Here is a 72,089-nt window from a genome sequence, read left to right as displayed (position 1 = left end):
CCTTTACCTTCTATCAATCCTATTTATGAAGAAGATTTTGTGATGAAAGAAGTTGATGTGGTTGACAATCCTCTTTATCAAGTTTTACCTTCTATAAATGAGGCCCTAATGAACTGTGATAATTCCTCTCCTAAATACACTCTTAATCATGAGGATAATTTGGTGCAAGAAGAGATTATCAATACTTCTTTTACAACGCTTCCTCTTAAAGATAAAGTTTTGACAATTGATGTTTATATTTCTCCTAAAAATAGCCTCTCCCATGAGAGTATCTTAGAGATAGATGATGATATCATAAAAAACCATCCTTAGTGTCACTTTGCCTTCCATACATGGTACCTCTCCTAGAGGAGAAGTGTTGATGGACATTGATTTATCCTCCCCTAAATTTGGTCCTACCAATGAGGGCACATTGGTGCAAGAAGAGGTTACAAACACTTCTTTCAAAACTCTCCTTTCTAAGGATGAAGCTTTGAAGAATTATGTTTATCCTAAAATATACCTCCTCCATGAGGATAATTTGGTGCAAGTGGATGATATTGTAGCTACCTTTCCTAGTGATACCATATCTTCTTTTCATTTCAAGGAGTTTCCAACTAGGATTAAGCATTAATGAGTTATTTTTTTCCTTCTCCTAAAGTTTGTCTTACCCATAAGGAAACTTTGGCGCAAGAGGATGAAATAATTAGCGATTTCCTTAATGCTCTCCCTTCTAAATATGTATCTTTAGAGAATAAAAAGCTTAATCAATTCAATACTATTCATGTTTCTATTTATGAGATTCCTAAAACCAAAGAACCTCCCAATATCCTAAAAGTTGCAAAATACATATGTGAAAGAGGTGATATGGAAAGACAACTAGAACAAAATAATGATTTTGAAATACATCACACATTTAATACTTGTCTCAAAAAGAAAGATCCCAATGTTCTTCTCACTTCCCTTCCTTCCTCCTCTCATCTTAAGCAAAATATTTATAAGGGACCTAATCTTGTTGATAAACTCCATGATATATTAGCAAACATCTCCCGTTGGGATTTAATTCAAACTTAACCTTCATATGATAAGTTGATTCAAGAAGCCTTTCATAAACTAATTCCTCATCCTTCTTCTAAACCAAATGATATTACATTCTCACAAGATGAATTGCCTTCTATAGAGATTAAAAATAGAGATGTTCGCCTTATTATTACTCCCCACATTTTTGGACAAAACATAAGATGTACTTTAAATGATAATGGGTCTGTTGGCATTACATGAACTGGCATGAAGACATAATGATATTTTATGTTGTCATTGACATCAATATGTGACATGGTGTGAACCAGCACATGTGATAGCTGAAAAGAGAGAGGTATCGGCATATGTATGAACTGATTTATATGCCAAAGTGAAGCGGCATATTTATTCAAGATGAACCGGCATGCAGTTATGAGAACCGACACATGGAAGCATTGTGTTACTACCAGATGGTAGGTAGTTTCCACTTCAGGATTTCCAATTGGAGTACCTCAAGCCTATGTGACTCAATCAGTGATCTTTGTGTGATGAGTTAGCAGTATAATGGAGAATAGATCATGTTGCCACGTAAGCTCTGTGCGCGTGAAGGATCTTGCATGAAGAAGACTATTCCTATCTACCTTGGGAATGTGCGAAGTCTATCAAACGGTGATAACGCGTGATGGGTTATCAGCTGCCATGAAATTGGTGGAAATTGGATGATGGAGAATGTCTTGAGATCGATTCAAGATTGTTGCATTTAATGTAGTATGATTCAATGGTCAGGATTGAACCGCTTGAATTGCTTAACCTAACAAGTTTAGGGTTTAGGGTTTTTGCTATCGACCTGTCTATTTCCTATAAGGTTGATGTTGTGTTTCTTTCTGGGGTTGTTGGAAAAATTTGTGAATGTGTATCCAAGGGAAGTGATACATGATTCTTGCCAGACCAAAGGAGAGAAGAGATACCTGCAAAGTGAATGTGCAGAAGGAGAAGAGGAGCCAAAACGGATCTGCATTAGCATTGAGTGCTATTAATAGATCATTGTAATTCCTATTGATCTTTAACCACTTCAACAGTTGTGAAATCCCTGAATAGGGTAGCCTTAACTGGGCTTGATGCAAAATCCCTTAACAGGGTAGTCTTAACCGGCTTGACTCAAATCCCTTAACAGGGTAACTCAAGGTTAATGAGTTCTGAGAAGCTATAGAGCTCTGGAGATCCTTTAGCTATTGAGCTCTTGAAATCCTTTAACAAGATAACCCTAACCAGGTTTAACCCTTAACCAGGTATTATACCCATCCCTTAACCGGGTGATCCCTAACAGGATCGGTTCCTAGCAGAACCTATTGTAATTTCTTTAACCAGACAAGGCTCCTAACAAAGTGGACTTCAAAAGAGTTCAAAAGCAACTTGCGAGTATTCATCCCCACCATGGTTTTTCCCAGTTGGGTTTCCACGTGAAAAATATGTGTGTCATGTGTAATGCTTTTATCTTATGATGCTTTGTTCTTACCTGTTGAGTATATGTTGGTTCTATGTTTTATGCCTGTCTATAAAACATATTGAACTCGCTGTTATGAAGATCTAATGTTAGTTTTCCTGTACATGCATGAAAGCGTAATGGTACTATAGTATTGAGCTAAGAGGAAAGCTTAGTAAGTGACCAGTTTATAACTGTTTGAGCTATACTGGAGGTTACCGGTTGCACTCTGTTTTAATCAGTATCCCTGTTTGTTAGTCATTTGGAGTATTTGGTGTCAAACCAATTTTGGACTGTATTTGTGTTTGTACTGATTCACCCCCCCCCCCTCTCAGTACCGGTTTGGTACTAGTGGTTCATCATTGAGTTATCAATTGGTATCAGAGCACCTCCAGGTCCTCTGTGTTGTAAGCTTAACTGCTTGAGGAAAAGATCCTAGTCAAATGATGAAGAGGGAAGGTCCAAAATTTAACAGGGAAAATTTTGGTATATGGAAAGACAGGATGAAGATATTCATCAAAAGCATGGGTGTCCAACACTGAAGTTATGTTGAAAATGTATATGTTGTTCCTACCAGTACTCTCACCAATGACCAAAAGAGAGAGATACAAGAAAATGGGAAAGTCATTGAAGCCCTCATCAGTAGTTTGTCTGACATTGAGTTTATTGATGTTCAAGACAAGGCAAATCCCAAAGAGGCATGGGATGCTCTTGGAAATATCTATGGTGGTGATGAGCATGTAAAATAGGCTAAGGAAGAAAGCCTAAGAGGGAAGTTTGAAGACATGCGGATGGTTGAAGGAGAGATCATTCAGCAGTATGGAATAAGAATCAAAATGGTTGTTGGAGAAATCAAGAGTGTAGGTGGCAAAATAGAGGATTCCACTATGGTAAGTAAAGTCCTGAGATCCCTATTGCCGGTCTATGCAATAAGGGTCACTGCTATTGAGGAGTTGAGATCAATAGACAAGTCTAAAGTATCCTTGGACTCCATCATAGCCAAGTTAACAGCCTATGAGCTAAATAGTTTTGATGGCAGTGTTCAAAAGACTGAATCAGCATTTAAAGCCTCTGCTATACCATCCAGAAAAGGAAAAGAGGCTAGCACTAGTGGGGAACCTAGTCAGAGCAGAGAAATGAATGATGAGGAGATTTTGATGGTATTTGAAGCTCTCCTTGCCAGGAAGCTTCCTAAAGGAACCAGTAAATACAAAGGTAAGCTACCTTTGAAATGTTTTTCTTGTAACCGGATAGGACTTATTGCTATAAACTGTCCTAATGGCGATAACAAGGACAAACCAGAAAGGTTCAGGAAATCCAAAGGAGGAAACTAGAGAAACTGTTTTGTGGCAATTGATGAAGGTGTCACAGATGAGGAATCAAAAGATGAAGAGAATGAAGACATTGTGTTTGTTGTTGTAAAGGAAGATGTGGCAGACAAGAAGGCTCTTGTCTCCTGGTTTGATAATTCCAATGAGTGGATCATTGACACTGGCTGTTCTCACCATATGACTGGTGACCGGAGTAAGTTTCTATCCTTGGAGGAGTATGATGGTGGTGTGGTTCGCTTTGGCAATGATGCACCATGCATGGTCAAAGGCAGAGGATCCATCTCTCTGAATGGAAAGAGTAGTGCTGACAATGTGTACTGGGTTGATGATCTCAGGCACAACCTTCTAAGTGTTGCCCAGCTAAATGACAGTGGCCTCACTCTGGAATTCAAGAATGGGGTTTGCAGAATCAATGGAAAAGATGGTAAATTGGTGGCCACCGGCATGCAGACCAAAGGTAACCTATTTCATCTGAATGCAAATGTAAGTACATGTCTTATGGCTAAGCTTGATGATAGTTGGATATGGCATAGGAGACTCTGCCATGTAAACTTTGATAACATTGTGAAGGCTAGTAAGATCAAGGCAGATAGAGGGTTGTCGGTGCTAAGCAAACCAGATAATACCTTGTGTAGAGAGTGTCAATTGGGGAAAATGTCTTCCTCAACCTTTAAAGGTAAATCTTTCACTGCTAACAACTTGCTTGATCTTGTGCATATTGACTTGTGTGGTCCTATGAAAACTAGAAGTGTGCAAGGTGATAGGTACTTCATGATGCTCACTGATGACTGCTCAAGAATGATGTGGGTCACATTCTTGAAAGACAAGTCTGAAGCTTTTGGGAAATTCAAAGCTTTCAGAGCATTAGTGGAGAAGGAAAGCAGTAAAAGGATCAAGTGTCTCAGAACTGATCAAGGAGGGGAATTCACTTCCAGTGAATTCAACAAGTATTGTGAAGAATTTGGCATCAAGAGACAACTGTCTACTCCCCGGACTCCATAACAGAATGGCCTAGCAGAGAGGAATAACTGGAGTATGGTTGAAGCATCTAGAACCATGTTGATTCAAGGAAAGGTAGCTCACACCTTTTGGAGAGAAGCGGTGAGCACTGCAGTCTACACTATGAACCGGGTACTCATCAAGAAAGGTAAGGACAAAACTCCTTATGAGTATTAGATCGGTAAGACACCTGTGGTTAGCTACTTTAGGGTATTTGGTAGCAAATGTTACATCAAGAGGAGTGAACATCAGGGAAAATTTGAAGCTAAATGTGATGAGGGAATATTTCAAGGATATTCCACCAAGAGTAAAGCTTTCAAGTGCTACAACAATATGACTCAGAGAATTATGGAAAGTATCAATGTAAGAGTTGATGAATCCTCTGAGAAAACTAAGGAAACTGGCAGTGAGCAAGCTGTAAATGAACTAGTTGCAACCTTCTGGGAACTGGTTGTTAGTCAACCCAGTACCAGTAACAATGTCCCTAAACCGGTGAACGCTGATATTGATGAAGATGAGGATGAAGAGGAAAAGCAAGAAGAACCAGTTAAGACCATTCCTTGGTATGTCAAGTTGAATCATGATCCTAAGAAGATCATAGGAGATAAGGATGTAGGAATCCTTACAAGAAGAAAGATCAAAGAAAACACATGTATGATCTCTGAATTTGAGCCTAAATCATTCAAAGAGGCTCATAAAGACGAAGACTGGATCAAGGAAATGGAAGAGGAACTTGACCAGATAGAGAAAAATGGTACATGGTCCTTGGTACCCAGACTGGAGCATAAAAATGTCATTGGCACCAAATGGGTGTTCAGAAACAAGTTGAATAAGGATGGCACAGTGATTAGGAATAAAGCCAGATTGGTGTGCAAAGGATATGCTCAAGAAGAAGGAGAAGACTATGGAGAAACCTTTGCTCCTGTAGCCAGATTGGAAGGAGTTCGTATGCTTCTTGCATATGCAACTTTTAAAAGGTTCAAAGTATATCAAATGGAAGTAAAATCTGCATTCCTAAATGGTGTACTTGAAGAGGAGGTATATATAGAGAGCAACCAAATGGGTTTTTCCTATCTAAAGATAGTGATATGGTGTGCAGGCTACATAAAGCCTTATATGGTCTAAAGCAAGCACCTAGGGCATGGTATGAGCGCCTACATTCCCATCTTGTGAAGATTGGATTTGAGAGAACAAGTGAAGATAGCAATATCTTCTTGAAGTCTAAAGTAGATCAGATCCTAATCTGTGAGGTTTTTGTTGATGACATTATCATTGGAGGAGATGACTAGATGAGTCATGAGTTTGCTGATGAGATGAAGAAAGAGTTTGAGATGTCACTCATAGGGGAGATTAAGTTCTTCATTGGACTATAGATCCAGCAGATGAAAGATGGAATCTTTATCACTCAGTCCAAATATGTCAAAGAGGTGTTGAAGACCTTTGGCATGGAAGATAGCAAACTGGTTGGTACACAGATGGTGACCGGTTGCAAATTGACAAAAGAGGATGATTCCGCACTAGTTGATGAGAAGGAATACCGATGAATGATTTGTAAGTTTCATTATGTAGTGCATAGTAGACCGAATATTGCACATGCAGTTGGCATTATTGCAAGGTTCTAGAAGAGTCCCAAAGAATCCCACTTGATTGCAATCAAGCGGATTCTTAGGTATCTGAAGGGAATAGTTGACTATGGATTGTGGTACCCATACAACAATGATTTCAATCTGAAAGTGTTCACAGATGCTGATTGGGCAGGTAATGTGGATGACTGGAAAAGCACAACCGGTGGTGCATTCTTTCACGGTGGTAGACTGGTCTCATGGATGAGTAAAAAGAAGAGTTGTATCTCTCAATCTATAGCAGAAGCAGAGTATGTTGCAGCTTTCATGAACTGCACTTAGACAATTTGGATGAAGCATGTACTGGAAGGCTTCAAGATCCCTATATCTGAACCGATAAGTATATTATGTGATAACACAAGTGTTATCAATATATCAAAGAATCCGGTTTTACATTCTAGAACCAAGCATTTTGAGCTTAAGTATCATTTCTTGAGGGAAAAGGTTCAAAACAAGGAGATTGCACTCGAACATGTTTCCAGTAAGGAGCAGTTAGTAGACATATTCACCAAGCCTCTCCCAAAGACTACATTTGTGCACTTGAGAGGTGAATTAGGGGTATTGCCCCTTCAGGAGGTGAACTAAAAGTAATTGTTCCACATCAGTCAGGTATTGCAAAGTCAAATTTTTGTTGATTGATGTGTTGAAGGATGCTACTCCTCAGGGGGAGCAACATGATGGAACAAAGATGCTTGTGCCTCCACTTTGGCATTGTTGTCAAAGGGGGAGAAGGAGTGAAGCGAAAAGATATCTACAGCAAATGGGGGAGAAGATGTGAAGTGGAGAAGATATCTTTGTATATTGCCATCAATACCAAAGGGGGAGATTGTTGGCATTACATGAACTGGCATGAAGACATAATGATATTGTATGTTGTCATTGATGTCAATATGCGACATGGTGTGCACCGGCACATGTGATAGGTGAAAAGAGAGAGGAACTGGCATATGTATGAACCGGTTTATATGCCAAAATAAAGTGGCATATTTGTTCAAGATGAACCGGCATGTAGTTATGGGAACCGGCACATGGAAGCATTGTGTTACTACCGGTTGGTAGGTAGTTTCCACTTCAGGATTTCCAGTTGGAGTACCTCAAGCATGTGTGACTCAATCAATGATCTTTGTGTGATGAGTTAGCAGTATAATGGAGAACAGATCGTGTCGCCACGTAAGCTCTATGCGCGTGAAGGATCTTGCATAAAGAAGACTATTCCTATCTACCTCGGGAATGTGTGAAGTCTGTCAAACAGTGATAACGCATGATGGGTTATTGGCCACCATGAAATCGGTGGAAATTGGACGATGGAGAATGTCTTGAGATCGATTCAAGATTGTTGCATTTAATGCAGTATGATTCAACGGTTAGGATTGAACCGCTTGAATTGCTTAACCTAACAGGTTTAGGGTTTAGGGTTTTTTCTATCGACCTGTTTGTTTCCTATAAGGTCGATGTTGTGTTTCTTTCTAAGGTTGTTGGCAAAAGTTGTGAATGTGTATCCAAGGGAAGTGATACGTGATTCTTGCCAGACCAAAGGAGAGAAGAGATACCTGCAAAGTGAATGTGCAGAAGGAGAAGAGGAGCCAAAATGGATCTGCATTAGCATTGAGTGTTGTTAACAGATCATTGTAATTCCTATTGATCTTTAACCACTTCAATAGTTGTGAAATCCCTTAACAAGGTAGCCTTAACTGGGCTTGATGCAAAATCCCTTAATAGGGTAGTCTTAACTGGCTTGATTCAAATCCCTTAACAGGGTAACTTGAGGTTAATGAGTTCTGAGAAGCTATAGAGCTCTGGAGATCCTTTAGCTATTGAGTTCTTGAAATCCTCTAACAAGGTAACCTTAACCGGGTATTATAGCCATCCCTTAACCAGGTGATCCCTAACAAGATTGGTTCCTAGTAGAACCTATTGTAATGTCTTTAACCGGACAAGGCTCCTAACAGAGCGGACTTCAAAAGAGTTCAAAAGCAACTTGTGGGTATCCATCCCCACCGTTGTTTTTCCCAGTTGGGTTTCCATGTGAAAAATATGTGTGTCATGTGTAATGCTTTTATCTTGTGATGCTTTGTTTTTACCTATTGAGTATATGATAGTTCTATGTTTTATGCCTATCTATAAAACATATTGAACTCACTGTTATGAAGATTTGGTGTTAGTTTTCCTGTTCATGCATGAGAGCATAATGGTACTATAGTATTGAGCTAAGAGGAAAGCTTAGTAAGTGACCGGTTTATGACTGTTTGAGCTGTACTGGAGGTTACTAGTTGCACTCTGTTTTAATCAGTATCCCTGTTTGTCAGTCATTTGGAGTATTTGTTGTCAAACCGGTTTTAGACTATATTTGTGTTTGTACTAATTCACCCCCCCCCCTCTCAGTACCGGTTTGGTACTAGTGGTTCATCATTGAGTTATCAGGGTCAACACTTAACATTTGTTGTGTTGACTTATTTGACAAGATAAATTGGGATCATTCTTCTCTTCAACCTGAACCTCTTTATGTTTGTGGCTTTGATAATATTCTTAGAGAGTCACTATGTATAGTCATATTACCTATCAAAGTAGAACACGTTACTTTACCTACTCCTATTCATGTCATGCCCAACCATCTTAATTATAAACTTCTTCTAGGTAGACCATGGATTCATGTTATGAAAGAAATCCCTTCTACTCTTCATTGCACAATCAAGGCCAATCCTAATCCTTATGATTTTGTTCTTGATGAAGTAGGATTCATTTCTCCCTTTAATAATATAATTCCTTCAACAACGTAATCTCCTATCAATGATACTTCCTTAGCAAATAATTGGGGTATATTAGAATTTATACCTTCCTTCAATAGGTAGAAGATACCTCAATCTAAGAATGAATCCTTTAAGGAGCCTTGTGTGTCATTTATCTAAATTTCTCCTAAATCAATTCTCACCTCTCGTAACAAAAAAAGTGCCTTGATGATGATGAGGGCTCTTTAGATTTTGATACTAGGAATGAACACTCTCCTCTAGACATTTCAAAATGTACACATGGATACAATGGACATGGTTTAAGATGTGTGCAACAAAGTTTTAATGGTTATGAGAAATCTATACAAGGTTTAGGTTTCCAAAGCCTTCCTTTGTCGATATCCCCTCCCCCATTGTTTGATGTACATCTATGTCTTCTTACAACTTCTTATCAAAAAAAGAGAATATTTGGTATGAGCTTCTTGAAGCCAACTTGATTACTCTCCCTTTAAAAAATCAAAGAAAGAATAATAAGAAAAATCAACACAATCCTTCTTTTTGTAAGTATCATCAAATCCATGGCCACTCTACTAATGAATGTCATGATTTAGCAAATAAAATTCAATAACTTATTGTAACTGGTACCATTCAAATTCTAGATGACAATGATTTGGACAACACTTGACAACTTTTGACTAAACTCAACTTGCAACCAAAACTATAAATCTGCTAAACAATACTACCTCGTCTCTATCTCTCCACAACCAAATCTCTCCCCCAATGAGAAGTATCTCAAAACTACTCAATCTCTCCCTCATAACTACCCAATCTCTCCCCCTTTTCCATCAAGTACAAAGGCCTTAGCAACACTACGCACACCAATGCTCCCCCTAAGAGAAACCACAACATCAATCCAGGAAAATAAATAGGCATCAAAGATCACCCTGGAAAGATGCATCTCCATAATGCAACTAGCTAGAAGAAGGAGGGGAAATAACCCCAAGCTTCTATCGAAGAAAATTAAATGTATCATTTTCCAATGCCTTAAGAAAATATCTACACCCTTCTCTTTTGTAGAAATGTACTCCAACCAAACCTCCTTCTCAAGAATTTTCTCCCTTAAGTAGTGATATCTGGTTGAAATATTTTTTTTTCTTGAATGCATAACTAGATTCTTTAAAATGTTTATTGCACTTGTATTGTCACACATTAGGAATTGCTTCATCATATGTTACCTTGATATATTTAAAGAGTTTGTCTCATCCACATTACCTGATTACAACAAGATGTTGTTGCAATATACTCTGCTTCAGTAGTAGATAGAGAAACTAAATTTTATTTTTTATTAAATGAGGAGACCAATCTATCCCCTAAAAAATAATATACCATCACTAGTATTCTTCCTATCATCAACACTTCTAGCCCAACATGCATTAGTATAAACTTTCATTATGAAGTCTCCACCTTACTTGTACCAAAGTCCAAAATCCATGGTACCTAAGTTCAAATATCTAAAAATTATTTTCACAACTTGCTCATGTGTCACCTTTGAATATGCCTGAAATATAGCCATTAAACACATAGCTTGCATGATATCTAGTCTGGACGTACTCAAATACAATAATCCACCAATCATTGACCTGTACTTCTTCTATTCAACCTCTGGAGACTCATCGTCATTTCTCAACTTACACCCAATGGTTAAAGGAGTTTTAACCAGTTTGCAATCATCAAAACCAAATTTCTTCAACATCTCTTTCACATACTTGCTTTGAGAAATAAAAATTTCATCCTCAGATTGAATAACTTGCAACCCAAGAAAGAAAGAGAACTCGTCAATCATTGACATCTCAAATTCTTTCTAGGTCTCTTTAGCAAACTCTTTACATAAACTATCATTTCCTCTAAATATGATATCATCAACATAAACTATAGTAATTAACAACTTATCTCCATCAATCTTGAAATAAAGATTACTATTTGTCGTACCTTACTTGAAATTCTGTTGAAACAAATACTTGTCCAATCTTGCATACCAGGCTCTAAGAGCCTGTTTGAATCCATATGATGCTTTCTTCAGTCTACACACCATATTGAGTTATTCTATTAGTTTTAATCCTTCTGGTTTCTCTATGCAAACTTCTTTCAGATCTCTACTTAGAAATGTTGATTTGACATCCATCTAATAAAATTTAAAATTCTTATAAGAAAAAAAATTAAGAAACATACGAATAGATTCCATCCTTGCTACTAAAATAAAAGTTTCAACTAAGTCTATGTCTTCCACCTGAGAATATCTTTTACATACCAGTCTTGCTTTATTCCTAGTCACTTGTCTTTGCTCATTCAACATATTTCTAAACACCCACTTAGTTCCTAATACATTCTTGTCCACCGATCTAGGTACCAATTCCCAAGTCTTTTTCTTCTGTATTTGATTTAGTTCTTCTTCCATTGTTTTTAACCAACTTTCATCTTTCTTGCTTCCTCATAACTCTTTAACTTAATCATTGATAGAAAATAGTAATCGGCTTATTCTTGAGCTTCTACAATCTTCCTTCTTGTCTAAACACCTTTTGTCTTGTCTCCAATTATCTAATTTTATGAATGATGCTTCTGGATATACTTAGTAGGAAGTTTTGCTAAGTGAAGCAATCACCGGTTAGGAGGGACCTCAAAGAGATCAATCCAGACCGGTTAGAAAGAGTAAACACAACGAAAACACAAAGATATGATGGAGGCAATGCATAATAGATCGAATTATTTCATGAAAAACTGATTACAACCAATCGGTAACTATCGGGTTACAGAAATCAGCTCACGGGTCTACTAAAACATGCTCAAAGTACATAATAGGTCACAACCGGGACCTTAAATCTCAAGATCTATCTTTTATGCTCAGTCTAGCTACTTGATTCTTTGATTCATACATTCTAATGCTCAATTACAATTATATATGCGATCCAAGGGGATCTAATTGGCCCAAAAAGGGATCAAAACCTGAAGACCAAGACCTAACATGTAAAACCAACAAGGTCAGCTTCTGCCAAGAGATTCCTCCAGAAAATCTAAAGGATGAAGTGTAGATTGCAGAAAAAGGTTGGCCACATGCCAAGGAAAATTGGAATCAATGCTTAAGGCTCCACAAGCTTTGAAAGAGGTTCTGGTAGATCACCAAAATAGGTCCAGGCAACCGGTAACAAGAAACTATCAAGGAAACCGATAGCAATATCTTACCGGAAAATGATCCAAATGTGATGCGCTTTAGAAATAAGAAAGATGATCAAGTCTTCAAGTAGAATCCAACTCCACAGGATCCGATGAGCCAAAACTGGTACACATAGAAATAAATGTTGTAACTCTAAACAAAAATCAAAACAAAAAGAAAATGTCTTTGGTTGATGCAAGATTTCCATGAACCGGCGATGCTCCTGCATCAAACATCCGGGGTTATTGAAAAAGTGAGTCTCTCACTTTGGTGGGGTCAGAGGAAAACCAAGGCGGTCTACCTCTTCCTGAGAAATCCAAGATGAATCTTCAACTGGTCTATCCTTCCACTTCACAAGATACTCCTTATACTGACTACTCCGAGTATTACGCCCAATCCTACAGTCCAAAATGTCTTCAATCTGATCCAGTTCTTTCCGAGGCAACTGTTTCTCCAAGTCTACAATATTGTCTTCACTCATTTCTGGTTCATGATACTCATGAAGATCTACAATGTTAAACACAGGTGAAATAATCAGACTATCCGGTAACTCCACTTCATATACATTTCTAGAACAGAACTTCCTCAAATTTTTGCAAGGTCCAAACTTTCTCATCTACAATTTGTTATAAGTTCCAACCAGGAATCTCTCCTTTCTCAGATATACCATCACTTCATCACCAACTTCAAATTCCTTATGTCTCCTCTTCTCATCAGCCTTCTCCTTATACTTGTTCATGTCTTCCAAATGTTGCTTAACCTGAATATGCAGGGCTACCATGTGATCTACAAAGTCTTCTGCTTCTGAAATTCTTTGGTCTTCACTACTAATATCTCTTAATTCTGATATACCTCTAGGATGCACTCCAGTAACAATCTTAGAAGGTGTTCTTCTGGTACTCCTGTTTATTGAATTATTGTAGGCAAACTCTGCTTGTGTAAGAATCAAATGCCAACTTTCGGTTTTATATCCAAAAAAACATCTCAACAAATTTCCCAAGCTCTGGTTAACTACTTATGTCTGTCCATCAGTCTGTGGGTGAAAAGTAGAACTGAACTTCAAATGTATCTTCATCTTCTTCCAAAGTGTCCTCCAAAAATAGCCAACAAACTTAGTGTCTTTGTCTGAAACTATGCTCTTAGGTAGTCCATGCAATCTCACCACTTCCTTGAAAAATAGGTCTGCTACATGTAGTGCATCTGATGTCTTCTTAAAAGGTATGAAATGATCCATCTTCGATAATATATCCACTACCACAAATATAGAATCATTCTCTCTCGATGTTTTAGGCAATCCAAGTATGAAATCCATGCTTATATCCTCCCAAGGTCTTACTGGTACTGTCAAAGGTTTGTACAATCCCACATTCTGAATACTACCCTTTGCTACTTGACAAACTCTATAACTTTGAACATATTTCTTAACATCCTTATGAATCTAGGGCCAAACTTATTTCTCACTCACCAGTGCTACTGTTTTGTCAATACCAAAATGTCTAGCCAATCCTCCACTATGTTTCTCCTTTATCAGATTCTCCCTCATAGAATTCTTAGGTATGCACAACTGAACTCCTCTAAATAACATCCCATCCTGAATGAAGTAATCCAACCACTTGCTTCTATCTACCACAACAAGTTCTCTACATGCTCTCCAAGGTTCTGCAAAATCCAGGTCATCGTCATACAAGGTCTTCAATTCCTCAAATCCTTATACTGTCACTCTCATCTCTATCAGCAAATTCCTTCTCCTACTCAATGCATCGGCAAATTTGTTATATTTCCCACTTCTATGCTTCAACACAAAGGTGTAACTCTACAAAAATTTTACCCATCTCATATGTCTTTGATTCAACTTATTTTGACTGTTCAAATACTGCAAAGCTTGATGATCTATATACAACACAAACTCCTTAGGCAACAAGTAATTTCTCCACTTCTTCAAGGCTTGAGCTATGGCATAACACTCTTGATCATACACTGAATATCTCCTTCGGGCATCATTCAATTTCTCATTTAAATAAGGTATTTCTCGTCCTTCTTGACTTAAGATTGCTCCTATTGTTGTTCCACTTGCATCACAATCCACTTGAAATACTTTGTTGAAATATGATAAAGCCAACATAGGCTGCTCAGTCACCTTCTGCTTCAATAGTTCAAAACTTTTATTTTCTCTGGTGGTCCACTTGAATTCCTTCTTATCTCCTCTCATGGTCTCATTCATAGGGTTACAAACTGAACTAAAATTTTTGATGAACTTTCGGTAAAAACTATCCAAACCATGAAATGATCTTACCTCTCTAATGCTTTCCAGTGTGGGCCACTCAACAATTGCTTTCACTTTCTCAGGGTCCATCTTCAAACCATCCTCTGATATCACAAATCCCAAATAGACTCTCATTCTTCTTAGGTGCTAATACTGTTGGTACCACACAAGGGCTCAAACTTTCTTTGATCAAACCTTTCTTCAATAGCTCCTGCACTTGTCTATTTAGTTCTTCATTCTCTGTCGATATCATCTGGTGTGCAACTTTGTTAGGAAAATTAGCTCTGAGAACCAGGTTCATGCAATGACTAATACTTATCATAGGTGGCAATCCATCAAGCACATTATCTAAAATGATGTCCTCAAATTCTATCAGCAAATCTCTTATCTCTTCCAGTTGTTCCTCTTTCGGTTCCGGTTTCTCAGTCTTCTTAGGAATTAAGGCAAAACACACATTCTCATGTCTCAATCCAGCTAGGAATTTCTTTCTATCCACCAAAGAGATTCTAGCATTCGTGCAAACTTCATTCTTCAAAGGTTCCTCCAAGGGCAACAAGGTTTGCTTCATCCCTTTGGCCACAATAATGTATGTATTCTTCCTCCCATCATGTACTGGTTGTCTATCAAACTACCAAGGTCTACCCAACAAAATATTACAAATATCCATAGGCATAATATCACACAAAACTTCATCATGATAATTCTCAATTTTCAATTTCACAAAACATTGTTCACTTACTAACAACTTATGTTCATCCTAAATCTATGCTATCTTACAGGCTTAGGGTGTTTCAATCTTTCCAAATTCAACTTATTGACCATCTCTTCTGAAACAAGCTTATCTAAACTACCACTATCAATAACAACTTTACAACACTTATCGGATACCTTACATCTGGTCCTGAACAAATTCTTCCTCTGCAAGGGCTCTTCATCTATCCTGGTATGACACAAAGCTCTCCTCACCATCAACAACTCTCCATCTTCCGGTTTATTATCTGATCTGGTGGGGTTTTCTTCCACCACTGTTTCTCTTCCAGTATTCTTTGTCTTCTTACACTTGAAAGCACGATGTCCTTCTCCTCCACACTAATAGAAAATTCCTCTAAATTATCTCTTGTCTTGTCTTCCAAAATTCTCATTCTAGTAGCCATCCAGTTCTCTCCTCTGGTAAAAATTCCTATCATCGTTCTGGTATGAAGTATCTTCTTTTCTTACTTCTTTGTCCTTGTTCTGATCTATACAGGTACCTCTTCCTCTGGTATATCCTCTTCCTCGTTGAAATCTACCTTCAGTAAACCTTCCACCTCTACCTCTCTCCTCTGCTCATGTCTTTTGTTTAACTTCTCTTCTACCTTTAGGGCATACTGGTAGGCCTCTTCGACACTCTCTAATTTGATCAAACTATTAGCAATTGACACTCATTGGATTCATTTTGTTGTCATTGATGGCAACAAGATCTGATGCAAGTCATAAACCAGCACTAGGAAGCATATACCGATAGATACCGGCTTTGGAGCATTCAGGGCTACACCAGCACTAGCACCGACATTGGCATCGATACTTCATTGGAGGCCAACATCAAGGAGGATTTACTTAATAAATCATTTTGTAATTATTGTCAAGGCCGACATTGAATATCTTTTGTAAATGTATTGTAAGCCGACAAAAGGCATATTATTTGTAATAGGTATATAGGTCAGTCTGCTAGGTTATTTTTGACATGATGATGAGACATATGAGATGTATGGATATAGGAGAATATAGCATAACCATATAATGTGAAATATATGTATGAAGATCATTTTGTATGCAAATTTTATATCATGCAATGATCTGTAGATAGCTTGGAAAGCATTCTTGGAGGAGAAGAAATATCGATAGTAGTTCAGGGTTATGAACTGGTACAGAGAAGAGACAGAACCAGAACTAAATTTGGCATAGCAGATGTATTCTTGAGTTCATTTTTAGTAATTTAATTTAGTAGAAAGCTTGTAGTTAGTGAGGCTCTTTAGTGATGAGCAGTATGCTCTAGGAAGTGTGCCTTCCTGCAAGTGCAGGCCCCTATTATATGTAATATCTTTTCATATGGCTAGTGAACTAATATTGTGGGTCACAAATCCCACCTTGGTTTTTCCTCATTGAGGTTTTCCACATATAAATTTTGTGTGTTATGGTGTTCATTTATGTGGATGGTTTTTTTACTTCTTGTTATATGTTTATTTATTTACCGGTTTATATATGCATGGTGTAAAAGGATAAAAATTGTTGATACCAGCAGAACACTGATTCACCCCCCCCCGCCTCTTAGTGTTCTTGGATCCCAACAATTGATATCAGATCTTGGTACCTCAGAAGAAGTTTAACAGCTTGAGGAAGATCCTAAAACCAGAATCTTTGAACATGACTATAGAGAACCAACTTGACATGGCCCTTGAGGATTATGATGCTGAAAGGATGAAGAACTTGAAATTGAAAGAAGAATTGAATTCTGCAAATGAATTCATTCTTATCTTGCAAGAAAGGTTGTCGTCTGCTCAAGCCAAGAGAAAGGAAATTTTGCAAAAACCGGATAATGAAGAGAAGAATGGTCTTAAGGAACAATGTCAGAAACTAAGTCAAGCAAACATGCTCATGAAGAATGAAATGCAAGATCTGACTATGAGGTTATCAAAAGATATTGAGGATAGAAATAAAAAGGAAGATAATATTTTTATATCTCTGAAGAAGAAAATTGATGAATGTGGTAGATCGACTCATGAGAATAATTTGTTGAGAACTAATTTGGAACACTCCCGAAACAATGAACAAGAAATTGAAATACAAATAACTACTCTGAGAGATGATCTGACTACTGCAAGTGAGTATAAATAAAAGTTTAGGATCAGTGTTGCACAATTGGATGACTTATTGAAAAGCCAAAGACAGATTGGTGATTCTAGAGGACTTGGATTTGTACAAGGTGAAAGCTCCGGTACTACAAATGAAAATCAGACAACCGGTATGCAGAACTTATTAGAAAAAAGGAAACTGGTAAGGTAATCTAATGCTTATAAATTCAATGGTAGATGTTTTGTTTGCAATAAATTTGGACATATGGCTAGACAATGTAGAAATACAGCAAATCAAAACTACAATTCTGTTCCCGGTCAATGCACAAACTGCAAGAAATATGGTCACAAATCAGAAGATTGTAGATTGAATGTTAAATGTCATGCATGTGGAAAGTTTGGACATTTTGCTAATCATTGTAGGTCAAGAAATGATATCGGATATGCCAAAGCAAGTTAGAAGAACAATGTTACATGTTATGCATGCAACAAAATAGGTCATATTACTAAGTATTGCAGAAGCAAGACTCAACCTATTAATAATGATAAAGACAATGAGAAAGGAAAGCAGAAAGTAGATGAAATACAACAAGATCACACCAAGAGATGGGTTAGAAAATCTGAAGAAGCAAGTGGAGATGGATCTACACTGGTAACTCCACCGATAGAACAGGGTATTCCTCCATCGATAAGAAATTCCACCGATAACTGAGGCATAAGCCTCAGGGGTTGGCAAAGTCATTGCTAAATTTTGCATATTACCTCGGAAGAGACTTAAGGAGATCTGAAAAGTTGTGTTCATCATCGATGAAGGTTCACCCGACACATGACTGTGAAACCGACATCCATAAGGTTGTTGTTGAAACATTTATTACAGAAAAATAGGGTTTTATTCGCTGATAAAAGGGGGTAAGTGAATTCATTTTCACTCATCGAGCATTGAAGAATTCAGAGTGAAGTAAAGGCGAGTTAAGAGCAAGAAAAAACATTGTGAAAGGATTTCGAGCAGTTATCTGAAGCACTCAATCTTCCACCAACATTCACTTTTAGGTATTTTTTGAAATGGCATTTGGATCTCCAGCTCCTACTTTTATTGTAAATCCCACCATTGTCGAAGTCAAGGATAGGTTAAGGCCAGTATTTAAGGAGATTCCCAAAATTGCTAAAAAGGAAGACTCTACAGGAGCATTTTCTAGGGTTCCTAATGGCGTAATGTAAGTTAAAGATGTGAGGGCATACATTCACTACACCCTTGAGGATTTGGGCACAGAGGACATCAAAAGAATGTATCAATCCGTGATGATGGGAGACTCCGGAACCATCAAACTGGAATACAAAGCAGCTGAGGATCTAGGGTTAACCAGTATTTTGTACATACTGGAATTCAAAGATGAGGTTATCAGATACGTTCTGAGCAGGGCTCGCAATGAATTTATTTGGCTAGATAGGCCTTACATGATCACGAAGGAGGCTATTCAAGTTGTCACCGACTTACCCAAGGTCGGATAAGAACCTGGCAAGAAAATTTCCAACACAGAGGTCGAGAAACTCATTGGTGCTACACCTGATAATAGATCAATGAGGGTAAGCACAATCATCGACACGAAAATAAAGTTTGCAAGCATGATCATAGGTTACAAGGTAACTCAATCCAACCAATTGAATTATGTTGCTAGTTCATGCATTCATGTTGCATATCAGATGCTAAGGAATAATGTGAAGTATGATTTATGTGAATGGATGAGGAGTGAGTTGATGTTAAACCTTGGTAAGATTAAAGGAATCAAGAAAGGCACATTTACTTGATTGTTTGTTTAATGCTTTACTTCCTAAATGAGCTACCCAGTCTAGGGAAGAAGCATTGGGCTCATGACACACCGGTAGGTATGCAGATCAAGGATGTAATCATCAGTCATGGAATCAGAAGAGATGAAAAAATTTGGGGGTATTTTAAGATATTTCAAGAAAACATGAGGCAAAGGGAGAGAATTTCAAAGAACATTGTGGAGAAGTATTCCACTGATATCTATTTCATGGTAAAAACTGATGAAAATCTTATGGAAGTAGTTGAACCTATGCAAATCTTGGATTACTGAGCTTGGATATGAGGTGGATGATAGCATTTTTGAACTGTATGCAAATATGATATTAGATTCCCCATTAGATGATAAAACAGAGCATTTTGGTACAGTAGGAGAGAAGGCTCTTGAAGTGAAAACCAGTTTTAATAGGAAGAGAAGAGAGAAGAAAATAGAAAAGATGTCTGCATATGTACAAGATGTGATTTATAACATAGACACTCAACTGGGTTCTAAATCCAAACAGGCAGCTAAACCGGTAGAGGTTGGTACTGCAGAAGTGAAGAAGTCACAAGTTCACATCTCCCCTATCACTTCTAACTCTGATTCTGAGGATAATGAACCTCTCACTTTCAGAAGGGTACAAAGGAAGAATGTGGTGAAACCACTGGTAGAGCAGAAGAAGGCAAATCTTAGGAGGGGACTTGCTAGAAAGATAACTAAGCCTACTGCACCTCAACCACTAGCAAGGAAGCCTATGCAAAAGAGGAAACCAGTCACACCAGCAACCACAAGCAAAAATAAGAAGGGTGATGATATTGGAACTGGTAAGACCACAATGACCTATGCTAGGCTTATTGATGAAATTACAAAAGATGGAATATTGAAAAATGTATCAAAATATTATGAAGATTTAGAAGTGAATGAGCAAAATGAATCAGAAGAGGCTATTTTGTTGTATATAGACATTCATAAGAAAGCCTTAGTTGAAATCTTGATACCTTTATCCTTGTATAATAAACTTGAGGCTAGGAGACTTGACGTTGTCAACAGAGATAGAGAGATCAAAGAAAATGCACTTTTGAAATTGTGTGGTGCTGTAAATAATGAAGAAATGAAAAGATGTATAGACACTGCAAATAAGACAGCTTTTAGTAGAAAATCTTGCCAGATAAGCCGTATGATGGGGAGAGTAAATGAGGTGATAAATGAGAAAAGTAGGGGATGGACCAAATTCATTCAGAAAAACCCATACTTTCTCACATCTCAAGAAAAATTTGCAAGGGCAACAACTTCCACCATTCCTGACAATTCAAAAGGGAAGGGTATTTTGGGCAGTTCAACTCCAATTTTGACACAACTGACAGTAACTATAGACATTCAGACACAATCGACAGCTAAGGAGAATGTACAGTGTGTACCAACATAGACCATATTTGAGCAAGGCAATGTACAGGACACTGGAAATATTGTGGATAATACTCCACCGGTAGTAACCGACACTGCACCAAGTGGCCAAGCCACTGGTGCAAAAGAGGTTGAGATGGACAAGGTAAAAACAATTGATTCCATACCAACAGGTAAAACTGATTCCCTAGCAAAGGTTTTGGCAATTGACACTTCTCAAGTTGAGAAGAAATCAGCCTTTGAGTTGAGTCCAACTGAATTAATGATGATGGCTACTCAGAAATAATTGAAGGAAGGTACTGCAAATAAAGGATTAATAGATCAATCAGTCTCAGTATTGCACAAACTAATACTTGACTGCCAGATTAAAGATGGAGCAAGCTCTTCCGGTAAGTTCAAGACTCTAACAGAGCATATCTCTAACAATTTTCAATCTCTGAGGCAGATTGTAGAATGACAGGCTTTGGATAAATTCACAGCAGCAAAAAGAACAACTTTTGATAAGATTATAGAAATAGAGAAGAAGAAAATTGAGGAAAAACTTATTCTTATTGAGGTTTGTTTAAAACAATGTACAAATATCTATAGAGTGTGTTGTAACATAGAAAGTCTTACGGCTAATGTAGATAGCAGATTGAAGGAGTTATATGATAAGATGGCTAAAATTGCCAATTCTTTTAATGGATTGAGTGCACTGACCACATCTGCTGATGGACAAATTTTGTCCTTAAAGAACCAAATTTTTGCTTTTGAGAAGGAGAGAGATAAAATCATTTGAAGAGAAAGAAATCTAAAAGGATTGGTAAGTCCTAGACTAGATTCATTGGGTGTTCATAAGAAGGAGTGCATGGATATGATAGCTAAATCCACACTGGCAGATATCCAAGAGAGGAAACACTTGCCCACTTACTAAGTAGACTTGCATCTATTTCTGATACTTTCAAATCCGGCTAGGATACATATCTTCAGTTATTGCAAAAGGCATACCCAGAAATCTTGAAGATGACTAAGCTCCAGTGAAACTAACAGTATTCTTTTATTCTTTCAATTCTTTCACCGGTCTTTGGCATTAATATCAAAAGGGGAGTATGCACATATGTGAAAAATATCAGAGAAACACATGGGAAGGATATCAGATGGAGTGTATTGCTCAGGGGGAGCATACCGGCAGGGAATCCATTTTTCACATGAGTGTTGCCATCAATACCAAAGAGGATATTATTGGCAATTGACACTCATTGGATTAATTTTGTTGTCATTGATGACAACAAGATCTAATGGAAGTCATAAACTAACACTAGGAAGCATATACCGACATATACCGACTTTGGAGCATTTAGGGCTACACCGGCACCGACACCGACATCAATACTTCATTGGAGGTCGACATCAAGGAGGATTTACTTAATAAATCATTTTATAATTATTGTCAAGGTCGACATTGAATATCTTTTGTAAATGTATTGTAAGCCGACATAAGGCATATTATTTGTAATAGGTATATAGGTTAGTCTGCTTGGTTACTTTTGACATGATGATGAGATGTGTGGATATAGGAGAATATAGAAAAATTGTATAATGTGAAATATATGTATGAAGATCATTCTGTATGTGAATGTTATATCATGCAATGATTTGTAGATAGCTTGGAAAGCATTCTCGGAGGAGAAGAAATATTGGTAGTAGTTCAGGGTTTATGAACTGGTATAGAGCAGAGATGGAACCATAACTCTATTTGGCATAATAGATGCATTCTTGAGTTCATTTTTAGTAATTTACTTTAGCAAAAAGATTGTAGTCAGTGAGGCTCTTTAGTGATGAGCAGTATGCTCTAGGCAGTGTGCCTTCTTGCAAGTGCAGGCCCCTATTATATGTAATATCTTTTCATATGGCCAGTGAACTAATATTGTGGGTCACAAATCCCACTGTGGTTTTTCCTCATTGAGGTTTTCTACGTATAAATTTTGTGTGTTATGATGTTCATTTACGTGGATTGTTTATTTACTTCTTGTTATATGTTTATTTGTTTACTGGTTTATATATGCATGGTGTAAAAGGATAAAAACTATTGATACCGGTAGAACACTAATTCACCCCCCCTCTCAGTGTTCTTGGATCCCAACACAAACTGAGTTCATCTTGTGTAGACATCCACAATCCATTAAAATATCTAGAAACTTGTTCAACTTCATCATCAATATGTCCAGATCTAATATTCAACTTGTAAAATTCTTTGGTGTACTCCTTCACACTAGATTCCTTCTATCTCAAATTTTGCAACTTCCGAAACAAATCCACTTGATAATTTGCCGACATAAATTTTGAATTCAACTCAGCATCCATCTGATCCCATGTCTTGATCTTCTCTTTACCTCTCCTTTGTCTATCAGCTTTCAAATGCTCCTACCAAATATATGTATGACCTTTCAATCGGGTACAGGCATATTTCACCTTCCTTTCTTCTGCAGTGTTTTCAAAATCAAAATATTTCTCCATCTCCGAGATCCAATCCATCAATTCATCTGAATCCAACTTTCCATCATATTCTGGTGGGGTAAAATGAGGTTTAGTATTTGCTCTACTCAAAACCCTCAAAAACCTTTCCTCATCCGGATCAACTGCTGGTGGGTTTACTTGTTCTACCAGGGCTTCTTCTCCTTCATCTTAACTTACATCTTCAATATGTCAGCCTCTTCTCTGGTTTGTCTCCACAGCTTCCAACCGAGTTGCTATACCTCGCAACATTTCCATCACATCAGGGTTTACATTCCCACATGCTCCACCATTCCTAGTGCCTCTTCACACCATTTTTATGTCGGTCCTCTACAACTGCAAGTCGGATCCTCAATTCGCCAACCTACAAATAAAATTCTTAGGATACACTATCTTCGGAACAAAGCTCGCTCTAATACCACTTGAAGCAGTCACCGATTAGGAGGGACCTCAAAGAGATCAATCTGGACTGATCAACAAGAGTAAACACAATGGAAACATAGAGATATAATGGAGGAAATGTAGACCAAATCGAATTATTTCATGAAAAATTGATTACAACCAATGGGTAACTACCGGGTTACAAAAATTGGCTCACAGGTCTGCTAAAACATGCTCAAAGTATAGAATAGGTCACAACTGGGACCTTAAATCTCAAGATCTATCTTCTACGCTCAGTCTAGCTACTTGATTCTTTAAATCATACATTCTAATGCTCAATTACAATTATATATGTGATCCAAGGGGATCCAATCGGTCCAAAAAGGGATCAAAACCTAAAGAACAAGACCTAACATGTAAAACCAACAAGGTCAGCCTCCACCAAGAGATTCCTCCGTAAAATCCAAAGGATGAAGTGTAGATCATGGGAAAAGGTCGACCACATGCCAAGGAACATCATAATCAATGCTCAAGGCTCCACAAGCTTCGAAAGGGGTTCCGATAGGTCACCAAAATAGGTCCAAGCAACTGGTAACAAGAAACTGTCAACCAATAACATGAAACTATCAAGGAAACTGATAGCAATATCTTGTCGGAAAATGATCCAAATGCAATATGGTCTGGAAATAAGAAAGATGATCAAGTCTTCAAGTAGAATCCAACTCCACATGATCCGGTGAGCCAAAATTGGTACACATAGAAAGAAATGTTGAAATTGCAAACAAAAAGAAAATGTTTTTGGTTGATGCAAGATTGTCATGAACCGGGGATGCTCCTACATCACTGAGTCTTCCTCTTCTTATTCTGCCTCATCATTTGTTTCCTTCACTTTTCTCTCTTCCAGATCACTTGTCTTCTCTATAATTGTTGGAACAATCTCAACCTTCTACACTAGCAAACATTTACTCTCCTCTCTATCCCTGATGTAGTATACATTTCCACCTGTTCTAACTCCTTTTACAAATTTTTTACCAATCTTCTCTTTTTTTTTATTACACATTTGGTGCTACTAAACAAAATTTCATATCCTTTTCTACACATCCGACTAACACTTAACAAACTATGTCTTAATCCTTCAACATAATAAATATCATCAGTTTTATTCCTACCATCAATATAAACACTTCCAATACCTTGAATAACTGCAATATCTTCTCCAACAAATTTCACTGATCCAACATCATACTTTTGAGATTAATAAACCTGTCTTTATCATTGGTCATATGATTTGAACATCCAAAGTCTATAATCCATGTATTCAGTTCTATTTTAGCATGCAATGCAATCTTGACTGTTCTCTCATCTTTCGATTTCTTCAAGGCATCCTCCTTATCTTCAATTTCTATAAACAAGGATTATTGATTCGAGTCATCATCAACTTCATCTTCAAATGTATATTCCTCAAAAGAACATAAGCCACTCTTCTCTTTTATATTAAAGTTGCGTCTTCTAAAATTATTTTTCTTCTCATCATTATCCAGTCTCTTATAGTCTTCTTTGTAAGTGCAATTAGAAGCATTATGTCCAATTCCACCGCAAGAAAAACATTTCAGAGGTAACTTACCTTTTTACTTTTCAATTCCACACTAAATCTTCTCACAAAGTTTGCCTAAACTTCATCTACATCTCCACTAAATTTTGGATCATTGTGTCTTGAAAGATTAAATGTTGCTTCTTTGCTTTCTCTTTTCTCTTCCTCCATTTCTAAAATTTCAAAATTTGCTAAAGTACCAATAAGCTAATCAATGGTATACTTACTCAAATTATTTCTCTCATGTATAGCTCTCATGTATAGCACACCTTGTAGGTTTGTAGGATCTAGGCAAAGTCAACAAGATCTTATGAACAACATCACATTTATCCAAATGTCCACCGGTAGCTCAAATATCATCAACAAGATCAATCACTATGAATATAGTTCTCAACACCTTCATCTTTAAGCATTTTTAGATACTCGTACTTTTACTTCAGATTCATTAGTTTAGCCTACTTTGTCTTCAGATCTCCTCCATATACCAAACACAAATTTTTCCCCACAACTTTAGCTTCTTTCAATCCTTTTATCCTTCAAAACACCAAATCATTTATACAACTGAAAATTATAGCTCTAGCCTTCGCATTAGTCTCCTTTATCTTTATCTCATCTGGAGTCCGAGCACCACCTAGCGGGGGTGTACATCTGGTCTGAATGGTTTCCCAAATTTTATTATGTAATGTCTCCAAATTCAACTCCATTCTCTCTTTCCAGTAAGGAAATTTTGTACCATAAAAGATTGAAACTTTGTAACGCACGTCCTATGCCAGATCAGATCTACCTCAAGTAGTTAATCTTACTTAAGAGGAACCTCGCACTAATACCAATTCTTGAACCCAAGGTAGGACTAAGAGGGGGGTGAATAAGTCTAAAACAAAAACTAATGCAACATATAAACAATTAATCAACAACACACATCCAACACATGAACACCAAGATTTTCTACATGGAAAACATAAACTGGGAAAAACCATGGCGAGCACCTACCTACAAAATATATCCACTATGTATATCAAAGTACATGAAAAGAGCTCACTGCTCTAAACTTGCAAACCAAGGCTAACTCCTCCTGGGGAAAAATACAAAACAGGACTTGCAAACCTGAAGCTAACTGCAACAAGGAAAGATAAAAAAAAAAAAATTTAAAAAGAAGGATCTCCTGATCATGAAGTTGTCCTTGAACTCTGCATCAAGCGACCAACATCATCACACACAACTCAGACTTCAACCACCAATAATCTCTCTCATATCTCTGTCATACTCTCAAACAACTTTTATATCATTTGAACACAACACTTCTTCTCTTCTCTTCATTGAACCTCACTGACAATCTTCGTATCACACATCTACACTCCACACCTCATCCCATACACTCAACTCAATCACATTCATCCTTATATAAAAGATAGATCATCAAAGATCGAAAAAAGTCATCTTGAACCAAAATAAACCTTCTAAACCAAAAACAAATACGTTGATCCACTCCAAGAGAAAGAGGGGACCAAAACACATCTTCCAAAGATCATTTCATCAATCTGCAGTCACTAGGACATAACTATCAACACACCAACATGCTATGCATCCATAAAGGTAATTAACGCTCAAAACATATTCTCTAATACAAATAAGTCTAATCTGAATCTCCACATGCTATGGTGAGACCCCATAAGATATCAACAATCTTCCATAAAGTATATCTAGACCTAAGGATAGGTCTAACATAGAATATCACAACCATCTATGAATAATGCCACAACACTTGAAGAACACAACAATAATTTCAAACCACATAACTATCATATCCACGATACCAAGACTATATCTAAAGAAGATAACAATAAAAAACAACAATAGAAACACTTCTATACCTAAACACTTTTGGAACAATCAATAGAATAATTGCAACATCAACACAAACAAGATATCTCTGCACCATAAACATTCCAAACCAACACCAATCCAGAACAACAATTTTGACATCAATGACAACCACAACAACACATAATTCCAACAATATTTGTATTAGACCCTTATGTGGGTTGATTTGAGACTTGAGGAAATTGAATATCCTCTATATTGCATGAATACTTTAATACATTTGATTCTAAGCAATTGATAGATCACGACTAGCTATTACATATTGAATCATAGTCAATTGATTGTTGCAATGATCATATGTTATGTCCCAACCAATAATAGACAATTAAGGGGGCATGGAGATTAAGCAAATGTGATAAAACATATTGATGTGGAAAAGACACATGCATGCATGGATGTATGTGCAAGGGATGCACATACATGCACATATTTTATGTGCCAAGAAGAACCCATTTGCACCCTTTAAATGAATTATGTAGAGAGTAGTAACTCTTGAGAAACCCTATTCAATCTAAGGTTAAGCCTCTACCTAGAAGGATGGGAAGTAAACCTAGCTAGGCAAGAGAAGTGAGTTGTTGACAACCTTAAACATGTAACTACAAGTTCTACATGATAGTATTTAATTATACATTAAGAAATATATTAAAGTTGAACCATAAGTTGACCTAATGTGAACTACATCTAATGAATCTTATGTAACATTCTCTATGTAGTTGACAAAATGCGGTGTTAGGATATCATTGTGGATAATTAGTTTGAATCCATCTAGTTGCTCAATGTAAACTTCTTCCAGATCTTCATTTAGAAATGTTGATTTGACATCCATCTAATAAAATTTAAAATTCTTGTAAGCAGAAAATGTAAGAAACATACAAATAGCTTCCATCCTTTCTACTGAAACAAAATTTTCTTCAAGCATATGCCTTCCACCTGAGAATATATTTTACATACCAATCTTTCTTTATTCCTAGTCACTTGTCTTTGCTCATTCAACATATTTCTAAATACCCACTTAGTTCCTAATAAATTCTTGTCCACCGATCTAGGTACCAACTCCCAAGTCTTATTCTTTTGGATTTGATTTTGTTCTTCTTCCATTTCTTTTACCCAACTTTCATCTTTCTTGCTTCCTCATAACTCTTCGACTTAATCATTGATAGAAAATAGTAATTGGCTTGTTCTTGAGCTTCTACAATCTTCCTTCTTGTTTGAACACCTTTTGTCTTGTCTCCAATTATCTAATTTTCTGAATGATGCTTCTGAATATACTTAGCAGGAACTTTTGCTAAGTCTTCCTCTTCTTATTCTTCTTCATCATTTGTTTCCTTCTCTTTGCTCTCTTCCAGATCACTTGTCTTCTCTATAATTGTTGGAACAATCACAACCTTCTACACTAGCAAACATTTACTCTCCTTTCTATCCCCGATGTAGTATACATTTCCACCTATTCTAACTCCTACAACTCTTTTACTAGTTTTCTCTTTTTTTATCACACATTTGGTGCTACTAAAAAAAATTCCATAGCCTTTTCTACACATCTGACTAACACTTAACAAACTATGTCTTAATCCTTCAACATAATAAATATCATCAGTTTTATTCTTACCATCAATATAAACACTTCCAATACCTTGAATAACTGTAATATCTTCTCTGACAAATTTCACTGATCCAACATCATACTTTTTGAGATTAATAAACCTTTCTTTATCACTAGTCATATGATTTGAACATCCAAAGTCTATAATCCATGTATTTGGTTCTATCTTAGCATGCAATGCAGTCTTGACTGTTCTCTCATCTTTCGGTTTGTTCAAGGCATCCTCCTTATATTCAATTTCTAGAAACAAGGATTCTTGATTTGATTCATCATCAACTTCATCTTTGAGTGTATATTCCTCAATAGAACATAAGCCCTTCTTCTCTTTTATGTTAAAGTTGCATCTTCTAAACTTATTTTTCTTCTCATCATTATCCAATCTCTTATAGTCTTCTCTATAAGTGCAATTAGAAGCATAATGTCCAATTCTACCACAAGAAAAACATTTCAGAGGTAACTTACCTTTGTACTTTCCAGTTCCACATTGCAATCTTCTCACAAAGTTTTCTTCAACTTCATCTACATCTCCACTACATTCTGGATCATCATGTCTTGAAACATTAAATACTACTTCTTTAATGTCTCTTTTCTCTTCCTCCATTTCTGAAATTTCAAAAGCTGCTAAAGTACCAATAAGATGATCAATGGTATACTTACTCAAATTATTGCTCTCCTGTATAGCACACCTTGTAGGTTTGTAGGATTTAGGCAAAGTCGGCAAGACCTTATGAACAACATCACATTCATCCAAATGTCCACTGGTAGCTCAAATTCCATCAGCAAGATCAATTACTCTATGAATATGGTTCTCAAAACCTTCATCTTTAAGCATTCTTAGATACTCGTACTTCTACTTCAAATTCATCAGTCTAGCCTACTTTATCTTCATATCTCCTTCATATGCCAAATACAACTTGTTCCACACAACTTTAGCTTCTTTCAATCCTTTTATCCTTCAAAGCATTGAATCATTTATACAACTGAAAATTATAGCTCTAGCCTTCACATTAGTCTTCTTTAACTTTATCTCATCTGGAGTTTGAGCACCACCTAGTGGGGGTGTATATCCAGTCTGAATGATTTCCCAAATTTCATTATGTAATGTCTCCAAATGTGAATCCATTCTCTCTTTCTAGTACATAAAGTTTGTACCATAAAAGATTGAAACTTTGTAATGCATATCCTATGCCAAATCAGATCTACCTGAAGTAGTTAAGCTTACTTAAGAGGAATCTCGCTCTGATACCAATTGTTGAACCCAAGGTAGGACTGAGAGGGGAGGTGAATAAGTCTAAAACAAACATTAATGCAATAAATAAACAATTAATCAACAACACATATCCAACACATGAACACCAAGTTTTTCTACGTTGAAAACCCAAACAGGGAAAAACCACGGTGAGCACCTACTTACAAAATATATTCACTATGTATATCAAATTACATGAAAAGAGTTCATTGCTCCAGACTTGTAAATTAAGGCTAACTTCTCTTGGGGCAAGATACAAAAGAAGACTTGCAAACCTGAAGCTAACTGCAACAAGGCAAGATAAAAAAATGATTTGAAAAGAAAGATCTCTTGATCATGAAGTTGTCCTTGAACTCTGCATCAAGCGACCAACATCATCACACAAAACTCATACCTCAACTGCCAACACTCTATCTCATATCTTTGTCATAGTCTCAACACAACTTTTATATCATTCGAACATAACTCTTATTCTCTGCTCTTCACCGAGCCTCATTGACTATCTTCATATCACACATCTACACTCCACACCTCATCCCATACACTCAACTCAATCACATTCATCCTTATATACAAGATAGATCATCAAAGCTTGAACCTAGTCAACTTGAACCAAAATAAACCTTCCAGACTAGAAACACACACACTGATCCACTCCAAGAGAAAGAGGGAACAAAAACACATCTTCCAAAGATCAATTCATCAATCTGCAATCACCAGAACATAACTACCAACACACCAACATGATATGCATCCATAAAGGTAATTAACGATCAAAACATATCCTCTAATGCAAATAAGTCTAATCTGAATCTCCACACACTACGGTGAGACCCCATAAGACATCAAACAATCTTCCACAAAATATATCCAGACCTAAGGATAGGTCTAACATAGAATATCACAACCAACTAGTAATAAAGCCACAACACTCGAATAACACAATGGTACTTTTGAACCACAAAACTATCATATCCATGATACCAAAACTATATCCAAAGAAGATAACAATAACAAACTGCAATAGCAACACATTCTGGACCTAAACACTTCTATAACAATCGATAAAACAACTGTAACATCAACACAAACAAGATATCTTTGCACCACAAACATTCTGAACCAACACCAATCCAGAACAACAAGTTTGACATCAATGACAACCACAACAACACATACTTCCAGCAATATTTGTATTAGACCCTTATGTGGGTTGATTTGAGACTTGAGGAAAGTGAATATGCTCTATATTGCATGAATAATTTAATACATTTGATTCTAAGTAGTTGATAGATCATAACTAGCTATTACATATTGAATCATAGTCAATTGATAATTGCAAAGACAATATGTTATGCCCCAACCAATAATAGACAATTAAGGGGGAATGGAGATTAAGCGAATGTGATAAAACATATTGATGTGGAAAAGACACATGCATGTATGGATGTATTGCAAGGGATGCACATACATGTACACATGTTATGTGCCAAGAAGCACCCATTTGCACCCTTTAAATGAATCATGTAGAGAGTAGTAACTCTCGAGCAACCCCATTCAATCTAATGTTAAGTCTCTACCTAGAATGATGGGAAGTAAACCTAGCCAGGAAAGAGAAGTGAGTTGTTGACAACCTTAAAGATGTAAGTACAAGTTCTACATGATAGTATTTAATTATACATTAAGAAATATATTAAATTTGAACCATAAGTTGACCTAATGTGAACTACATCTAATGAGTCTTGTGTAACAGTCTCTATGTAGTTGACAAAATGTAGTGTTAGCCTATCCTTGTGGATAAGTCCACCTAGTCAAGCTAACTAGAACTTGAGTATTGATGTAACAATTCAAGTGGGGTGGTGAACAATGACTGTGTATAAGGTGTGCTTTGCAACTATAAAAAACCTTTGGCCAAGGTGACATAATGTTCTACATGTGCCAGTCAATTCACTAGATTTAGACACACATTTTAGTTAGAAGGTCATACTAGTTAGGAGGCACATATAGTGTGTGACCGATTAGAGTTGTGTAGGTTCTAAACAGCAGGCTAAGATGGCAATGAGACCTAGTCTTATGTTTGCACCCAAGCATGAAGGGTAGATCCACTTGTGTAAGGAAGGTGTGCGAGGGACTACCAAGTTTGTGGTTTAAAGGACCTTGATGATGTTCTCCCTCTTGCAAAATAAGCCGAGACTTGTACGAGATTCCATATTGGAACAAAACATTTGTAAACTCTAAACCTTCTCGTTTACTTATTACACAGTAATTTATGTAGAAGAAAATGTGCACATTATCTTCTTTGCTTATGTAATTTTATTCAAATGATGCTTATGATTACATATTATCTCTTGAATCAAATTAGTTATAAAAGTTTTAATTTTTTTTGTTTCATGTAAAGATAGCATTTCTTTCATGCAATATCAAAAGTATTCCTTATGTTCTCTTTTTAAATTAGTTAGCATGTTACAACCTTTTATGAATGTGTAAATTATTTTAAAATATGAAGCAAAACACTCATAGTTGTTAATTAGCAAATGGTATTTTTCATATCCATGTTGACCCCCCTTCATCACACAAGATGTTACTTGGTTGGAAATAGTTGATTGTAAATGCATGTGTTCATACTAGGGGAAGAGCACCAATAGTTGCTATAGCTAATTGTGCACCCTAAGCTCTTAAACGATACATCAGATGTTGATGATTTTTTTTTGTTGTTGTCTTCATATGCGACTTAACTGTTGATATCTATTGTTCTGGCTTTTGGGTAGTAAAGACAAACGTTGTAGGATGTGTTATGCACACGAGTGTCAAAAAGTGGTCATTTCAAAGTGTTGTTTGATATCTACATAAAAATGCCCCAATAATCGTGCACTATAACCGCCTCAAAAATTTACACAACTAATGCAATATATATTCCTCTAAGAACCAATACATGTTCCTCTAATAACTATTTTTACGTATACTTATGCACAAATGCCTCAATAATTGTGCACTATGGGTACTAATAAAGTTGCACAACTCTTCTAATTAAATATTAAAATTTAAACTACTGAAAGTACAAGCGAACAACTATTAGGGGAAAGGACCCAGTAGTTGAGCGCATTCCAATTCTTGTGATAGAAGTTGTTGATTTAATACCCCCATACTTGCGGATTTAATGTCCATTTTTTTTACAACATTGCACCAATAGTTGTGACTTTAAAGTTGTTATTTGCTATGATGAGTACCAATAATTGAATGAAATAAACCATTTGTTGTAAAAAGCAACCAATCATGTGATGCCACATCAACTACACGAGTATTGGGGCCCCTTTTGCACACCTATTGATCTCAATTTTGGGGGGGGCTCTTTTGGACGTCTTGGCAAACAACATGCTGATGTGGCATCGTATTTGATGACGTGGCCTCAAAACCTTAGTTATAAGCAGGGGACTTGCCAAGTAAGCTACTGTAAAAAATTGGGAGTGATTTGAAATTTCCACGTAAGATTTTGAGAAGCGCGAAGTTAGGGTGCACAACTACTGGGTCCTCTCCCCTAGTACATATGAAATATTTTAATGGTCATTGAATTTTTTTAAAATAAATTTCTTTAAAATTAGTAATTAAAAGATTGGATAAACAAAGGGTGAAAGATTATTATTGGAATGAGGGTATGTGAGACTCTTCCCTAGATCAATGGAAATAAATACACCATAATTGCAATAATGGATGCCACTTCTACCCCTAAATCAACTCATAGATAATATTAAATCCTCCATTAAAGAAAACGGTCAAAAACAAAGGACGTTGTCACGCATTGAAGCAACATCCAAAGCATCTATAGCTTGTTGCCTAGGGCAGGTTTTGGGGTAGAAAGGTGAAAAAATAACCTAGTTTAGGGCGGTTGGGGCTCGGCAGTTTAGACTTTTGTCTCATCAAACAGAAATAGGCATTTCAACTGGAGTAACTTCCGCGTTTTGTTTTGAGTGGTGTGTGGAATAATTTAATGAAACATAGTTTGAGAAAAAAGACCACCTGCATTTCGATCTTTTAACCAAAAGAAAGTGAGAGAAAACAAGTCCACGGGTGATGGACCACCACATTGGGCGGGCTATTTTTTTAAAGCATGCGGATTAAATTAAAGGAGACGACTTTTGTAGATCCCTGACAATTTCAGTTATGGAATTTATGCCGCGTGCAGAGTTGATTGCGGGGGGATTCGCGCCCAACCGAGTCCGCCACCTACTGTACGGGTAACCGGGCCTCGAATTTCAAACTAACTCTAACTCTGCCTGTGACGGTTGTAAACTTTTTTCAATTTTTAAAGATTTTATATCATTCACAAAGTCTAGTATGAGTCTTTAGTCTGAAATATCTTTGGTTAAGAGTCAAGGACTGGGGGCCCTTTCCGTCGTCCAGGCACAAGTTCTTATTAAAAGCTGATTTTATTTTTTTCAAATTTAGTTTGGAGTATTGTTTTAGTGTATTTAGTGTATTTACATATTTCTTAAGCTCTCTATCATTGTGCTGATGGATCAGAGAGTGTGATATGTAATGTTGATGCAAAAAAAAGGAATACAATCGAATCTAGGAACAACAAAAAATAATATTTTTCGTGTATTTATATAATTATAAATAGAATTCTTTTTAAATGATATCAAATTTTCATAGTTCATATTGTTGATCATTATTTTTTTGGTTAGATTGTTCAAGATTATTTTGTATCAATGTTTCAAAACACACTTTTTAATCTATCATCAACGAAATAGAGAGTTATAGGAGTTCAAAATATATAGAAAGTTAACTCACACAATCAAATTTATAAATAAAACTAGTCAATTGTACACTAGATTATGTTGAATGACATAAGTTAACATGTCAAATGACATAAGTTAAACTCGAACACAATACTGTCAATTTGATATAAAACTTGCTCCCATATCAAATAGCTAAAAAGATTATGTGAGTTTGATATAAAATCCACTTCCATATCAAACTACTAAAACTATAATATGAATGATATAAAACTTGCTCCCATATCAAATAGCTCAAATGATTATGTGAGTTTGATATATAACCTTATAAAGACAACAAAAAATCAACAATTATTTCAACATCGACTTTTATAATTGTAGATAGGAATTTGGAAATCATCAAAGCAATAGATATTAGCTCAACCACAAAAACTAGATTGCAATGATAAGAAATCCTAAAAACATTCAATAAAGGCATGAAGATGAAATACTAAAATAAAACGCAAACCAAAGCATGTATCTCCTTCATTGTTCCTCCATTGTCCTTCTTTCTCCTTCAAATTAGTGTGTTTGTGGATCTCACCTACAAGTGCAAAAGCATAGTATGAAAGCAAGATGAGAAAAATGGCAGCATAAGGATACTAGAAGCGTGGTTTTCTCTCCTTTGATTGAAGAAACTCATCCAATTTATAGACAAATTGGAGAGAGGACAAGATTAGCATGAAATTGATTCGAATGGAAATTCAAATCATGAATGGCAAAATTATGACAAATTATGACATGATTGACATGCAAGATTAATTGATTGACAAAATTATGACAAATTATGACAAGATTAAAATGTCATTCCCATGACAAAAGGGAAGAGAGAAAATAGCCTCCATGATTGCAACAAATGGAAGCATAAACATAGGAGAAAATTAGGGGAAAAATAGGAGAAATAGAAATTAGGAATTAGGAGAAATTAGTAAATTGGAAAATTGAGGAAAAAGATGAAATAGAAATTAGGTGAATTAATTAATAGGTTTTCATCCATTAATTAATTCATGAAAAGACCTAGGACTAAATAAATAGATTTATTTAACCCACCAAGAAGAAGAAAAGGATTTAATGATCAAATCATAAAACCCAAGAAATAAGAGGACAAGGAATTAGGTCAAGACAACAAGAAATTAATGTAGGTTCGATCATGATTCTGATTGACAAAGGACCAATGTTGATAAATGATTGAGATTGGGTGACAAAAATCAATGACAAATTGACCAAGATTGACAAGGAGATCAAATTGATAGGCGCCAATTGATGAGGAACAATGACTAATCGATCCAAATTGACATTATTGAAAAGGACAAGGATCGATGACGAATTGATCGCAAAATGATGAGATTGACAAGTTGATAATCGCAAATGATTACTAACAAGCTAAAGATGATTGACAGATTGACAAGAGGACAAGGATCGACCAAAATCATGACTGAAGATTGCTATCGACAAGACCTAATTTGAAAGTGAGAAAAATGAGGAATGCAGAAGAAGGACTCGATGCTTGCAAATGATAAAGACCAAGTGCGCAACATAGAAGAAATGTTAATGCAACGCAAGAACCCTAAAATAAGGCAATGCGCAAATGTTAAAGTATGACTCCACAAGTGTTGACCATTTTTAGATGTCTACAATAATTAACATCATTTTTATTTGAGCAAGGTAGCTAACCTAGAATTCCCTAACCTCCCTCATTTAGACTGTAAAAATATGGGAACAACAAAAAGTTTTAAAAAAAAACATAACCTAAATAGTACAAATTTAGGGCTAGCAATTGCTTGCCAATTTGACAGGTGTCCAATACTTATAGTAGTGGGCAATACCATGAATAACCTTCAATCATTGTCTTAATCAAAGAGGTTTCAATCTAATGCTCATACTCCTATATCAAATAGCTAAAATAATTTTGAGTTTGATATTAAACCTACTCTCACATCAAATAGCTAAAATGATTATGTGAATTTGATACAAAATCTACTCCCACGGATACTATTCAATCTTTAGTCTCAATTGAAAAGGTTTCAACCTAAGGATTGCACTCCCATATCCAATAAGTTAAACCAAATATATAAGTTTGATATAAAACTTGTTCCCATGGAAGATACCCTTCAATACTTGGTGGCAATCGAAGAGTTTTAACCTAACACTCATGCTTCCATATCAAACAGCTAAAACAAACATGCCAATTTGATATAAAACTTGCTCTCATATCAAATAGGTAAAAAGATTATATGAATTTGATATCAAACCCTCTCTCATATCAAATAGCTAAAATGATCATATAATTTTGATATAAACTTGCTCCCATATCAAATAGCCAAAACTATTATGTGACTTTGATATAAAACTTGCTCAAATGGATACTCTTCAATCCTTCATCTCAATTCAAGATGTTTCAATCTAACATTCATGCTCTCATGTCAAATAGCTAAAACAATTATGCAAGTTTGTTATAAAACCTTATGATAGCAAAAATCCAATATTTATTTAAACATCAACTTTTATAATTAAAAACAATTAAAAAAAATATTTATTGTTTACAAAAGATAGTTGGCCTAAAAATCCTTGGCCTCCCTCATTTAGACTATAAGAATATGAGAATAAAAACATAAAATAAAAATAGATCCTCTTCAATCTTTGGTCTCAATCAAAGTGGTTTCAATGCGAGACTCATGTTCCCATTTCAAATAGCTAAAACAATAATGTGAGTTTGATATAAATTTTGCTCACATACCAAATAGCTAAAATGGTCATGCAAATTTGATATAAAACCTATTCTCATATCAGATAACTAAAATGATTGCACAAATTCATTATAAACCCTTATAAAAATTTAAAAAACTAATAAATATTTTAAAATGAACTTTTATAATAAAAAGCAACAAAATAATCCATTTTTATTTGAGTTAGATAGATGGCCTAAAAATCTCTCACCTCCTTCATTTAGACTACAAAAATATTGGAATAAGATCAAAGGCTCTTCAATCCTTGGTCTTAATATAAGTGGTTTCAATGTGAGGCTCATGCTACCATATCAAACAGCTAAAACGATCATGTGAGTTTGATATAAAACATACTTCCATATTAAATAGCTAAACGATCATGTGAATTTGATATAAAAATGACTCTCATATTAAATAGCTAAAACGATCCATTAAATTTGATGTAAGACTTATTCCCTTATAAAATTACTAAAACGATTATATGAGTTTGTTATAAAACCTTATTAAAAAATTATTCTTTAAAAATTAACTTTTATAATAAAAAACAACAATTTAAAATTAGAGAGATAAGATTTCCATAGTCCATGCTAATTTCAAATATACTCTTGGATTCAGATGTGTAGAAGTTTTTGCATCAACGTTTCGAATCACACTTTGTGATTCATCGTCGAGATGAGAGAGGTGTAGGACAAAAAATGAAGAATCATGGAGTGTGATTCAAAACATTGATGCAAAAACTTCTACACAGCTAGATCCAAAAGTATATTTGAAAACAATTTAAAATTCATTTTTATTTGAGCGAATAGTTAGCCTAGAAATCTTTCACCTCCCTCATTTAGAATAAAAAAATATGGGAATAAAAACTTAAAAAAGTCACCCTCTTCAATCTTTGGTCTCAATCAAAAGAGGTTTCAATGTGAGACTCATACTCTCATATCAAAGAACTTAAAAGATCATTGAATATAAATGATATAAAACCTATTCACATTTTAAATAACAAAAATGATTGTACATTTCATAAAAACAAAGAAAACTAACTTCGTTTTAAATGATTATAATAAAAAACAATCCCCAAAAAACCCTTGCCTCTCATATCAAATTTCTAAAATAATTTTACAAATATAATCTTCTGGAAAAAGTAGTGTGATTCCATGTTTCAAATCACTCAGAGTGATTTAATAGTAAAAGAACAACAATTTAAAATTCATTATATATTTTTGACAATTTATGGTTGGAATACTCATGTTGTTAATGGCTTGTCAATGCTACCTACCTTGGGCTGTTTGTATTAAGGGACAACACCCTTGTTTTGCTCCTTTAATTATCAAAAACAATTTAAAATTCATTTTTATTTGAGCAAGATGGTTAATCTAGAAATCTCTTGCCTAGCTCATTTAGAATTAAAAAAATATGATAACATAAACTAAAAAAATTCACTCTCTTCAATCCTTGGTCTCAATCAAACACATTTCAATGTGAGACTCATGCTCACATATCAAAAAAACTTTAATATAAATGATATAAAACCTATTTACATTTTCAATAACTAAAATGATTGTACATTTCATATAAACAAAGAAAACCAACATGATTGTACATTTCATATAAACAAAGAAAACTATACAATCATAAAGACAAAGAAAACTATACAATCATAAAGACAAAGAAGACAAAGAAAACTATACAATCATAAAGACAAAGAAAACTAACTTCTTTTAAAATGATTATAATAAAAAAGCAACCCCAAAAAAACCCTCGCCTCCCTCATTTACACTTAAAAAAACATGGAAACAACAATAAAAAACAAAAAAATCAGCCCACAGAAGATAGTGAAAATCCAGGGTTGGCGGTTGCTCACCAAACCGACAGGTGTCCGGTCCCTGTAGCAGTGGGCACTCCCTCACGACCGAAAGTCGAGGAGTCAAGTTCCTTCGTTAATGGAGCGTCGGCGCACGTTCACTCCCATTAACTGCCACGTGCCTGTGAACCCCACAACGTGTTCGCACGACAAGAATAAAATAGTCCCATTTTCTTTAAAGCAAAAGCTCAGCAGTCGCAGTCTGTGATACTTTCAACTGCTTCAGGTGCTTGCAAACCCTGGCGCAAAACCCTAGATTTTTCATTTCTTTATCCTGCGTTTCGACTTTAGCGGACACAGGATTTTCAGGCGCTTTCAGTGGACGATCCTTTAAATAATCTGCCATTATTTTATTTCCATCTCCTCGCAATTATTTACACATGGCCGCACATGTTTGCACAAACTTCTGCATCTCGTGACGCTCGAGACCATATCTTTCTAGGGTTTCATTTTCTGCTACTTTAATGGCGATGACTCACCTTCATTTTCTCCTCCTCCTGTCTTTTCGTTACCTAAAGCGAATACAGGTATTTACGGCATAAAAAAATTCATGTTTTAGGGTTTCACTTTTTTATCATTTTTGTCACAATCATTGCTGCAAATTTTACTTCAGAAGCCGCCCTGAGACCTAAAGCGAATGCAGGGATTTACAGCATAAGAAATTGATATTTTAGTGTTTTTTTTTTCAATCAATTTAGTGACAATCATTACTGCAAACTTTATTTTAGAAGCCATCCTGAAACTTAAAGCGAATACAGGGATTTACGGCATAAAAAATTGATGTTTTAGGATTTAAAAAAAAGAAAAATCATTTTTGTTACAATCATCACTGCAAATTTTATATTAGAAGCCGCCCTGAAACCTTAAAAGGGAACATGAACACTGTGTGGAGGGCGCTCAAAACAAAGGCAATCAATCATAAGATCTGGGGAGAATAATCAGGCGCAAGACTTTGAGGAATGTTGCCACCTTTTGTCACCTTTGGACCAAATTCATCGGTATTTCTCCATTCCTTTGTCATTGTTTTTTGCTATGAGAGCATCAAAGTAAGAGTGAATTGAATCAAGAGTATTTTTAATGAGAGCAAAGAACTAAGAGTGAATTGAATCACTAGTTTTTTATGTGAGAATAGAAGAAATAGTGAATGAAGAGTTTTTAATTATATCTTTGTGGATTGTATTAAGATAGTTTTTTTAGCACACCAAATAGGAGAGGTAATGGGATTCTAGGTTTGTAGGGAATACCATTGGGTTTCATAAATGAGGCCCATTGCTCCATTCCCACACGGGCACATGCACATGCATGTGATCAACACAACTTTTATCATATGTTCTCTTTAATGAGAGGGTTCATGAATGTGGCGTATCCCTATGTGAACATGGGTTCAACTCACTTTGTTCACATTGCATCCATGCTTTTAGAACATGGGAGGTTTTTAAGAAACAAGAGAGTCAAACTATGTTGGTGTTATTGCAATGTAGTTAAGAGTGATTTCATAAATAGTTGATAAATGGTATTTGTCATTTGAAAAATGCCTTGGTTTTGTGAGACCACCTAAAACAAGGAGAGGACATTGTAACTACCACTTTCAAATTTGTGTCAAATCAAACTCACTAAGAACTTATATTCTAATTAAAAGAGAGATAGTAGGTTTGACCATAGCAAGTCCGAGTACCAAGATTTTAAAAATTGAGAAGGCCCTACATTTCAAACTTGCATTCAATTCAATGGAAGAATGTCACTAAGGCTTTTTGAAGGATAGAGAAAGGATACTTACACCCATTGAGTAAAAGGAGTAAGTCTTCTTAAATTTTTGTTTTCTAGCATATATAGTTTTTTATATGTGTATGTATGTACGTATGTATATAATTGTTATATTTGTTGATATTTATAATATAAAGGTATATCTAATATCTAGATAGATGTATGTGTATATATATATATATATATATATATATATATATATATAATTGTTTTTTTAAATAGATTCGTGTAATAAATGAACTTATATATCTTATGATTTTATTATTATGTTTTTTTTGTCTATTTTAGTCTTAATTTATTCATGTCTATTTTTGTGATGTTTTTATTTCTTATCCCTAGTCATCTAGGGGAAAGGACCCAGTAGGTGTGCACCCTAACTTCGCGCTTCTCAAAATCCTACTTGGAAATTTCAAATCACTCTGATTTTTTTACAGCAGCTTACTTGGCAAGTCCCCTACTTATAACTAAGGTTTCAGGGCCACATCATCAAATATGATGCCACATCAGCATGCTTTTTGCCAAGGTGTCCAAAACAACCCCCCAAAAAAGTGAGACCAATAGGCATGCAAAAGAGACCCCAACAGTTGTGCAGCTGATATGGCATCACCTGATTGGTTACTTTTTACAATATTAGTACATTTCTTAACAACTATTGGTACATTTCCTAACAAATGTTGGTACATTTCCTAACAAATGTTGATATTTTGTGTTTCAAACAATAGGTTTTATTTGTTCAATTTTTGGAACAAAAGGTATCAACAACCCTCACAACAATTGGTACATGCTCAACTACTGGGTCCTTTCCCCTATATCTTTTTTCTTTTCTTTTTTCTGTTGTTTTGTGGGTCTTGTCTAGAGTTGCTATATATCAATTTTTTATTTTATTTAATATTTATTTTTCTATGCTCGCCCAAGTGTTTTAATTTCTCTTTACTTCATCCCCTTGTCAACTATTAGATATTGTGTCTAACCTTATGTTATCTTAATATCCCACCTTTACATTTTCTAAATCCTACCTTTAGGAAAGGGTCAATTGAGAGAAGGGGAGCTGGCTCTACAACTTGTGCTCGATTTGGCCGATTTTGCACGAGTAGAGGCCCGAGTGAAGTCGACCTTCACTGGCCCGTACTTTGCAAATTAATTGCACCCTCCCATCAAGCATGGGAAGGGGTTTGTGGGAGATTGAGGCACAGATGCACATAGCGTTTCTTTGTCGGTTGCAGTGGAAGGGCACAACAAGAGCTTTGTGCAAGCGCTCGTTGGAGAGCAAAGCGACCTGGAAGGGGCTGAGTTCGTGGTTGCTCAATCACTTGCGGATGGCGACCGAGGAGGAGGTAAGGAATCTTCCAATGCCATCTTAACTGTTATGCCTAATTCTAAAATGAACACTATTTTGCGTGATAAGAGTTCTAGGCTTAGAGACATTGTCATTTTCTTGGCAGCCCTAGACCATAATAATCTCCCCTCTAGGAATTTCATGAGCAATTGGTTGCAAAATGTTTGGGTCAATAGACTAGGGTTTCAATTTACATTCTATAGAATGATACAAAAGGGATTCTACATTATTTTTTTCAAAGAGACTAAAAGCCAGATTGAAGTTGTAAAAAAAGAATTTTGGTCTATTGGTAAAGGTTGTTTTCGGGCTATTGGGTGGTCGCCCAAGGCTAATCATGGGGAGATCCTTGCCCTATTGTGCCCTATATGCGTTACGATTAAGAACGTCCCACCTATGTTATGGAATTGGCTTCACAAGGCCCTAACATCAATCGACAATGTCATAAGGATGAATAACACCGCTTCTTTTCTTCCTCATATGAATGCGAGAGTGCTTATTTCCATTAAACCGAGAGTTGATATCTCGAATGAGGTTAGTTTTGAGCATCAATGTTTGCTTCTTATGTAATAAAGAAGGGCATATTTGTAAGAATTGCCCGATTTTGGGTAATTCCAAACAAAAGGCCCTTAATGGTAAGAAAACTCTCCCCTCGACTAACCCGGGTGATAGGGTTGGTGAAGTCTCTGATATCAATAGGCCTTTGAAGACTCTAGAGTTTGTTCCCCCATCTTCCTCTCAATGTGAAGGTGTTATGCAGCATAAAGGGGCTCTGACTAACACTATAAACTCTGGGCAAGAAATGTTTGTTAATAAGGAGAGCACTCTTTCGAAGTTGGAAACTCTTCATGCTGCGATGAAAGCAACGTCCAAAGTGTCACCACCTCCCACTCATAATAATACAAAGGAGGTCAAAAATATCAGACTCTCGAGGCTCCTTGCCCAAAAATATGTCATTGAATGTACAACAAATTATTCTTGAAAAACTTAAGAAGATGGAGGATACTAGAAAGAGGATTGAAGACAAAATCAACAACTTTGATGTTGTTGTTATCCTTACCAACCTGTTGGAAATACCTCGGATCATCCTTCCCCTATTCCTATCAGTGATTTGGACAAAGATGTTAGTGAGGGGAGGTCCAACCCCACCTTGGGTTTCAAGTCTCAGTGTCATCGTTATGTGGTGCAGGAGCACCTACCTATGAAGGCATGAACCAAGAACAAGATGATTTTCTTTTTTCCTAGAAGGAATGTAATAAGACCCTATGGGTCCTTTTTTTGTAATTCAATGCCCTAGGAGTGTGACAAGTTAGTCCATGTTTGGGTCAAATTGTCATCTAGGGTCTGGTAGAGCAAATTGAGTCAATAAGGGTCACAATGGTCTAAATTGAGGGATCACGTGACCAAAAATCTATTTGAGTCATTTTTAATGTTTTAGAATCAAACGTAATCATTTTGGGGGACTATGATAGTTTAGATTCTAAGTTGGTTGAATTATGCAAAAGTTGTCATATTGTCAATTTGTTGTCATGACAATTTTGCACTTTTTGTAAGTCACGATTCTCCAACGGTCAGTTAGTTTGAAAAATAGTTGGAGGAGGTTGTGATCATTTGGGAGATATCTTTAAAGGCCCCAAACACTGAATGATGTATGTTGGTTGATTTTGAAAGGAAATCAAAGCATCAAGAACTGTTGGAAACTCAGAAAACCGTATAATTTTTGTTGATTGCGTACTGAAGGTGGATTGGCAAGAGTGCTCATGACATAGTTCTTGTAACTAGATCATTTTACTTTTATTTATCTTTCAATGTGAAGTTTCAAAGTGATGGTTGCCCCATTCTACAAGAAAATCTCTACCGGGTAGCCTAAAACTCTTAAACCCTTATGGTTTAACTGCAATAATGGGTTTTGGCCTGTCAATCCTTAACTGAACACTCTGCCATTATAAGAGATGATAGGCCACTGTATCATATGTCAGTTCCAAAATCCATTAAGAGGATACAACAGGGCGAAGAGGATGAGGAACTAACCCTAGGTCTGGAATCTTTATGTGACAGACCGGTTTGATGAGTGCAGTGCATGAGAATTGAGTGGTAGAGCACTGGAAAATGGTTTGAATGTGGTAGAAGAGTACTTTGGAGGTTTACATAACATTTCATGGTTAGTGATGGTCACCCATTAGGAGAACCAAACCAGTTTGAGAAAGGCGTTCAGTCAAATAGGTCTAAAAGCTCTATTAGGTCTGTTAGTGCAGCATTGGTTGGAATATCTGCAAGTTGGACCGGTACCAAAAATTGAGATATTATTGAAAACTCCCAAAAAGGTATCTGAAAACATAATCTATTTTCTTAGATCCTCAAGGTGTCAAAAGTTATCAACCAATTCCTTCAAATCGAGGCCTAATATCAACTGGTTTAGTTTGTGGGCAAGTGAGTCAAAATTGATGTTCCGGTGGGTCTAAACCATGAAATCCTATTTTATTTGTGTTAAGGTGTTGTGAGAACACCCCTCCAAGGATCGTTGTATTGAATTGGTCAAGTGGGCCATTCAAACCCTAAAGCCTAGTAGTAGCTCACTCATGTATGCAAGGGTATGGGTAGTCACACAAGAACTTGAGAAATGTTAGTTGTTTGTAAATGGACATAATGGAGCCTTTGGTTTTCCAAGGTGTTGTTTGGTGTCATTGAACCATTGCTTGACTTGGTGTTGTGTAAGGATCTTTGGAATTAGGGATTACTGATTGAGTTTGTATGCCTTAGAGATTGGTTGTTGTTTCAAGGTTACCTCCTTCCAATCTGTTGCCTCCTCATCATATTGGTATCAAAGCAAGATTTTGAAGATGAATTGGGTGGTGTGGTCCTAGTGTATGTCAGAGGAAGAGATTGAAATAGGGGCTGAAAAAATGCCTCTTAAAAATATCTCACAAGATGCGATGAAGAAGTTGATTGGAGAGATGCTTGAGTCCAAGCTTGAAGAATTGAAAAATATTAAGGATAAGGAAGATGGAAGTGACATTGATGAAGACGGGGATAAAGAAGATGGGGAATCCTCTAGTCGAGTAGAGGAGATACCTGCAGATCATAGGGCATTTGTTGATGCCTTGAGGTCAGTCAATAGGGACACCATTGATGCGTTGCCTATATATAGTGGAAGTATGGAAGCAGAAGAGGTGATAGACTGGATTGAGGTATTGACCGGTCATTTTGAGTATAAAGAAATCCCTGAAGATAAGAGAGTTAATTTGGAAAAGGAAAGGTTGAAGGGGGCTGCTCTTACATGGTGGAACTATGTACAAGGGGAGAGAGTTAAGGAGGGAAAGAGTATGATAACCTCCTGGGAAAGGATGAAGGCTAAAGTCAAGACACAATTCATGCCCACTGACTATGAAGTGCATATGTACAAAAAATTACAGAACCTCAAACAAAGAGACCTTGATGTGAATGCATATACGAAGGAGTTTCATAAACTCAGTCTCAGATCAAAGAGACAAGAAGAGGAGTCAGAGAAAGTGGCTAGGTACTTGAACATCCAAGATGAGATCAACATCTTGGCACTAGATACAGTGAACAAGTATTTTCAATTGGTCCTAAGGGCAGAAGAGAAACTAAAAAGGAGGGAGCAAGGTAATAGAGGTAAAGGAGGGAGAAGTTTCAGAGGCAGAGGCAGAGGCAGTTTTGGAGGAAGATGTCCTAATCAAAGGTCTAGTGGTGAGTCTAGCCAAGGAGAGCAAGTTGGGGACTCAAGTAGCAGAGGAGGATACCGTGGGAGAAGACCTAATGGAAGAGGTGGGACAAATGGATCAGGGAGAGGATCCAAGTTCTCCAGTGTGAGATGCTATAACTGCAATTAGATGGGGCACTCGACCTACAAGTGTCCAGAGAAGGCGTCAACTTTTCATGGTGGTGAGAGGAGAACCACTTTGACTCGAGAAGATGTAAGGAGTGTGACATCTCCTAAAGTGAATTTGACATCAGAGATGGGAGAGAACCTAATGATCAAGAGGACACTGCTCAAGGAACCAATGAAGACTGATCGACCCCAAAGAAAGGCTTTGTTTAGAGTCAACTACAAGATTCAAGGTAAGGTTTATAAAGTCGACATAGATTCAGGGTCTACTAATAACATTGTATCTTTGGAAGCAGTAAACAAGTTGAACTTGGAAAGGATACCCCATAGTTGTCCGTGTAGGGTCAGTTGGTTGAACAAAGGGCAACACATACTCATCAATGAACAAGCATGGGTAGAGTTTAGTATTGGGGGGTACAAGGATAAAAATTTGTGTGACATCCTTCCAATGGATGCTTGCCATCTTTTGCTTCGCAAACCATGGCAGTTTGACAGAAAGGCTCATCATGATGGAGAAAATAATGCTTACTCTTTCCAAAAGGATGGTGTGACTTTTAGGATAGAGTCAGTGGTAGAAGCAGATCCACAACATGTAGGATCTAGTGTGATGATGGTAGGGTAAAAATAATTCCTTTATACACTAAAGGAGGAAGGTGGAGTAGGTTTTTCTTTGATTGTGAAGCCCAAGGAAGAAAGGAAGAAGGGCGTGAGTGAGGTAGGACCTAAGGAGGTCAGGGAGCTGCTAGAGAGGTACAAAGGAGTGGTTGCAGAAGACATACTAGACTCCCTGCCATCTATCAGAGATATTAGTCATTAGATTGACCTCATACCAGGAGCAATACTTCCCAACGAAGCACCATATAAAATGACACCACAACAGAATGAAGAGACAGCTAGGCAAATTCAAGAACTCCTAGATAAAGAGTTGGTGACAAAGAGCCTTAGCCATTGTGCAGTATCTATTGTTTTAGCCCCAAAGAAGGATGGGAAATGGCGGCTTTGTACTGATTCTAGGGCTATCAATAGGATAACCATCAGATATAGGTTTCCTATTCCAAGGATAGAGGACCTAATGGATTATTTATGGAGAGCTACTTATTTCTCCAAGATTGACCTCAAGAGTGGGTATCATCAGATAAGAATAAGAGAGGGAGATGAATGGAAGACTGCATTTAAAACCAATGAAGGGTTGTATGAGTGGCTTGTGATGCCTTTTGGTCTTTCAAATGCCCCTAGCACCTTTATGAGACTAATGAATGAAGTGTTGTAGGAGTTTATAGGGAAATTTGTGGTAGTCTACCTTGATGATATATTGGTGTTCAGTACAAGCAAGGAGGAGCACTTGAAACACTTGGACATAGTCTTGAAGCGACTGCAGGAGCAAAAGTTGATGATAAATTTAGAAAAGTGTGACTTCATGAAGCAGGAGTTGGTGTACTTAGGCTTTGTCATCTCTAAGGGTGACTTGAAGATGAATTCTTCCAAGGTAGAGGTTATTCTAAACTGGCCTACAACTAAGACAACCGAAGAGGTAAGAAGTTTTCATGGTTTGCCAACATTTAATAGGAAATTCATTAGAAATTATAGTTATATTTGTGCACCTATGTTAGAAACCATCAAGGGTGGTGGTAAGGTGAAGTTTGTGTGGACCAAAGAAGCAGGTAAGAATTTTGAGTGTTTAAAACAAAAAGTTGCCAAGTATCCAATCCTAGTATTGCCTGATTTCAGTAAGGTCTTCACCATTGAATGCAATGCAAGTGGATTGGCTATAGGAGCAAGTATTGAGCCAAGAGGGGAGATCGGTGGCCTTTTTCAGTGAAAAACTAAATGAAGCAAAGAGGAAGTATTCCTCGTATGATTTAGAGTTGTATGCCATGGTACAAGCTCAGAAAAAGTTGAGGCATTACTTGCTTCCTAAGGAGTTTATCGTGTATACTGACAATCATGCTCTTAGTTTTTTGAATGGACAGGAGAAGCTCAGTCATAGACATATGAAATGGGTTGAAATTCTTCAAGTATAAACCTTCATCATCAAGCACAAGAAAGGGGTAGCCAATAAGGTTGCAGATGCTCTAAGTAGGAGGGTGTTGATAGTGCAAGAAGTGCAATTTCAGAGTATGTGTGTTGAAGCACTCAAGGGATTGTATGGAAAGGACCAAGATTTCAAGGAGGTATATAAGGTATGTTGTGAGTTTGCAAATGCTTTTCTTGGAGATTTTTCTGACTACACCTTGCAAGATGGTATTTTTTTCAAGGGATGTCAGTTATGTATCCCCAGGTGTTTAATGAGGGATAATGTAGTAAAGGAGAAACACAGTGGTGGTTTAGGAGGTCACTTTGGGCTAAATAAGACTTTTGACCTAGATGAAAGATTTTACTTTTGGCCAAAGATGCAGATTGATATCATAAAGTTTGCGGAGAGTTGTATTGTGTGTCTGAGAGGAAAATGGGTCTCAAACAATGCAGGGTTGTACCAACCTTTTCCTGTAATAAGTAGACCATGGGAAAGTTTGAGTATGGACTTTGTGATGGGATTACCCAAGACAAATACCGGTCATGACACTGTGTTTGTTGTGGTAGACAGGTTAAGTAAGATGACTCACTTTATTCCTTGTAAAACAACAAATGATGCTAGCTATATTGCAGGATTTTTTTCAGAGAAATTGTTAGAATCCATGGGTTGCCTTTGAGTATTGTATCTAATCGGGCAAAAAATTTGTAGGGAATTTTTGGAGAACCCTGTGGAAATGGCTGGGTACAAATTTGTCTTTTATCTCAGCCTATCACCCTCAGACCGATGGCCAAACTGAGGTTGTGAATAGGTCATTGGGAAATCTTCTTAGGTGTTTGACAAAGGATCACAGCTGTAGTTGGGATGTGGTGATACCTTAGGCAAAGTGTTCCTATAAAGATTCAACAAACATAAATATAGGTCTAAGAACTTTTGAGATTGTGTATGGTGTTACCCCTTATTTATCCGCGTATAGCTTATTAATTAGGGGGCGTTATTTTATTAAGTATTGCAAAGCTTAAGTCTTCATCAATTTGAGTTTCGTACTCATCCGTTGAACCCTTTATAAAGTTCAAAATTCTGGTTCACAGGAAATGTGGTCTATTAAGTTCCGAGTCTTCATTAGCATAGTCGTTGAACTTGAACTTTGAACCTTTCGGGTTCAAGGTTCAAGGTTCAATCGGTCTTTTGTCTTATGTATTGCAGCTGTCCCTTTAACACCAATCCTTGTGGTCGTCTTGAACTTGAACTGTTGAACCACTCTTGGAATGGTTCAAGGTTCAAGGTTCATCTTCGCATCATTAAAATTTTCTTTTGTTTCTTTCTTCTTTGCCGCAAGTTTTGATCTTTTTGTCTTTGAACTTTGAACCAATGAACTTCTTTTTGAAATAGTTCAAGGTTCAAAGCATTGTTTCAAATCAGCCCGATGGTGTTTAGGAGATAAAGGCGGCGCGATGGGAACAAAATATTCCTCGTTTTCCGTGTTTTCAAATTGTAATTATGGAAAGCAATCATGAGAAAGCATGTCGACCGTGTGGAATTGATTCTTAATTAATGAGCATGTCAGAACTATATCAAATCATGGGAAGTTTTACACGGATAAATGAGCTAGGGCGAAGCATGGTTTGGTACTTTTTAGTGTTTTCCATCCTTAAATATGATGCTTCTCAGGTAAGAAAATCATTGTTGCTGCTGGCGAAGAGTAAGGATGCGGAAGGTAATTTAGCTCAATTTTTCCGAGGGTTACACAGTTTGATGGTGAAGACAAGTGAGTTTAATCACTAACCTCCCCTGCTCTGTTTTAGCTCTGAAATTGGTTAGTGTAATTCTTTGCCTCGGGGTTGAATGCTGTCTGATTGATGCAATTTTGAGCAAACATGAGACCAATTCTTCTGAACTTGGGTCAAACATCATGCTTAATTAGTACCCTCCCAGAATTAGATGATACAACTTTAGTTCAGGATGAGCTAGAGAATTTTCTAGAAAGGGCTAAAAATCCAAAGGCTAATTCCATGATGGAAAAGATAGTTCACAGCAGACTTGTTGAAGCCGCTGCTTTCCCAATCCCTGCCCCTTGCCCAAAATTAGTATATGCATGCATGAGCAAATATGATGCTAGTAACATGTGTATTAGGGTCAGTGATGGAGATATTTTAGTGCGGATTGACAAAGAAACAGTAATGGCTACAATTGGGATCCCTCACAAAGAACCGTACGAAGATTGGTCCATAGGAACCTCATACGCATTTTTCTTTGAGAAGAAAAGTGTTTATCAGAGTGTCATTGCTAGAAATTGGCTCCTTAAAATGCAAAAGGGAGGTTCTAGGTTACCTAAACCTTTGACAAGGGAGCATTTTATTACAGAAGTGAGGGATATTGTAATTCTTTTGAACAGGCTCAAGGGGAATTCACATGCCTTCTATTGGGAAGACTGGATGTATTTTTACATTCAGGTGTTATTATCTGGCGAGAAATACCTTGATTGGGTGCAAGTAATTGTTGAAAGATTGCATGAGGGTTTGAGTAATTCTGTTGGAATAGCTAGTTTTCATATGTCTTCCTACCTGTTTTATATTTTAGCCTACATCAGAGAATGGCCAGGATTATATCAAGAACCGTGGGTTGATGGAATGAAAGTCTATGAGTTCTATCCACACTTGCAGAGATAGAGGTATATAGAAAACTTCTTGAGATGGAGTGATGTCTTTGCAGGAAGGTTAACTTTTGAACTGCAGGGAAACATGAATAAGAGAATGTCCTCCGAAGCATTGAAATTCATTAGTACTTATGGGAGTTGTTTTATTCAATTTCCTAGGTTCACTTATATTAGAATTGGAGGATTTGAAGATGAACCTTTCAAACTGCCCAGATATACTCTTGATAGTTATGTACTCCTGGAAGTCTGCCGATAGTTAGCTCATGTTGATAAGAAATTAGGGATGAAAAGTGAGTCTAGAGCAATTTTCCCAATTGAACTTGGGTATTACAGTTGCCAAACTACCTCAGATGCATTGAATTTAGAAGTGGAACTCAAGAAAATGAAGCGGCAGCCTTATGTTGCTCGGCAGGGGTTTGACAGTAAAGGATATTCAATAAAGCACCTAAATGTTGATGTGAACTTTTCACATATACCCCAGTTGGAAGACTACTGGGAAGATTGTTGTGATGAATTTGAAGTCCGAAGAAGATTGTGGTCAAGGTTCACTTTGCGGCAAATCATTACTATGAAATTATCAATGAACATAGCAGGAGTACATGAAGAGGAGGGTGAAGATATATTGGACCTGGGGTTCAATAAAAGAATTCATAAGCAACCTATTCCTGAAATCGACTGGGATAGGAGAGAAGAAGAAAATATCCAATTGAGAACCTTTAATGTTATAAGGAGGACAGAAAAGTGGTTAGGAAGCCGTAAATCTGGAATGAAACTGACCACTACCTCAGTTGAGAAATTAGTTGAGCAACCCCATACTGCTGCACAAACACTCATTTCTTCCTTTGACATAATTGTTGATGTTGCAGGTGCTACTGATACGCAGAGTGAGAAGGTTCAAACTAAGAGGTTCAAGGAATCACTATTTGGCTCTTCATCAGTTCGAGTCACCCGTTCTAGAAATAAGAAGAAAAGTAAAGAACCTACAAGGGAAGAAGCCATCATAGTTCTTGATAGTGAAGAAGCACAATTAATTATGGATGAACCAGTAGCAGATATCCTTGCAACTCAAGATGCAGATAAACAAAAAGAACAACCTGAGGATAATCTCAATCATGTGGATACTTTGGCTATCATGGATTCATCAGACTATCAGACGCCACCAGCGAAGGAGTCTCCAAATGTTTCCAGATGGTTGGGGGCCTCGATTAGCAAGAAATGAAATGTGATTCCTATTAGCGTTCTAATAGAAGATATGGTGAGTAGATGCCTTGGAAAGACGTCTAAGTCTAAGAGGCTAAAAGCAGAGGCCATGTTGGAGGTGGATGAGAATACAGGGCATTGGGTAGCTGAAATGGCCAAACCAATTTCAGACAAAGATCCAAAAAATGCTACTGAGAAGGACTTTACTATTGAAAAGATTGATTTAGGAACTGCTTCCAGGGCTGCTGACGCGAAACATTTAGAGTCTTCCACTAAAAGGATGTTATCTAGAACATGGGAGGATGAAAAGGACAAGCAAGAACTGAAACAAGTTGTTAAATAGATGGCGGAGTACATTAATGCCATACACCATCCCAACCCGCAACCCCTGTCACAAATTTCTCTGTGTTTTGATCCTAAATCGCCAATGAACCAAAATTTGTTGGATAAGGTTCAGAGGAATCGTATGATGGCAGAAACTTTCGATGAGTGGCTTGAATCCATAATTCAACAAGGAGCAGGATACATTGCTAATCTGATCAGGGTATACGAGGATGCTGTAACTATAACTCAGGAGCTTGAAACAGAGGTGATAGCATGGGAGAAAGAAAGGAACAAATGGGTAGTGGTGTTAATTCAGATGAAAGATGTGCAAAAATATGGTGTCATGAAATTTCTCGCTGAAAAGGCGGTTAAAGATTTGGATAACAAGATATTGTACATGGCAAAAGAAAATATTGAATGGAGAAATTCAATCATTAAGCAAGGCCACGAAGAATCCATTAAGTTGTTGAAAGAATTGAAAGAACTCATTGCTGTAATGTAGAAAGACTTGAAGTGCATTGATGTATAGCTTCTCAAGGAAGACAAACAAACCATTGAGCAGACAGTGGATATGGTGGAGAATTTCAAAGGAAAGATGAACCTAGTTAAAGAATCAAAATCTTTAACCAAAGATTACTTCTCCAGAATTGCCAGAATCGAATCTATGTTGGTTGTCTGTTTTGATCACTTGGAAACACACAAAACTAAAGTTATGGAAGTATGGATAAAGAAGTCTGGAAGGAACACATCTTGCACATTGGGCTCCCACATTATCAGGTCGTTCATAACTTTTCAGTGGCTCATATGGAATGGCGAAATATACTTGGCACAACTCACCAATAGGACGAATCACAAACCGTTTCCTGTTCTATAATTATAGCTTTGTTTACGGCTCTTGGCCGTTTTAGTTAATTTCAGTTACAAACGGTTGTTTCATGAAGCTTTGTGTTTAGTTATTAGGTTGTCCTGATGACTATAAATATCAAGAATGGATGTTTTGGCGAGATCCATAAATTTTGTAAAAAATTAAGGGGGCAGACTGTTTACTTGTTAATTTTCAGTGAAATACTCCATCTTGGAATGGAATAGAACATCTAATACAACTTTTGAAACCTGTGTGTTTGAATATATAAAAGATTTCTGTTGGGATGTTTATATGTTCATGTATTAGATTCTCTTCTTTGATTTTTATCAAATATTAAGTCTGTGAATCATCTGATGAATGAAATTAACTGCAAGCATTTGAATATTCTGGTTCCCTTTGTCCTGTGAGGCATGAGTGAGTATCAATCAGAGTTCAAATGTTTTGATCACTTCATATAGGTTAATCATTATTTGAAGTTTAATGTTTTTTTTTCCAATAATCTTTGTGAGGCATTGATTTTGTGTTGACAAGTGAATGTTTAAACCTTTCCTTGCTTTCTGGTTAAAAGTGAATTATATGATAAAATTTGGTCAAAATTCTTTGAATATCATATGGGGAGGTGTACCCTTATGCAAAGGGTAAATTAACATTATTTACCCAACTGTTGGTTTTTCATTGGTTTCCTACTAGGCAAACATGAGTATTTGTTAATATATTTTGGGAAAACCAATCTGTTAACTAACATATGGTAGTCATCCAAGAGGAGTTTATGAATTGAGAGATGTGGAGGGGTTAGACAAGAGGAGTGGACATGCTGATGAATTTCCAGAGGCTATGAAAGAGGTGAACCAATGAGTCAGAGATACCTTACAATAGAACAGTCAAAAGGTTAAAGCAAGAGTGGATCAGAGAAGGAGTGATGTGCAGTATCAAGTGGGTGACATGGTCATGGTTAATCTTAGCAAGGACAGGTTGCCCACGGGAAGCCATAGCAAGTTGACGATGAGAAGGATTCGACCTTGTAAAAGTTTGGATAAATATTATCCTAATGCTTACAAAATTGAACTACCTAATGACATTGCTATTCCACCTATATTTAATGTGTTTGATCTAACATTGTATAGGAGTCCTACTACAGGAGAATGTGCAGGTGAATCTATTCAGGAAAGTGAAGAATGGATAAAGCACTTACCACCTATGGAGCCGCCTAAGATGGAGTACATTTTGGACAGCAGGGAAACAAAGAAAACAAGGCACAAGACCTATTTTAAGCACTTAGTTAAATGGCAGGGGCTTCCTAACTTAGAAGCTACCTAGATGCTGGAGGAAGATATCAAAAAACATGGTGGTGATTTGCAACTGTTTGTCTCTAAGAAGACTTGAGACAAATTTCACACGGGGAGTATGGTGCAGGAGCACCTACCTATGAAGGCATGAACCAAGGACAAGATGATTTTATATTTTCCTAGAAGGAATGTAATAAGACCCTATGGGTCCTTTTTTTTATAATTCAATGTCCTAGGAGTGTGACAAGTTTGTCCATGTTTGGGTCAAATTGTCATCTAGGGTCTGGTAGAGCAAATTGAGTGAATAAGGGTAACGATGGTCTAAATCGGGGGTTCAAGTGACCACAAGTCTATTTGAGTATTTTTTTATTTTTTAGAATAAAATGTAATCATTTTGTAGAACTATGATAGTCTAGAGTCTAAGTTGGTTGAATTATGCAAAAGTTGTCATATTGTCAATTTGTTGTCATGCTAATTTTGCACTTTTTGTAAGTCGTGATTCTCCAATGATCAGTCATTTTAAAAAATAGTTGGAGGAGGTTGTGGTCATTGGGAGATATCTTTAAAGGCCCCAAACACCGAAGGATGTATGTTGGTTCATTTTGAAAGGAAATCAAAGCATCAAGAACTGTTAGAAACTTAGAAAACTGTCTAATTTTTATTGATTGCATATTGAAGGTGGATTGGCAAGAATGTTCATGGCATAGTTTCTATAACTAGATCATTTTACCTTTGTTTTTCTTTCAGTGTGAAGTCTTGAAGCGATCGCTGCCCCATTCTACAAGCAAATCTCTACCGGGTAGCCTATAACCCTTAAACCCTTATGATTTAACTACAATAATGGGTTTTGGCCTATCAATCCTTAACTGAACACTCTTCCATTATAGAGATGCTAGGCCACTGTATCCTATGTCAATTCCAAAATCCATTAAGAGGATACAATAGGGCGAAGAGGATGAGGAACTAACCCTAGGTCTGGAATCTCTATGTGACAGACCGGTTTGATGAGTGCAGTGCGTGAGAATTGAGTGGTAGAGTATTGGAAAAGGGTTTGAATGTTGTAGAAGAGTAATTTGGAGGTTTACATAAAATTTCAAGGTCAATGATGGTCACCCATTAGGAGAACCAAACTAGTTTGTGAAAGGCAATCAATCAAATAAGTCTAAAAGCCCTATTAGGTCTCTTAGTGCAACATTGCTTGGAATATGTGCAAGTTGGGCCGGTACCAAAAATTGAGATATTGTTGAGAAATCCCAAAAGGTTACCTGAAAACATAATCTATTTTGTTAGATCTTCAGGGTGTTAAAAGTTATCACCCGATTCCTTCAAATGGAGGCCTAATAGCAATCGGTTCAGTTTGTGGACGAGTGAGTCAAAATTGATGTTTTGGTGGGTCTAAACTATAAAATCCTGTTTCATTTGTGTTAAGGTGTTGTGAGAATACCTTTCCAAGGATCAGTATATTGAATTAGACAAGTGGGCCATTCAAACCCTAAAGCCTAGTAGTAGCCCACTCATGTATGCAAGGGTGTGGGTAGTCACACAAGAACTTGAGAAGTGTTAGTTGTTTGTAAGTGGACATAGTGGAGCCTTTGGGTTTTCCAAGTTGTTGTTTGGTTTCATTGAACCATTGCTTGACTTGGTGTTGTGTAAGGATATTTGGAATTAGGGATTACCAGTTGAGTTTGTATGCCTTAGAGATTGGTTGTGTCAACGTTACCTCCTTTCGGTCTATTGCCTCATCATCATATTGGTATCACGGCAGGATTTTGACGATCCCTTTGGTGGTGTGGTCTTAGTGTATGTTAATGTTGGATATCATTAGCATATGATGAACTGACATGTTGATATGATGATAATGTATGTTGTCATTGATGTCAATAAATGTAAGAGAACCGGTATGCAGATTGAAAGAAGTTGGTGAACCGGTATGAAGATGTATGAAGAGATGTAGTAAACCGGTGTCAGGGTTTCACTAAGTGTGACTATTGGTTGGTAGTCTCAGCTCTATGGTTATTGGTTTGGCAATCTAGCTTGTGCGATGCAATCGATGATACTCTGTGATGAGTTAGCTAAGAGATGTGAATGAGATCGAGGTGCCACGTCAGCCTTGTGCGCGTGAAGGATTGAGGTATGAGAATATCAACCGCATTTGAAATCTACCTCGGGAATGATCATTCTTCTTAGTGAAATGAGAAGAGAGCATGATGGGTTACTGATTCCCATGTGTGGTGAAGAATGAACAATGCAGATTGTCTTGTGATCTATTTGAAATTGTAATGCTCTATGCAAAGTGTTTGGACGGTTGGGATTGGACCGACTATGTTGTAAACCTAAGATGCTTAGGGTTTAGGGTTTATGTTACTGACCTAACTGTTGCCTATAAGATTGATGATGTTTGTTATTGTAAAGTTGTTGGCAAATATTTTGTGTGTGTGTATCCGAGCGATGAGATACTTGATACTTGCCAGACCAGTAAGAGAGAAACTGCAGAGTGTGATTGCAGAGTAGAGGATATGAAAAGGATCTGCCTTGGCATGTAGTGTTGTTATCAGATAAGAGTTTTACCTGTTGTCTTATTGTAAAGTCTTTAACCGGACTAGGCTCCTAACAGGGCGAGCTTCAATAGAGTTCAAAACAAGCTTGTGGGTATTCATCCCCACCGTGGTTTTTCCCATTTGGGTTTCCACGTGAAAAATCTATGTGTTATGTGTTATGCATTTTTCATGTGATGTTTATGAAGTATTTGGTTGAAAGATTATGCATGCAGAGTTATTAGGTTATTTTATTTCTAGTATACCACATGCATATGTTTATGGGTGAAGTTGATGTCAAGAATTGATTGTATTTGAAGTGTTCAGACTTATCAGGTTATGGTGTCTAGTGTCTTACTGTGTTTAACCGCTATTGTTATGGTTAAGTTCAATAATGGTGATAACTAGTTGGTTTCGCTTTAGCTAGATAATTTGTTGGGAGAGTTTTTATCTGTACTAATTCACCCCCCCCCTCTCAGTATCGGTTGGGGTATCTGTTGTTCATCATTATTCATCAATTGGTAGGTCCTTGATGATACAAGCTTAACTGCTTGAGGTAAAAGATCCTACTGTAATGAGGAAGAGGGAAGGTCCTAAGTTCAATAGAGATAACTTGAAGATATGAAAGGATAGAATGAAGATTTACATCAAGAGTATGGGTGCTCAACACTGGAGCTATGTTGAGAATGCCTATGTTACTCCCACTAGCACTTTGACTGATGATCAAAAGTCATGGAAGCCCTTATCAGCAGCCTGTCAGATATTGAGTTTATTGATGTACAAGACAAAGACACACTTAAGGATGTATGGGATGCACTGGAAAACATCTATGGTGGTGATGAGAATGTAAAGAAAGCTAAGGAAGAAATCCTTAGAGGTAAATTTGAGGATATGAGGATGATTGAAGGTGAAACCATTCAGCAGTATGACATGAGGATTGTATGTGGGAAAAGTGGTTAAATAAAACTAAATATGTGAAAATATGGTTAAATACTAGTCCACACACACACACAGGACTTCTTGATGCAAGCTATGGAGTAACGTAGTGTTACTCAGCTTCCCAAGGAGGGTCCCATGGTTCTCTATCTCACAATGTCCCTCAAACCAACGTTTTTGCTCTCAGATCACTGAGCAAAATGGTTTAGGGATGGCAAATATGAGAACGAGAGATGCTTTTGATTGATTTTAGTATGAGATGGATGTTAAGCTAGGTATGATGCTAAAATACAATAATCTAGATGATAAGATGACGAGATTAGTATGAATACTATCCTAACATACTATATTTAGTCTATGATTGAACTAAAATGATAAATAAATTACTCTAGTATGCATATTCATGATTAATTCTGATCTAAAGAGAGGCTAAATGATGAGCATAAAATGATATGAAAGCTTGAAATAATTTGAGCATAAGTGTGATGCTTCAAATTTGAAAGATGATTGTTTTTAGAATGGAGGAATGAGGGCTCTATTTATAGCACAAACAGGGCAATGGATGGTCAAGATTGAATGGTTTAATCAAGGGCCAAGTTTGAAAGTTGGGGATCCATGTGCACAATTGGCACCAATGAAATGGTGACAAGTGTCAACATAGGATTGGGTTGAAAGAAGAGGTTGGAGGCATTAAAGGCCTGAGAAGACCTCATGGTTATCTAAATGCTAAGGGTCAAATCTAAGTTAGGTTTACCCAATGAATTAAGATCTAATCCAAAGATAAACCTTTGTGCAAATGTTTAAGGGATAATCAAGGTCAAAGCATTAATGACCTGATGAGACCCTTGGGTTGGGTAGAGGTTGAGTCAAAACAAATGTTTTAACCATGTGGGAGGGTTTGAAATAACCATTAATGGTTATTGGAGACTTTGGGGATTAAGTGGTTGAAGGTTGGAAGCCTTCAATGGTTTTCAAAGACTTTAAGGGTTTTGGTGGTTGAAGGTTGAAAAACCTTCAATGGTTATCCAAGACTTTGGGTCATTTGAGAAGTGACCTCCCTTTGCTTAGGGATGTGACAAAGTTTAGAGGGGGTTTAGGTTAATTAGAATTGGTTAGAAGATTCTAGAAGGGATTAGGAAGGGGTTTGGGTTTTTGCAAGTGAATGGGGAGGATAATAGGATTTAATTGAATTATTTGATTTTCATTCAATTTGTTTGTAATTAAATAAATTTGATTTATTCAATTTAGAATAACTTTTTAATTAAATTTGAATTTAATTAAAAGTGGCTAGAGGGATTTAATTGAATAAAATGATTTATTCATTAAATGGTATAGTGAATTTTATTTAAATAAATTGAGTAATTTATTTAATAAAATAGAAGAATGTGGATAATTTAATTAAATAGAGAAATGAACATAAAATATTCATTTAAGAATATGGTCATTTTTATACGTCTACATTTTGCCCCTCTTTGAAGTGACGTGTGTGCACATGTTATTTCAAAGAAAAATGATTGTTTTTGTGTTTTTATGATCAAATGCAATTTTTGTTGTGTCGTTCTTTTGATTTGCCAGTCGTGTCCCAGATTTGATGTGATGCCCCAGATTTGATATTTGATGTGATGCCTCCTCGGGAGATGAATCAATATTTTTTTATTTTTTTTTGAAATTTTTTTTTTGATTTTAAATTGATGAAGTTCGTATGATGTGTAGGATTCCGGGCTTGTAGAAAGTGTGTAAATTGATTCATTTCCTGATAAATTACAAATGTTTTGGTATAGGGGAGACCGCGACCATATTACAGGTCCAGTTGGCTAACCCTAATTTCATTTTTCTCCTATAAAAGGGGAAAAGGGCTTGATTTAAAGTCATTTGTGCTTTGTTGACTTTGAAGAAAAGATAATTTGCTCTGGAGAGAAAATGCCTATTCCCTATCACAGGCACCATTTCGAGCGCGTTCGGAGGTACCGGAGGCCAGTAGCGTGTGGACCACCAGTAAGTCAACATCTTTGACCCCTTTTGGATTTTTGGTTTTGTCATTTTTAGTTGTTTTTTGAATTTAAAAGTTCGGACAAATCGTTTTAGCGCGTCTAAGGCGCATATTAACGCATACGCAGTGCGAAGTAGCGCATTGAAGTCAATTAAGGAGTTGCGTCCGAAATTATTTTGCTAGCGCATAGGTCATTTAGGTTAGCGCGTACACGTTGAATAGCGCAGGTATTGCGTTTAGTAGCGCGGAGGAGGAACAGGGTAGCGCGTAGGACTAACCTAGCGCATAGGAGTCGCAGAAGTTCGCATGGAGCAGGGGGTTTAGCGCGTAGGTATAACCTAGTGCATAGGGCTGAAAGGGTAGCGCCTAGGCAAAGGGGTTTAGCGCGTCGATCTGTTCTAGCACATAGGACAAATTAGATAGCGCATCGTAAGAAAATAATAGTGCGTAGATAGGTTCTAGCGCATAGGGCAGATAGGTTAGCGCTTAGGAAGGGTAGATTAGCGCGTAGACATGTTCTAGCGCGTAGGGCAGATAGGTTAGCGCGTAGGACAAACAGTCTAGCACTTGGGATTGTTTTGGCACATTGGGGGTCTGTTGTAGCGCATCCAAGAAAATTATGTAGTTTTGGTCGAGTTTGAAAAATTGCGGTTTTTGTGTGTCTGTCGTGTTTTTGATGCATTTATCCAAGATGAGTATTTGTATAACTTGTTTTGATGTGCAATTTTCCAAGTTATGTATAGATATCAAGCTGTTTGTGTTGATCAGAATATGATTATTTGCGTTATCTGTTTCGAGTTCAATGTGTATAAAAGCCTGAGTTGTTTTACAAACCGATATGGGTTGGAAACTTGAGTTGTTTTACAAGCTGATATGGGTGGGAAACTTGAGTTGTTTTACAAGTTTATGTGATTGTGGTACTTGAGTTGTTTTACAAGTTTTGATATGGTTGTTGAGAACTTGAGTTGTTTTACAAGTTGATATGAAATGATAGGATTTTGAACTTTGATTGTAGATGAGCAAAATTTTTCATGTTTTTGATGTAAGTTTTATTTTGATATCTTTGTGTTGATGTGGAAACTGATATTGGATATGTTTTGTTTGTTGACAGGAGCGATTGGGTATCGTGCAGTCGAGGGAGAGATTCCCGAGACCATGGACGCTGATACCACGTCTGTCACAGGCAGACTTGGATATTATTGAGAGATGCAGATTGACCTCGCTTCTGGATATGTCGCGGTTCACTGTGAACCGGGGACTGTTGACAGCATTGGCAGAGAGGTGGCATAGCGACACGAACACCTTTCATTTTGCTGCTGGAGAGATGACCGTGACACCAGAGGACTGCTATCGTATTCTGCGCATTCCTGTGGTAGGAGCCATATTACCGTATGAGCAGACAGAGGAGGGCAGCACAGAGGCACTGCGCCGTATACTCCATGATGAGAGTGTCTGCGGCTATGAGATCCCTTGGCAGGAGTTTTTGGATTTAGACTATGCACCGCTGCCATCTGTATTGGCAGGATTCATTGGAGGATTCCTTTGTCTTGATCGCAGGTCAAAGAGATTTTCAGTAGGATGGGGGCTGGTCTTGGAGCAGATGGTGACACAGGGGCGGAGATTTGCATGGGGGTCAGCGATGTTGGCCCATCTTTTTAGGAGCTTGCATGAGGTAGTATACCTCGGTTATGGGAGTTTATCAGCAGGTGTTACCCTATTACAGGTATGGTGCTGGGAGCACATCCCAGTAGCGAGGCCATTGACAGACAGAGATAGGCCCGTAGGCGCAGCATACGCCTATGGATATAGAGGCCTAGTTGTCCAGCGTAAGCTGGGCAAACTAGAGCACTGGAGGAGAGTTTTTGATGACATAGATACGGTCATTTGGAGACCGTATACAGGTTGTGAGGTGTGGGCAGAGGATGGGATAGAGATGCCGTTCGTTTTTATGACGAGGTATCTAATTGGGAGGACTCCGTTTGTTATTGAGCGGTTTGTGGTTACTCGAGTTTTGCGGCAGTTCGGGAGGCAGCAGGGGATTCCACAGGGAGCGTGCTTGTATGCACGGCGGCAGCAGGATGTGGCCGCTTGGGGGCCGACTATTGATAGTGTCGTGGCTATAGAGGAGTTTACAGGGTTAGCTGGATAGGTCTGGGACTATGCCCCAAAGATACAGGATGCCGGGATGACAGAGGAGTTCGCTCGTTTGTTTACTGCGTGGGCAGTGGCGAGGATCTCAGATCCCGAGGAGATGAGGCCAGCATTTGATTCAGATGGAGAGGAGGGGGGAGATGATGGAGATGACAGAGACGATGGAGATGATGGAGGAGGTAGAGGAGCCAGGGGGAGGCAGGGTGGCAGAGGTGTGCAGCGGGCGGTACGGCAGGGTAGGATTGAGAGGGGGAGAGGAGGTTTGGCCATTGGAGCCGGGAGAGAGGGGAGAGTGACAGAGGTTTTGGCGGCGGTGGGGGGTGAGGAGGAGATGGTGAGACCATCTCAGAGGAGGAGGATAGATATACTCCCACCTCCAGTACCGAGGACAGGGCGAGTGGGAGGGGTTCCTCCAGCACAGGGACCATTGCGGGTTCGAGTGCTGGGTCATGTAGAGGACGCACAGATCCGGACCCTACATATTACTGTGCAGCAGCTGCAGGCACAGATTTTGACCTATCAGCGGCAGATTTCGCAGTTGACCGTTGAGAGAGATACGGAGATAGAGCGGCGGGGTCGAGCGGAGGAGGCCTTGGCGAGTGTACAGAGAGCAGCAGCGGGTGGTCCATTGAGAGACACCTTGAGAGAGCTGACATGGAGAGTACAGGAGGTCGAGTATTATAGGCGGCATTATGAGGATGCAGTACCCAGAGAGCGACATGTAGCGAGTTTTGCACAGTCGAGATCGAGTCGATCTCGAACTGCTGGGACACGATCTGAGAGCCGAGGAGTGACAGGGCCAGCGAGACAGGACCCTCCTGCAGATCCGAGGGCGAGTGTATCTGGAGCTAGGCAGGATCCTCCTGGAGATCCAGGGGTGGGTGCATCCAGAGCGAGACCATCTCCATCAGGGGATAGTCACACTTGAGAGACATGGCCTCCATTGTATTTTTGGATTTTTGAATACTTTGTACTAGACATATTTTTGAGACACATTTTGTAGATTTTGATCATTTTTTGAGAGATATATATATATACGGAGCACCATTTTTGATCGATGTGATGTGTTTATGGATGCATTTTATGTGTGCTTCTTCCTTTCGTATGATGATGTAATGTTTACATATATGATGCAATGTGTGATGCAGGATGTATGTTTTTATATGCTATGAGATGTATCTTGAAAATGAGATGTATGATTTAATATGTTGTTACATGTAATATGAAATGATGTAATAATGATGTAATAATGATATGGGATAATAGTGTAAAATGATGTGCGACTAATTGTAAAATGAAATGCAACTAATTGTAAAATGAAATGCAACTAATTGTAACATGATATGCAACTAATTGTAAAATGAAATGCAACTAATTGTTTTTGGAGCATCTCTCATTCTATATTTGCCATCTGATATAACCATTTATTTGCTTTCTTTGTAAATATCATCATGGAGCATTTATCGATTTTTGGATATGTTGAAAATTGATACAAGCATAATGGTATAATTGAACCATAATGACCTGAGTAACATTTACATGATATTTGATTTTGCAAGATAGCACAAGCATCAAGGTATAATTGAACCAGGACGACCTGAGTGCGTATTGCGGAAACATACAAGATTAGATCATTTATATGCGTGAAATGGAATTAGGCCTTCAGTGATATGGATCACGTCTCGAGACAAATATTCACACAATACAAGTGATCGCCTCCCAGACAGAAGACTAAGAATTTTTTTGGAAATTCCTCATGATCTCTGGCTGTGAAGCTTTTTATGAGATAAAGAGAAGATTCCAATCAAATTAAAAAGTTCAAAATGCAAAATAATCAAGACCTTAATGCGATAATGCAACATTTAGTACTTCAGAAAATCATCCATCCTTGAGTTTCTTGTGTATTTGTTTGTGTTTTGGTTGTGGTGATGTAGTGTAGTTGTGTGTGTTGGATGTCATATGTCTGAGTTTTGCAATAGTTGGCATGTCTTGAATGTTTGTAAGTTTGAACAGTTTAATGCCGCTATATGAGTGTTTTTCTGGATATGATTATGTACAGTGATTTTCAAGTCATGGTGAAAGGCGATAGATACAGATGGATAACTCAGGATAGTGACTACACTAAGTATGTCCTGAATGGATATATGCTAAGTGTCGGGTGATGGCCGATAGTGTTTAAAATGACATGGATATAGATAAAGGAGCCAGCCTTTCACAAGGGCGCCTGTTTACTAGGTTTTCACCATTTGTTTTTATTGTACTTTGTATTTTTGCTTTTGCTGGATTTTTTTGATTTTTTTGTTTGTTTTTGGCTTTTTCCGTGCACTAGGCTACCTTAAGTATAGTACTTCTTCAGATGAATGCTGTTAGTTGGATCATCAAGCACATCTCCTTCAGAATTTGTGAGCTGATAGGCACCTGATCCATAAACTGAAATGATGACATAGGGACCTAACCAATTAGGTTCAAATTTCCCTTTCTTTTCTCGATCTTGCTGATTTCTTGGATTTTCTTTGAAGACTAGATCACCAACTTTGAAGTTACGAGGAATGACCTTATGATTGTAGCTCCTGCACATGCGTTGCTGATATGCTTTGAGATGAGTGTAAGCATGTTGGCGTCTTTCATCTAATAGTTCCAGTTCTTGCAGTCGGTTAACTCGATACTCTTCATCGGGGATCAAACCTTTCAAAGAGACTATAAGAGATGGAATTTCTACCTCCAAGGGTAAAATAGCCTCTGATCCATATACCAATGAATATGGTGTTGCCCCTGTAGGTGTGCGAATGCTGGTCCTGTAGGCCCAAAGTGCGGGATTGAGTTGTACGTGCCAATCTTTGCTTGCATCATTCACTGTTTTCTTGAGAATTTTTAGGATTGTTTTGTTAGATGCTTCTGCTTGACCATTTCCCTGTGGGTAGTATGGTGTAGAAAACCGATGTCGGATTTTGAATTTTTCACATAGTTCCTGCACATCTTGGTTTTTGAAAGGTCGCCCATTATCTGTGACGATTGAACTTGGAATACCATATCTGCATATCAGATAATTTAGGATAAAAGAGGCAATTTGTTTCCCAGTCACTGTGGTCATGGGAACTGCTTCAATCCATTTGGTAAAATATTCTGTTGCAGTGATAATGAACTTGTGTCCATTTGAAGATGAAGGATGTATTTTGCCTACCAGGTCCAATCCCCACTGACAAAAGGGCCAGTATGTGGTAAATGGTTGCAGTTCCTGTGCTGGTGCATGTATCAGATTGCCATGGATCTGGCATTTAGGACATTTCTTGGCGAAATGATATGAGTCTTTCTCCATTGTAGGCCAGTAGTATCCCATTCGTAGAAGCTTTTTAGCAAGAGTAGTGCCACTTGAATGTGTGCCACAAATACCTTCGTGAAGCTCGTGCAAAGCGGAATCGAAATCATTACGATCAAGGCAACGAAGAAGAGTACCATCGAGACCTCGACGATATAGAGTATCAGCGGTAAGGGTGTAACGGGCAGCTTGTCGAATAAAGTTACGTTTTTGGTTACGGGATTGGTCAATGGGTAAGATATTATGCTTGAGGTAGTCGTATATCGGTCCATATAGCGGAGAATCGGAACCAGTCAAGGCATAGATAACATGGGATTCAGAGTGGTCATAGGCGGGGGAGAACAGTTGCTCTACCAAGAACTCATAACGACTCTGTTGCTCAGGTATTTGTAGTAGCGAAGCGATTGTAGCCATTGCATCGGCTCCTTTGTTGTTCAACCTTGGTATTTGCTCAAAGGTGATGTGCACAAAATACTGTTTGAAGTCATCCACCATTCGTTTGTAAGGTAGTAGCTTGTCGTCCTTTGTCTGATAGTTGTTATTAATTTGATTAATGACCAGTTGTGAGTCTCCATAGACTTTTAACTCTGTGATTTTCCATTCTACGGCCATTTTGATGCCGATGACCAGTGCTTCATATTCAGCCACATTATTTGTGCATGGAAACATAAGTTTGTATGATTTTGGCATAGTGTGTCCTTCAGGAGTGATGAACAGAATGCCGACACTTGAACCATGTTGAGTATAGGATCCGTCAAAGTATAGGGTCCATTGTTTAGTAGAAAGAGCGAGTACATCCCTGTCGGGAAATTCAACCTCCATGGTTTGTTTGCCTGGTAGCGGTGCTTCGGCCAATTGATCTGCAATTGCTTGTCCTTTGATGGCTCGTCTTTCTGTGTATTGGATGTCAAATTCACTGAGAATCATGACCCATTTAGCCAATCGGCCTGTAAGAGCGGCTTTGCTGAGTAGATATTTGAGAGGATCAATTTTTGCAACTAGCTTTATGGTGTGTGCTAGCATGTAATGTCGGAATTTCTGAGATGCAAAGACTACTGTTAGGCAAGCCTTTTCAATAAATGTATAGTTGAGCTCATAGCCATTCAATGTTCTACTGATGTAGTATATGGCACGTTCCTTTCCTTGTTGATCTTCTTGTGCCAATAGTGCCCCCAGTGAAATATCTGTTGTTGAGATATATAGAATAAGTGGCTTTCCTGCAATTGGTGGTACTAGAACTGGTGGATTCATCAGGTACTGTTTAATTTGGTAAAAAGATTCTTCACACTTAGCCTCTCATTTGAAGGGTACATTTTTGTGTAGCAAGTGGTTAAATGGCAGACTTTTATCTGCTAGTTGAGCGATGAATCGCCGGATTGATTGAAGTCGTCCCTATAGAGATCTGAGTTGACTGATATTCTTTGGTGGTGGCATATCCATGATGGCTTGTACCTTTGCTGGATCAACTTCAATACCTTTAGCTGAGACGATGTAACCTAGTAACTTGTCTGATGTAACCCCGAAGACACACTTCTTAGGGTTGAGTCGGACTTGGAATTTTTGCAACCGATCAAAGATCTTTGTTAGGATGCCAAGATGTTCAGCTCTGGTGAAAGATTTTGCTAGTAAATCATCCACATAGTCTTCCATAAATGTGTGCATCATATCATGGAATATGGTTGTCATTGCTCTTTGATAAGTGGCTCCAACATTCTTTAAGCCAAAAGGCATAACATTCCAACAGTATGTTCCCCAAGGACAGGTGAATGCTGTTTTGTCTTGATCTTCAGGAGCTATTTTGATTTGATTATAGCTTGAGAAATCGTCCATTAAGGAGAGCATTGCATGGCCTGCTGTGAGATCTACAATTATATCAATACTTGGCAGAGGAAAGTCATCCTTTGGGCAAGCTTTATTGACATCTCTGAAGTCAGTACATATTCTGATACTACCATCTGGTTTTGATACTGGAACAATGTTAGAAATCCATTTTGCATAGTCGATAGGTCGGATGAATCCGACATCTAATAATTTCTTTAATTCCGTTTTGACCATGAGTGCTACCTGTGGATTCATCTTTCGTAGCTTTTGCTTGACTGGCTTGACTCCTGCAGAGATGGACAAGTGATGCATGATTAGGTGTGGATCTACTCCGGGCATATCAGCATATGACCAGGCAAAGTTAATTTGCTGTCCTTTAAAGAAGATGATGAAAGCCAATCTTTCCTCCTCTGTCAAAGATTCTGCAAGGTGAATGTGTCTGGCTGCTTCTATGGTACCAATGTTGATTGATTGAGTGGGCTCAATCAATATGGGTGATCGCTCATGAAAATGCTCAGGAAGAGTGTCAAGTCTCCCATCGTTAGGTGCCTTAAAAAGGTTTTCACCCTCAGATGCGTCCTTTATTTTTACTTTTTTGTGATCTATAGCTGCCATTGACTGGTTTTCAGCATTAGATTCATTATTTGATTTATTTTTGCGACTGAGAGACTTGACACTCCCTGAAGAACAAGCATCGTTATTCATTTCACTGGTAGAGCCTGTTTCGGGATTGACGGTGCATAAGTAATGGATAATAGATTCATTATCTGGAAAAATTGGGATATCATGAGTCTCAGGTTCATTCCAGTCGATGAGATCAGGGAAGACAAGCGGTAAGGAATCATTGGGTGGATCAAGTTCGGCTACCGTAAGTGTTAGGATAGAATTTTCATCGTGTTGGGTTTTTGGTTTAAAGAAATTTAGGATTGCGTCGAGGTCCTCGATGGTATCATCTTCCACATAGATTTGTTCATAATGTTTCTGTTCACTTTTCGGAGCGTCATAGATATGTTGTGGTCTAAATTCAAGAGGTCTATCCTCTGCGTTATGTTCTTCCTGAGAAAGGGATATAGAATCAGTATCATCCAGGATATCAGTAGTAGCATTGGAGCAGGTACCCCATTCATATTCATTGGAATCTGTTTCATAGGCATCATCCCAGATTCTATCTGTGCTGTAAACAGGGGTGTTGTATGGTGAAAACAAATCTTTGATGATGGATACTATTTTGATATTTTGTGTTGATTCTATATCGGACCCATCTTCTACTTGCTGGATCTGTTCATAGACTGTGCTTCTTCAGGGAGTAATAACGGTATTTGAAGATGTCCTGATTTGTTCTTGAGATATTGGTGTTTGAATATGAGCTACTGCTGTAGATAGGGCCTTCTTATGACTTAGAAGTTTTTCCTGATGTAACTTCTGATCTTGACGTTCCCGTGCCTTGTAGATTGTTTCTGCTGATTCAAAAAGTGCTTCCTGCCAGGAGTCTTCTTTGTACTTCTTCTTTTCCTTCCATTGAGGTTTGATAGGTAGGTGAGGCGGCCGCTTTAATAGGAACGTGAGTTTAGAGCCCAATCCTGCTTTGTTTCTGCTAGGTTGTGAAGGAAGATTGATAGGTTCAGTAACTCGCTCTTTGCATTTGCCAATAGGTCCTTTACCATCATATCCCATTTGCTTCATGATTAAGTAGCCTTTTCCATACATGTGTGTTGGTAGCACAATGTCCAGAGCAGCTGCTCTATGATTTTCTTCTTCATCTTTGTATAACCAGCTAAGAATATCCTTGTCTTCTGATTCATGTGCTAGAGTACCTAATTGGATGAAAGTACCATCAAATTTAGTGATGGGCTGAGTAGCCAGTTGTGTTGATGTAGTAGGCAAACCATGCGATCTAGGTGACGTTGGCAATCTGGTCAAACATAAAGGTTCCATAGAGTATTCGCCCATGCCTTGGTCTTTGATTTGCATTTTCTGTTTGAAGTCTCCCCATAAGGAGTTGGATTTTGTTGTATATGGATCTGATGTTGAAGATTGTTGTTTTTCTCTATTATGAGGAACCAAACTGTCCTGGGCTACCCACATTGCATTGCAATGTTGAAATGGATTATGATCAGCAGATATGGAGATTTCTTGTCCATCATAAGGAAACTTGACACACTGGTGATATGTAGAAGGGACTGCTTGCATTTCATGTATCCAGGGTCGTCCTAACAAAATATTGTAGGTTAGATCGATATCTAAGACTTGACAAATAGTATCCTTTTGTACTGGGCCCACTTGAATAGGTAATATGACTGTGCCTTTAGAGGCATTCCTCATCATCATATGCTTTTATGGTAATCTTTTTGCAAGGATCAATAGATTCTTCTGAGAAGCCTAATGCATGGATAAGCTTTAAAGTACAGATATTAAGGCCGGCTCCTCCATCTATTAGGACTCTCTTGACTCGGTGTTTGCAAACAATGACTTCAATATGGAGAGGGGTATTATGCGGATGACTCAATGAGGTATTGTCGTGCTTTGAGAAGGTGAGGTTGTGAGATCCTGTCATATGGGCGACCATGGCTTGAAATCTGTCTGTATCCAGATTTTGAGGTACATTTGTTTCCAATAATGCTTGCTCCAATATGTCTTTGTGCTTGGGTGATAGTTTTAATAATTCCAGGATAGAAATCTGAGCTGGAGTCTTGCGTAGTTGGTTAACCAAGTCATATTGGATTTTAGGTGTGGTAGTTGTAGGTACAGTATGTCCCTTCAAGACATATTTCTGAGTGCGGGTTGTTACATTGACAGATTCATGATCACGCTGATCTTGGATGGTGATGACATTTACTTGATGATCTTCAGCTGATATATGATTGATAGTGTTATCGTAAATGTGATTAATACGAGCTCCGCGTGTATCATTTGAAGTTGATGCTCCATCTTTGTTGTAATTTGAGAGAGGATTTTTGAAGGTGTCGTGATCATTATTTGTTTTGAGACCATCTACCGTTAAGTCACCTCGATCGATCATGTTCTGGATTATGTGTTTCAATTTCATACACTCGTTTGTTCTATGACCCTTGTTGTGATGGAAATCACAATAGTGTGAATCATTCCACCAAGGTGGTTTGACTGGGGGTTCATAATTGTTGAGTGGTGGTAAAGAAAGAACCTTGTTTGCCAAAAGTTCTCTGAATGCGGATTCTAGTGATTGTCCCAGTGGTGTGAAGATACGCTTTTGGAAATTGTTTGTATTGTTGCGTGGATTGTTGTTAGGTCCTGGATTCATGTTTTTGCCTCGATTATCGTTGGTGTTGTTGGTGTTGATTTGTCCTTGATCAGTGTTTTGCGCATACGTATTAGCACTGGGAGTAGCATTTTTAGCATTTTTCGTGGTCTGAGGATTTCCAGATAATGCAAGGACTGGTTGTTTTGATTTAGGATCATGTGGTTCATTGTTGCTTTCGTTTTTGTTTTGAGTCCAAAATCTAGATTTGTCAAAGTTGGTGTTGTTTTGGTTATTGTAGTTTGATGAATTTGTTCCTTCCTTGTAGAATTTGAGTGTTCCCTTTTTGACACAAGCTTCCTCTACTTGGATGCCATTTTCGATCAATTTGTCAAAAGATGGTATGCATTGAAGTTTGAGTTTGTAACTCATTTCACCATTCAAGTTATCAATGAAGATTTCCATTTTCTCTTTTTCAGGAATATCTCGAGGATATCTTGATACCATGCGTTGCCAACGTTGAAGGAATATCATGAATGTTTCATTGTTCTTTTGTTTGGTGTTGCAAATATCTAGCATGGTTATGGCATGTTGGATGTTGTAAGAATAGTGAGTGATGAATTTGTTAACCAATTCGTCAAATGATCTGACAGGTGGTGTAATCTTGGATAACCATTCCATTGTTTGTCCTCCCAGGCTTCTTGGGAATAACCTCATCAGATAAGTGTCATTATGAGCAAATTCAAGACTCATAGTACAAAATTCTCGAACATGATCTCGAGGATCACCTTTCCCATCATATTTATCAAATTTGGGAATGTCTGAGTTTGGAGGAAAAGGTATCATGTTTAAGCTTCGGTCAAATGGATAAGGACAAATTTCGTTTATAGAGTACCGCACTGTTGTCCCTTGTTGCATATCGTGCATTTGTCTTTGCAACATTTGCATTTGTTGAGTAAGAGCAACCAAGGGCGCATTATCTTGCCGAGGGAAGAGTTCTTCTCTCGTATTTGTTCTCAACTGAAAAGGTGTAGTAAATGGTATGTGTTGTTCTAGGGTTTCGAACGCGGGTACTCGCATTTCTGGTATATGTTGCTCTGGAATATGTTGTTCAGGTATGCGAGTTTCTTCTTCTCGTTGTTGTTCTTGATATGTATATTGTTGAGACCCAGTTTGAAAGACATTTGCATCGAAATCTTCAGGAAGTTTGACGCCTTTGCTTGTAAGCATGAGTAGATATTTTTCTTTGTCATTTTCCATGAGCTTTTTGACAAGTTTTTGGAAGGAAGGATTTTCTTGACATTCCTGAAGAAGTGCATCAGTAATTTCAGATTCTTCCACGGGTGGAACTTCAAAAGGATTTGATAATCTGCGATTCATACTTGATTCTGCGGGTGTCTCGCTTTGTTTGTTTCGTTGAGAGCGAGTGATAGGCATTTCAATAGAAGCTTTCAGTGATGAAAGGTACAAAGTCCTCGTTGATGTTTTGCTCTGGCGTTGGTGGTTCTGGTCAAGATGTGTTATATGTGATGCACTCGTCGGGTAGGAATGCTGGATTGATCTTTCCTCCGCGGTTTATCTTTTGATTAAAAGCAGACTTTTGACAGTATGCTCTTGTTTTC

The 72,089-nt window shown here is 37.4% G+C and overlaps 1 protein-coding gene across 1 annotated transcript; it reads left to right on the top strand.

Annotated features, from left to right (window-relative positions):
* Window positions 1–39,431: 39,431 nt before the first annotated feature.
* LOC131069653 (protein MAINTENANCE OF MERISTEMS-like) lies at window positions 39,432–62,417 on the top strand. Its single transcript, XM_058005164.2, has 2 exons — window positions 39,432–39,746; window positions 61,077–62,417. The coding sequence occupies exons 1-2, from the start codon at window positions 39,684–39,686 to the stop codon at window positions 62,112–62,114; spliced, it is 1,101 nt and encodes a 366-aa protein (XP_057861147.2). The 5' UTR covers window positions 39,432–39,683; the 3' UTR covers window positions 62,115–62,417.
* Window positions 62,418–72,089: the final 9,672 nt, after the last annotated feature.

This window comes from Cryptomeria japonica, chromosome 11 (genome assembly GCF_030272615.1).
Source record: "Cryptomeria japonica chromosome 11, Sugi_1.0, whole genome shotgun sequence".
Classification (NCBI taxonomy): Eukaryota; Viridiplantae; Streptophyta; class Pinopsida; order Cupressales; family Cupressaceae; genus Cryptomeria; species Cryptomeria japonica.
Note: the sequence above shows the minus strand (reverse complement) of the source record. Positions and strands in the feature narration are given on the sequence as shown.

Coding starts and splice junctions, on each gene's coding strand:
- LOC131069653 (XM_058005164.2), top strand. CDS start 39,684: ATGGCGATGACTCACCTTCATTTTCTCCTCCTCCTGTCTTTTCGTTAC. Junction 39,747..61,076: donor GTTACCTAAAGCGAATACAG/GTATTTACGGCA, acceptor GTTTGTTGACAG/GAGCGATTGGGTATCGTGCA.